This window comes from Magnolia sinica, chromosome 11 (genome assembly GCF_029962835.1).
Source record: "Magnolia sinica isolate HGM2019 chromosome 11, MsV1, whole genome shotgun sequence".
NCBI lineage: Eukaryota > Viridiplantae > Streptophyta > Magnoliopsida > Magnoliales > Magnoliaceae > Magnolia > Magnolia sinica.
In genome coordinates, this window is record NC_080583.1 from 30923272 (window position 1) to 30995360 (window position 72089).

The 72089-nt window shown below is 41.5% G+C and overlaps 1 protein-coding gene across 2 annotated transcripts; it reads left to right on the forward strand.

The window, feature by feature from the left end:
* Window positions 1–10316: 10316 nt before the first annotated feature.
* On the forward strand, window positions 10317–57937 carry LOC131219005 (casein kinase II subunit alpha-2). Of its 2 annotated transcripts, XM_058213956.1 has the most exons (10): window positions 10325–10667; window positions 40725–40854; window positions 45887–46081; window positions 47011–47168; window positions 51001–51091; window positions 51233–51298; window positions 55753–55835; window positions 56548–56611; window positions 56726–56794; window positions 57582–57937. In XM_058213956.1, exons 1-10 carry the CDS (start codon window positions 10582–10584, stop codon window positions 57639–57641), a joined length of 1002 nt encoding a protein of 333 aa, XP_058069939.1. In that variant the 5' UTR covers window positions 10325–10581; the 3' UTR covers window positions 57642–57937. The 2 variants fall into 2 exon arrangements, with proteins under 2 accessions (XP_058069940.1, XP_058069939.1); XM_058213957.1 differs by lacking the exon at window positions 45887–46081 and having other exon boundaries at window positions 10317–10667.
* The last annotated feature ends 14152 nt before the right edge of the window (window positions 57938–72089 follow it).

Here is a 72089-nt window from a genome sequence, read left to right on the forward strand (position 1 = left end):
TGTTGATGTGGGCCTCCAGATCTCCACCCTTTACCATCTTGAAGGTATACCGCTGTAGCTTCAAGTGTAAGCGATTTTCAGAGGATTTTTTCACATAAATATCCTCTAACTTCGCTTATAAACTACACGTAGTTTTCTCCTTCAAAACATTATAGAGAACCTTACCATGAGACATAAATGGATGGAAGCTAAAGCATTCATGTCAAAAGTATTCCAGTCTTTGTCATTCATAGTCGATTTACGCTCCTTAAGAGCCTTAACTTCGCCTTGCTTGGTTAATAGACTAATCATCTTGATCTTCCATAACTCAAAATTATTTTTACCTGAGTACTTCTCAATATCAAACTTGGCATTTCCCATTAATGTTAATCCTGTAGATCCAGACTGAGCCCCAACGATTGCTCTGATACCACTTGTTAGGGATTGTGCTGTAGAATCACATAGAGATGGATCTAGGATGGCAATCCAAGAGCATCATGCAAACACAAGAGAATATAAAGATTTAACGTAGAAAACTGTATGACCCATATCCTAACCCGTACTGTTCCGTAAGCTTCCGCATTCATTCCGGTCGAATTTCGGCGACCCGCGATCTGTAAACGGTAGTTGCGCGCAACCCTGAGTCATATCCCATATTCCAAAGTCAACTCGACCCGACACTTGTATCCTAGCAACCGCTTCGTCGCCGCGTTTCCGACCCCGCGTCTCCCGCGTCGAGGTGATACCTGGGCCAAGAGATGTGGGCCCGCATTTAGTTCGAGAAAAACGTCGCACATGCGAATTCTAAGAGAATCTCTACAACATGTCACATCAATCAATTAATCCCATCAAGGGTCAAATACATGTCAAGTACGCATCACCTCATACCTCATCCCCAAGCAACCCCATAAGTCAGCAATTCCTTACACAACCCATACCCCTCTTACACAATCTACCCCAAAAGTCAACAAATCTCTCACCTCACCCATCACTCACCTCATCCATCACTCCATCACCCATCCCCCTCTCTCTCCTTACAACCCTCTCTCTTTCTCCCATTTCTCAAACTCATATTCCAAGCAACCAAAGAGTCCCACGTCCAAGCTCTCCTAAATCTTCATGAGAGAGTTTTGTGTGTGGCCCACTTTCTACCCTCTCATCTCCCATCTCAACCATCAAAACTTCATCATCTTCCATTAAAATCAAAGCCAAGGAGTTCAGCGTTCCATCGGACCAAGAAGGAGGCCAATATGTGGGTGATCCACTGTTGATTTGCTATTAGAAGGCTCACTTGTGATGGGACCCATTTTTTATGTATGTATTGTGATCATGGAGGGCCCATAGTGGCGGGGTCCCTCCATCACCATCCGATCCCTCCTTTTTCTCTCTCTTTCTCTTCTCTTTTTTTGAATGGTAATGATGATGTTGAGGTGTGTGGCCCACCATGATGTTTGCATCTAAGCCATTTATCGGTGGACCCCATCCAAGTGGGACATACCATGATGTTTATATGTCATCCCAACCGTCCATCTAGGACGTGGCCCACCCCACACATGTGGGTGGTGCCCTCCTTGATGTATTTGTCCTAATCCACCCCGTCCATCCACCCTAAACAATGTGGCCCACCATGATTTATGTATTTTATCGACGTCGTCCATCTGTTTTATCCAGGCCATCTATTGGTCCAGGATGATGAGAAACACAAATATTAGACAGATTCAAAACAGGTGGGCCATGTGGGACCCACCTTGATGTGGTACCTATCCACACCATTCGTCCAGCGTTTGGACGCTGGACATACCAGTGGAGTGTTAACTGACAGCGGCGTGGCTAACGGTGAAGTGTAAACAGACAGTGGGTGTAGCTAATGTGTAGTGTGAATTGAGGGTGGAGTGTACATCCAGCTAATCTTTTATTTTTTTTATATATATATAATATAATAAATATATTATAATATATTATTTATGTACCATGGCCCATGTGTGGATGTATGCAACTGTCCAGACATTGATATTTTATAATATATTATATTATATTATATATTATATATTATAAAATATACATGATGGTGGGCCCTACGTGGGACCCACCTCTGCCTTTTAAAGCTACAGCGTGCAGCAGCCATATAGCTGCTCTATTACGTCAAGAGGGTCTGTGGGACCCGTCCACGCCATCCATCCATTGGGGTGGGCCATGCCATGATGCGTGTGATGTATCTACCGTCCAGGGACGGTGGGACCCACCCCTCGTGTGGGGTTACACCTCAATGTATGTGTCTATCCAAGCCATCCAAGGCCTGGATGTTATTTCATATTTTATATATATATATATATATATATATATATATATATATATATATATATATATATATATATATATATATATATGTGGCGGTGGGCCCTATGTGGGACCCACTTGTGGCACGTGAAGAACAACAGCTGCATCGTACGTAGCTGCCTAGCTGCTGTACAGACGGTAGCAAATTCCGTGGCTCCCACCTGTTTCATCCACGCCATCTATTTATGGGACCCACCATGATGCATATGTTGTGTCCAAACCGTCCAACCAATTGTGAGATCATTTTATGGCATGGGAAAATGAGTGAGTCAGATCCAAGTTCAAGTGGACCTCACCATTTGCAATAATAGTGGGGCACAGTGACATCCACCATTCAAACTTCTAAGGGCCACATTAGTTTCCAATTAAGCTGGTATTTGTTTTCACTTCATTTTCTATGTTAACTTAGGAATAGGTTGGATCTCAAAAATACATAAGGGTGGGCCCGATTTGATATACATGAAGCCCATTGGTGTGGCCCACCCATTGCGTATTTGGAAACCATAAGATGAGGCCCATTATGATGTATTTTGGTCGATGGGCGGGGCCCACATGTTTGTATTGATAGGCCCAGACATGTGGCCCACATGTTGTATATGAGGCCCACGTATGGGGTCCATGGTGATGCATTTACGGCCCATTGATGCGGCCCATATGATGCGGCCATTTAATGTGGCCCACTTGATACATGAGGCCTAGTATTGAGGCCCATGGGTGAGGCCCATTGTGATGTATTCGAGGCCCACGGGGTGAGGCCCAATGTGATGTATTTGAGGCCCATGGGCAAGGCCCAATGTGATGTATTCGAGACCCATGGGCGAGGCCCATTGTGATGTATTCGAGGCCCATGGGCGTGACCCATTGTGATACATGCATAGCCCTTGAGTGAGGCTCATGGCGATGTATATTAGGCATTTATGTGAGGCCATGGGCCCACTATACGTATGGCTCTATGTGGGCCACTCCTTGTGAGCAATGTTAGTTAAATGACCACATTGATGGGCAATGATGGTTGAATGTCCACATTATGACCTTCCCTTAGGCCTTGATAGTCTCATTTTTATCATTTTCTTATGGGTTAACCCTAATCAGTGGGCCCTATTCGCCATAGACGGATGGTTTCGCACTATAGGATTTGATATAACCACGGCCGAGGGTCGATCTTTGTATTATGGTTAATTGGCTATTCATCTATGGACCCCGCCTTGTTTTTATGCTGATTATCAATGTTGATTGTCAGTGTCAATTGTCGATACTGATCATTGGTTCCGATTGTTGAGGCCGATTCCGATTGTCGAGGCCGAGTCAGATTGTCGAGGCCGATTCCGATTGTCGAGGCCAATTCCAATTCCGATTGTCGAGGCCGATTTCGATTCCGATTGTCGAAGCCGAGGTCGATTGTCGAGGCCTAATATGATGTATATGTGGCCCGTATTTGAGGTCCATTGTGATGAGTATTCAGCCCGTGTTTAAGGCCCAATGTGACGTATATAAGGCCTATGTCATGAGGCCCATTGTGGTGCATTTGAGGGCCAAGCGGTGAAGCCTGTTGTGATGTATATTAGGCCCATATGAGAGGCTCATTGTGATGTGTATTAAGCTCTTGACTGAGGCCCATGGTGTTGTATATTTAGCCCATGAATAAGGTCATGGGTCCACTATATGTTAGGCTCTATGTAGGCCAATCCTTGGGGGCAATGTTGGTTAAATGTCTACATTGTCGAGGAGGATTGTCGATGCCGGTTATTGATACCAATTATGAGTATGTGATAGCATAACATCATGATACATGCCCATACGCATCATCTGCATGTTTGTTATGAGATGTGGTTGACCATTGCATATGTCATTGGGCAGGTTGTTATAAGACTCCCTGATAGGTGGAGATTGCCTCACATGAGCGCACAATATGCGTATGATTGATGCATGACTGGATTATATGACTCATGCATTGTGTGTTGTATTTACTGTACGCCCTAGCGACATTAGGGCCGTAGCCTCCACAGGCATATCGTGGATGACCAGATAGGACACCGGAAATATGTTATTTACATCGGGCTGCCATAGATGGCCCTAGGTGAAAATTTCTAAACCCTTTTGGTACTAGAGGATGCCCCAACATCGAGACCGAGTGAATATACATGAGCGCCCGAGTGCCGAATACTAGGAGATCGCGTCTCCCACTGTATCATGGTCGGTTGGGAGGGGGTGTGTGGCCTTACCCACCTGAGGGAGTAGGCATAACTAGGCTAAGTTTGACCAACTCGAGGAATGAGTTCGCTATCGACAAGCCAAGTAGGTATTGGTAGACTACTGGCCAGGCAGATTATGAGGTCTCTTTCACTTACCCAGTTGTGCGCTTGATGGGGTGGCAGGTGGCGTTGAGTGTAGTAGACCCCAGTGATGATCCCAGAGAGGAACCGTATTGATATGTGGACTTATTGAATAGGAGTTGCATTCTCATTCATTCATTCCTTCACTATCCACTCGGGCTAGTGGTACGCAACTAATTGTTGTGTACCTTCGTATTAGTAAGGATTTCAGCTGGGCGCACGACTAACCTAAGATCATGAGTCTACTACATTGAGTCTGGCTATCTAAAATTAGGTATGTGACTGGTTTAGATAGAAGTCCCTTGTGATGGACCCCATAGCCTGAGATACTACGTACTATCATCCCGACTTCACTCTAGCTTGGTCATTTCATTCGCACTGCATATTGCATTGCATCTACAATACTTAACATTTTGGGTTGCCATGTTTCTGCAATGATATGACCATTAGTACTCATGCCTTGCATCGCATAGTCTGGATAAGGCTGATGGTATTTATGGGCCTATCAGCATATTTTCGCATTACTCTGATATTATATGATTTATGGGCTTGCCAGTATTTCCGTTTACTCTGATTACTCTGATATTGCTTACTTGGCACTTACCTTGTGCACATACTTTCACCAACCACTAAGCTTTCTATAAGCTTATGCACAATAGATGCGTGCACGTGGCGTTAGGTTGTAGCAACATTGAGCTTGGAGCATGCAACGGACCTCTGGAGCTTTGATTTTCAATATATGTATTTCTCTTTCAGCATTGTATTCAAATGTTCATATTAGTGGATATGTGATGATGATGTTGCCTTGTGATTTGGGTAAACTTGTGGTATGCTTCTTATAAGATAAATGTACGTTGGAAAATCCTTCTTGTAGGATCCCAGGATTGGAACCTGGCGTATGCACGCTGGGAGCTGAGAATGGGGTACTACAGAGGTTGTCGGTACCGGATTCAGCGATCGAAAATTTTGTGAGCCCGGTTTCCGAGTTTGGGGTGCGACAAAAACCCTTTCCGGGAAAAACCATGGCATAAAGCGATAGATCTTCACTATGAAAGCAGAAATTACAAAGAGAAAGGACTTACCAGACTTGAGCAATCTTCAAATATTTCCCTTGCTACACCCTTTTAAAAACCCTAGAACCCTTTTAGAAAGCCTTAGAATCCCTTAGAATACCTCCCAATCCCGTTTACACCTATATATATATATTTGTGGAAAGAATCTCAAACAAAATCGAAAAGAATCTTAAACGAAATCTGAAACAAATCCCGCACGTTCACAGTTTTGCGAAAAAATTTACGCAGAATCTGATTAGATTTAAGACATAAAATATGACAATCAATACTTTCCCTCTCAAGGACGTTCCTCTCAAGGACGTTGACTATTAAGCCTCGTGATGAGTTGGGCTCTGAAGGATGTTGTGGCAGAAGATTCTGAAGGATATTTGAGGGAGTAATTAGTGTAGTCCTAGGGGTTGAGATAGATATCTTTCGACTATTAATAAGATCCTGGATTGCATGCCTCAGAGAGAAGCATATATTTGTCAAATGACCTCATCCTTGATGGAACTCACGGTACTCATTTTCGTTGTAGTTCATCAGCATAGAATTTGGAGGTGGTTTGGGTTGCAAGGGAGTGAGGAGTTGTTCTTACACTAACGCTACCATGATCTAGCTGTACATTTGTATGACTGGAGTAAGTCTCCTAAACTCCCTATTCACCTGCCAGTTCTGATGGGGGTACTGGACATTTCCCCTGAATTGCTGTTATTGCTATTGTTATTGCACTTAGTTGCCAAAAATATTTATTGAACACTAGCCGTACAATAATTTTGGCAAGCACCAACATTTTTTGGCATGCCCAGTGGGACTATAACATTAACTAGTATGAATATTCATACTGATATAACATGAGCCAATATGAAAGTCAGGTGAAAGTAAGATGCCCACCGGATCTTATTTAGATTATGTCGGTTGGAATGGTCGATATACAATGAGGAATTCAGCATATTGTCGAACAATCATGAGTTCGGACTGAAATTTTAGGCAGATGGATTGCCAGTCATGCTGAAAATATGAATCAAATGATGACTCTCTTTGCCGAAAGAACACCCATAGCACCAATACCACAACCGACACTACAAGTCCATCTTCCATAATAGAATACGTCTCTTCTAGTACAGGAAGTGCAGAATCTTCTGCCATATGCTGAATTTAGGCGATTAGAATGGGAGGTCGGGAATGTCATGCCTAAAGAAGACAACCGGGGTACAGCTAGGGTGCAATCATTCTTTAAGAATTCACAGTATCATGGAAGACAAAACCAGGTAGGCCGCAAGCCACCTCCAATGGCCAAATCTCTCTATTTGAATCGTGATCAAATTATTCAAATGGTCCAGGACATACCAGGTCAAGGTTTCGGCCGTATTACTACCTCGATCAACTATTCGGAATGGATTGACCGATAGTCTCCATTGTCATGACCGACTTTGCCAATTTTTTTATCAGGACAACCGAGTTCAACTAAGACGCAGAATTTGCCATTTTTTGACCGAGGCGGCTGCATTTGCCATATTTTGACCAAAACGATTGAATTCGACTTAAACGACCAAATTTACCGTTTTTCAACCAATATAGCCAAATTTGCCATTTTTCGACTAAGAAGGCTAAATTCAACCAAGGTAGTTGAATTTACCATTTACCAAGTCTCCACTCAAACTTAAATTTATTCTCTATATAATGTCAATCATTTTTTCAAGAAACATATTCTTACGAAGTATTTCATTTTTAGAGGAAGAACTCCACCCTTTGATTATCTCCATTGCAAACTTCCATGAGTGACGGTGTAACAGAACGATATTCTCAGTCTGGTTATATATATACATATCTACTTATTTTGTGCTTACGGTCAAAGTTGATATATTTGGATCTAGCCTTTATATCGATTCATAATTGGTGGTCCAAGTCTTGTATGCACATGCCGATGTAATTAAAAAGAAACCGAGAGCCATCAGGTAAAGCCTACATAATCGGCAATCCAGATCTCGTATGTGTGTGCCCCACCGAGTCCGTGGTCTGAAGGCCCACCGTGACTCTTCGTTTCAGCCTCCCTTTACGCGAATTGGTTTATAGCATATATCGAACGAAAAATCGCACCCAACATCACCTGTAGAAATAGAGAAATTTGTCACAATACATACTATTGTATTGCAAGACGACATGCATGGGTTGTATAATTTGGATCTTGGGTCTTCTTTCAATGATCCAAACCTTTCATTTGATGGGCTTCAAATAGGATGGGAATATTATCTTGAATTGGAGTATTTTAACCCTTCGATCATTTAACTTTTTTGCCATTTCATTTGGACGGTCTCCTTAGCCCTGAATAATCAAAGGGATAAGTTTTATTTGAATATAAGAGTATTTTTGGCGCGAGATACAAACGGTATGAATCATTGAAAGGATCCCCGATCCAAGGGCTGAAGTCCCGACGTATACTATCGTGGTACGTCGCGATATTCCCTGTAGACATCAGAAAGTGACGCAGGCAGTTCCACAAGCAAGGTTCTCCTCGCGTACAGAAACGGATTGGCTACTCCTGCCACCGGCCAATGGCTGATGGTTGGTGCTATGTGGGCCCACCATGATGTATGCATTTCATCCATGTTGGAAATATACAGATTAATGCATTTCTGTATAATGTGGAAACCGAAAAGTGCAAAATAATCAGAAATCAGGATAGGTTGAAGCACGTCTGAAACGCTGTCCTTAAAGCGTTATTTGCCCCTACTCAAGTGAATTGAGTATGCTGGTAAGTTACGGGCAAATAGCTTCTAGGATACGACGAGCCTGGTGTGGGTCTGCGTTCAGCAAACACGAAGGCTTACCAAATGGAACTCAATTACACACTTTCTGGCAGTATTACAGTATAAAGGAAAAAATTCCAAAAAGAAGAAGAAAAGAAGAGAAAAAGAGTTTTGACTTCTTCACAGGTCAGTTCAAATCTTCAGCCACTGGTTTAGTTGAACTGTTCTAGACCACACCGCTGGTCTGTTCTTCAAGCTAAGGTTTAAGCCTTGCTATGTTGCTAGAAACACTAGAATATATGAGTGGAGAGGGGCTGACTGTCTCAGTTCGTATGAGTTTGCTAGAGTGAGTTGAGATGGTTTGGAAACCCATTCAGGTCCTTTTATAGGCTATGGTGGCTAGGGGGTTATGGTCCAGAGATTTAAATTCCATTAAGCTATTTCTGGCTGTTGGAAAACTATCCATTTGATGGCCGTTTTCTGACTGTTGTGCATGGACCATTAAGCTGCTGCATGCTGACTGTTGTGAGACAACAACTAGCTGTTTTCTAGCTGTTGGGCTAGCCATGCAGTAGTTACAGCTGGACCTTGCACTAATGGCTCAACTGTTACAGTTTCTGCTGCAACAGCTCTTTTCAGTCCCTCTATTTGTACTGAAAGATTTCTCTCTCAGTCCTTTAGTCTCTCTGCTAACCAGCCACCCGCCATAGCCACTTAGTCGCACACGTCTCACTCCGGTTCGCTCAAGGTCGCGAAGGAGCGACTCTCACGATGCGGACGTGCGAAGTGCAAAGTACGCCACTAGCGCCTCTATAGCCACACATGCCCACGCCCTCACACCGAGCCCGTGACCAAGTCCGTGCCCGTGCCCGTGCCCGAGCGCGAACGCGCGCGAGGGTATTCCAGTGCTACGCACTGGAAACGCCAGGCTCATAGTCCACAGACTAGATAAGTAAATATTATAATACTCCACATCCTTCATATAAACCACAGGTTTTTCTCTTCTCTTTTCCACGTGGGACTATTCCCAAAAACCTGCAGAAAAGTGCTTTTTCAAAACAACTTTATATTATATATTATTTTATTATTAAAATATTTTTTTATTAAAGTCAATATTTTTTGCAACAATCCATTCCTTCCATCTTTTTTTTTTTTTTTTTTCCGATCATTTTATAATATGAGACAAAAAATGAGGTATATCCCAATCTCAAGTGGACGACATTACAGAAACAACGAGAGTCGACCATTAAAAAACTTACGGAGGCCATAAAAGTTTTAGGTCAAGCTGTTCTTTGTATTTTCCCATCATCTGGACTGCATGACCTAATAAACAGATTGGATGCCAAATAAACAGTAGAGTGGGCCTTAGGAGGATTTTAATGGTGGATATCCAATCACTATTGTTGTCCTGTAGTGTGGTCCACCTGAGATTTAAATACCTAAATTTTCAAGATCAAGTCCTAAAATAATCGATAAAAATGGATTAACAGAATGGATGAAACACATACATCATGGTGGGGCCCAAAGAGCACCGACCATCGGCCACCGGGCTGGTGGCAGGGGGAGTAGCCAATCCGTTTCCCCCGCGTACAGGCTGGTCTCCTCTGCCCCACCCTTAATCATCTTGACCGTTCATCTAGAACCTCCCATAGCAGACTAGGACTTATCTCACCGACAGAAAATCTTGACCGTTCAGGCGAAGGCAAATGATAAACATTTTACTGGACAGGTCATTTCTAAGTCGTTTAAAGTATGGACGAAGAGATCTCTAACGTGTCCAAAAATTTCAAAATCGAGCATTCATGATAGGAATATCCAAGTGGACGGTCTGGATCATCACGTGGGGCAGAAGGGGCGAGCAATACTGGGCGAGCCTCTAGGGTAGGGCCTTGGAAGAAACCCTCTTGGAAACAAGACACAGACCGCACCATCACCAGCTTTTCACGAGAGGGAGAGAGAGAGGGGCGCGGGGGGGCGTTCGTTGTTCTTGTACACGACCGATCCTTCCTACTCGGGCGTTCTCTGCTCATCTCTTCCATACGCCGGTGGCGTAGCACCCCATAACCTTCAGCACCTCACGGACACCAGATTCAGCATCGAAGATCTCCTTTCCTAATTACCAATCTGCCCATGTCGAAGGCTCGAGTGTACACCGACGTTAACGTCCTCCGCCCCAAGGATTACTGGGACTACGAGTCCCTCACCGTCCAATGGGGGTATTTTCGTCAACCAAAACCCTAATCTCTGCTCCTTATATTTTCTCCTCCTCTTTATTATTATTATTATTATTATTATTATATTTTTTGTTCTTGTGTTTCCTTACGAGATCGTCGATGTTCTTTATTTTATAATAGCAGTGATTGCTAACACGTTCATGAATCGTTTTGGTGGGTCCCATCTCGGATCGATCATGGTACAAGTGTCTCTCCTATTCGGTAGCTTTAACCTTCTGATCCACAGTGCATCGGTTATCACCGAACAGGTGCAGGTCATTTGATCTGATTGATAGTGGTTGCTGGTCAATCTGTGGTGTGATGCACCTGATGGACGGCTCAGATTGTGGATGGTTGCTGCAGGTGGAGAGTTTGGATGTAGCTCCCACTTTCCCACTGACAATTGGGTTATGAAGAAATTCTAATAGCATTAGATTCAATGAAAAATAATACAAAATACACACACACACACATTCATAGCTAAAATTTGTGACCTGACTGCTTAACAAAGACTTGCCGTTGATCGGTTATGACAGACTAGATGGAATACAGTTGGGAGGGTACTAGAATCAGATTCTCAATGAATATACATATAATTGTTTGGGTTGGGTGTATAAGGCCAAGTTGTAATTGGTGAAGTACATATATTTAGAACTTTGGTGTTTATCCACCAAAAAGATTGCTTCTCTATGAATGTGGTCTATTTGTAAAGGCTGCTGGCTGGCCTGCCGAGCCTAGACTCTTATGTATGTTGGGTAGGTTGGGGGCTCGGATCAGGTTCATTGGTTCGTTGCATTGAGTCAGGTGTGCCTGGACGTAGTCCATGATAGTAAATAATATATGTTAGTACTCATATATGTAGATGAATTAAATTCTGGTATCTATGATGGTTCCCTTGGTGCATATTGTTTTCCATTGACATGGTTTTGGGGGATGAGACTAGAGAAGGGAAATTATTTATTTATTTATTTTTAGAGATAGAAGGGAATTAGTGATAATTGGATGTTTGGAGGAAGGTTTTGGGATTTAGATGTTTAAAAATCTATGGCGAAGGAAAACTGGAAGCACCAACTGTAGTGAAGGAAAATTGCTGGCGGCAATGAGTCTAGCTCAAAGGTGACGAACACAATGGAAGGCACTGATGGCGAAGAAAAGCAAGCACCAATTGTAGCAAAGGAAGAGGAACAAAAGAACAAAACTTGTCTACATCTGTTCTTGACTAGCAAAGGAAATGAAAGGAAGTGCTAATAGCAGAAAATGGCAGGGATAGAGCGAAGGATATGGAGTCGGAAGAGACGTGGACCGTCTTTAAGGGCTGAAAATCTAGGGCAATTGTAAAACCGGGAAGGGGTTCAACCTTACCGGAATATCCGACGCTGTTTGTTGAAGGATACTTGGAGGGTTGGGCGCCAATTAACTTTTCTAGAGTATTCAAGCGTGTGGGAGCTATCAGGGATGTTGTGCTGTCAAGGGACAGAAGCACTGCGCAATACATGGGATTTGCCTTTGTCCATAAGAGTTCGGAGGAGGAGCTTACCCAGGCTATGAAGATGCTTCACGGGGAGACCTTTGGGGGGAGGAAGCTGTTGGTTCAAAGAGAGAGGTTTGGTCCTGATAGGAAAAATAGGAAAGGGAGGTTGGCGGAAGAGAAGAAGATGGCTAGAGTTCATATTAGGTGTGAAAACAGAACGTTTGCTCCTCCGTTGGAAGCGGCTGCAATTTCTACAGCCAAAGGAATGATGTCGTTTTGAGATGTAGTTGCGGGGAAATCCACCACTCAAGATCATGAAGAAGGTCCAAGCAAAGACCAACTGACGGACTGTGATAATGTTGTGAAATGGGCCTCATCGGAGGTTATTGGGGGAGAACGGTTTGTTCGTCTCCATCACGGGGCCATTAAGAAGTCTTGGGAATGGTTGCAATACTCGGTGGTGGCGATCACAGAGGTTGAAACCTCAATCTCACAAGTTAGGGAGTGGCTCAATGATTGTTGCGGACACAGACTGAAGATGTACACTTTGAAGCCGATTGGCATCAATGAAGTGTGGATATGCCTTTCATAGACAGCTAACAAAGATCTCGTGCTGATGGCATGTGTGCTTCACAAAGATGGTCCGATCAAAAGCATTCTCAAGTGGGAAGAGTACTCCATTTTTGGAATGGAGGAACGTTGGTTTCTAGTCTGGGGGATACTGCTCGAGTTATGGTTCAAGGATTTCTTTGTAACAGTGGGAAAATGTCTATAGGGGAAGTCATCCAAATGGACAAGGCGACAGAGATAGGGGAGGAGCTTGGGGTAGCGAGGATCTAGGTGCGGTGAAGGAATGGATTGGAGAACCTTACTTCCGTTTCGACTTTGGTTGGAGATAGGAGGGTGGTAATGGCAGTGTAGAAAGAGGCCGTAGGAGGAGCTCTGATGCGATGGGGGGATCCCTGGAGGCTGAGGGAGAAGGATGGTCAGGAGGCTAGGTAGGGGGCAGAAGACAGAGAACAATAATTCCTTTGATCCCGAGGAACTCCTTACGTCGGGAGGGATATAGATGGTAACGAGAATGCCGGAGATGCAGTTGGTGGAGATCCAATCGAGCTTGAAGTGACAAGTGGCATTGGGGGTTCTACGGGGGAAGGATAATTGTTGATCCTGCACCCAAGCAAGGGCCTAGATGCAGCCTCGGCCATCAAACTTGTCCCGAAGCAACACGTGGGAACAATTTCTGAGGGAGAGGGGGTTACATGGAAGGTATGTTTTAATGCGGAAGGTCCGAGCCTAATTTCGAACATACATTTCAAAATTCTAAATTCCCGGCCTGACGTGTGGAGTGAGGGGATAATCGCTTGTGTGTGGATGAACTCGCAGGTGCGAATGAAGATGTCTCGCACGAGACTTCAGCACATGACGAGTCACTTAAGTTGCCAGCACAAGCTCCCTCTCTTGTCACATGCGAGAGCCCTTATTTCTCTCTACCTCGAATGCCATTTAGCGAAATGGGTTCGACATCGAGACGTTGGCCAAATATGAAGGGAGACAATGCATAGTTGACGATTTTAAGGGAATCCAGTTCTGATGGTGCAGACTTGCAACTTCTTTTGCCCACTTTAGATGAGAATGGAATTGAGTTGGCGATAGTTTCTAAGGAAGACATAGACTAGAAGATCAAGGGATGCTCTCGGTGGACCCTCGAAATTTGGGGCTTATTCTTCTGATGTAGAGTTTAGTGAAAAAGAGCTTAGGGAGGAAGTTTTGATGGTAACTCCGTTGTGCGCAACAATACTTACAACGGAATAGAGGCATATCTCTAATCAGGGAGTAATCTACGGGGGAGCTTGCTGCAAGACGGATGGGCGCTGCTTCACCATTTCTGAAGAACAATTCAAATGGACAAAGGATGTCCTCAAGAGGGTTGGGGGTCTGGTTGGAATGCCCTACGGATCCAGATATGAGGATGTCTACGATTTCTACCTGTTTGTCAGGGCGAAGGCTACACAAACTTTCCAACCAAATTAGATCGCGAAACCCAGGAAATCCCCAAGCTGATGGAGAGAGTTGATAAATTTGGAATGTTCAGTTAAATATGACGTGATGAACAACACAAGTGGCATGAAAAGGGCAAGATCGGGCAAACCAGAAATCGAAGGTCGATATCATTGTGATCCAAGAGTCCAAGATCCAATTGAGGAATAAAGGTATGATAGATTCTATCTGGGGGGGGGGGGGGGTGTGGGGTGGTTCAAAACTTGGAGTGGCAGCTCTGGATGCTGTGGGGGCGGTAGGGAGAATTTTGCTTGCTTGGAAATCGAATATCTGGAGTTGGAGTGATTCTTTTTTTTTTCTTGGGAGATTTTTTGTTTTAGTTCTTCTAAAAGATCTTTCCTTTGGATTCTGGTGGGTTTCTACCGTGGTATATGGTCTGGTCTGTGTTTCCCCAAGGATCGACATTTGTTCTGGGAGGAACTTGACGTGGTCAGCAAGAGATAGCTTTGAATGCTGTGGGGGCTGTAGGGAGAATTTTGCTTGCTTGGAAATCGAATATCTGGAGTGGGAGTGATTCTTTTTCTAGGAAATTTTTTGTTTTAGTTCTTCTAAAAGATCTTTCCTTTGGATTCTGGTGGGTTTTTACCATGGTATATGGTCTGGTCTGTGTTCCCCCCAAGGATCGACATATGTTCTGGGACGAACTTGACGAGGTCAACAAGACATAGCTCTGGATGCTGTGGGGGCGATAGGGAGAATTTTGCTTGCTTGGAAATCGAATATTTGGAGTTGGAGTGATTCTTTTTTTGGGATATTTTTTGTTTTAGTTCTTCTAAAAGATCTTTCCTCTGGATTTTGGTGGGTTTTTACCGTTGTATATGGTCTGGTCCGTGATCCCCCAAGGATAGACATCTGTTCTGTGAGGAACTTGACGAGGTCAGCAAGACATGGGCTGCTCTATGGTGCATAGCTGGGGACTTCAATGTGGTTCGTTTTTCTTTCGAAAAATTGGGAGGTGGTAAGGTAACGAAGAGTATAACTCCATTCTCTGAGTGGGTGGGCCGTCATGTTCTGGTCGATTTACCTAGTCTAATGGCCAGATAAACCCTTATATGTCAAGATTAGATAGATTCCTTGTCTCTGCTGACTGGATTGAAAAGTACTCCCTTGCAGTTCAAGGGGGCCTACCAAGAGTTGCTTTCGACCATAGACCTATTTTATTGGAGGTTGATGATGATAATTAGGGCCCACGTCGTTTCAGGTTCAAATTAACGTGGTTGGAATTGGACGACTTTCACCAGCTTGTAGTAGATTAGTGGACTTCTTTTTCTGTTGAAGGTTATGTAGGTTTCAGAATTAGTTTGAAGCTCCGAATGTTGAAAGAAAAGCTAAAGCTGTGGAAGAAGGAAGTCCTAGCTTCTAGAGAGGAGGAATTTGATAAGATGGCAGGAGAAATTCATCAACTCAATGTCCTTGAAGAATTTGGTAACTTATCCTCCGAAGATAGTATGAAATGGGCCTATCTTGTGCTTAAATATGCTTCCAAGGAAAAACATGAAGAAATTAAATGGCGCCAAAGATCTAGAGCGGTTTTGTTGAAAGAAGGGGACATGAATTCACAATTCTTCCATAACATTGCAAGTGCCCAAGCTCGGGGAAATATAATTTCTTCGTTGGTTGTGGACAACGTGTACACTACGAACAAGGACAAGATTTGCAATTCAATTGTGTCCTTCTATCGTGCCTTGCTCACGGGGGAGAGCTGGAGTCGGCCTAGACTAGATAACCTTCAGGGTGTGTTTGGTCGGACGAATCCTATGAGATTAGGAGGGCTGGGATGGTAAAATCCCGGGATATGCCAAACGAGCCAAACAAACCCGATGAACTTGTCCCGGGATATAGCAAACCCATGACTCTTAAACCAATCCACTGCCATCACCATCATTACCTTAAAATTGATCCCATCCCTCCTAATCCCGTTCAATCGTGCCTGGGGCGCTTGGTTGGACGGATTGGAAGGGATTGGAAAGTAAAATCCCGGGATATGCTGGGCGTGCCAAACAGACTCGGTGAACTTGTCTCGGGATATAGCAATCCCATGGATCTTAAACCAATCCACTGACACCACCATCATTACCTTAAAATCCATCCCATCCCTCCTAATCCCATGGGATCCGTCCGGCCAAACAGGCCCTCAATTCAGGCGGTTATCGGAGGAAGATGCTTCATTTCTTGATAAACCTTTTCGGGAAACAAGAACTGAAACATGCTCTCGATTCCATGTGTGGAGATAAGGCTATGGGCCCCGATGATTTCCCTATGGCGTTCTTCCAAAAGTTATGGCATGTAGTGAAGAAAGACATGATGGACTTCGTGAATGAATTCTTTGAGAGGGGTCAACTATCTAAAGAGCTGGGAGCTACTTTCATTGCCTTGATTCTAAAAGTAGAAGGGGCAATTAGATTAATTGACTTTCGGTCGATCAACCTCATTGGAAGGCCGTACAAGATCTTGGCTAAAATTTTGGCAACCAGGTTTAGGGAGGTCCTTTCTAAGGTGATTTTGGAAAAATCAGGGGGCTTTTGTAGTGGGTCGACAAATCTTGGACACTGCTTTAATAACACATAAATGCATTAACACTAGATATAAGGAAAAAAGGAGAGAGTTGGTGTGTAAGCTGGATATTCATAAGGCATATGATCATGTTAACTGGGGCTTCCTAGATTCCATGTTAGAAAGGTTGTGTTGCGGTCAGAAGTGGAGGGATTGGATTGGATCATGTGTTTGGTCTGCTTCTTTCTCAGTGCTTGTTAATGGATCGCCAAAAGGGTACTTGAACGCTTCACTGGGTCTTTTAGACAAGGTTACCCGGTATCCCCATACCTTTTCGTTGTTATAGTCGATGCCCTTAGCATAATGCTGCAAAAAGGGGAAGAAAATGGTTTGTTTTGCAGATTCGGAGGCGTTAGTGAGGAGGATTGCATCAACCACCTTTAGTATGTCGATGGCACATTGCTTTTTTGCGAAGCTAAGGGAGAATTAATAGACAACCTCCACAAGATTTTAGTATGCTTTTAAGCAGTTTCGGGTTTGAAGGGAGCGGGGATGGATGAGGATATGGGTGATAGACGGGTATCAGATTAAGTGGGAAGATTAACGATACGGATACGGGGGCGTAACGGCGCAATTTTTTTTTTTTGCCAAAAAAATATGAAAAAATATGGATTAAATCCAGAATATTCTAAGCATTCCAAATATGCATTCATTTATAAATTGGAACATGTTTATGGTAGTGTAACGGTCCACTCTTTGGTGAGAAGTTGTATCGGACTGTCTGATGAATTTGTGAACCAGATAACCTGAATTTGACTACAAAATTCATATATTTAATTTTCTAACTATCTACTATCAATGATAGATATATTATAGAATGAATGTAATATGAAAATATCTTAAATTAGGTGTTTGCAATTATTTTTGAGGAATTTCTCGAACATACTTGTGGATGTGACTGTGATTCCTGTCTATAACCTGTCATCCTCATATTAAAAAAAAATAAAAATAAAAATTAGTAGTGTCGATATACTCCCCTGCAACTTGATTAAGGATTACTTGATTGGTTGTCGGGGGAGCTATTTTAAATACAAGTTCGGCAGTGTCAAGTGTGTACTCGCGTCTTGCAATAATATTGTTGTGAGCTGTCTGCTGCAAATACTTACCTTAACACAAATATATACTTACAATCACAAGTCACCACCAAAATGAAAATCTGTTTTTTGTGGTTGCTCGACGTCCACATCATCGTCATCGTCACCATCAGGCTGAGGCTATCATAGGTGGAGGTTCTGCATATCCATAATATCCAATGCCGAAGGAAATACTAGATCAACGAAACTAGAGGATGACTGATCCCGACTAGGCAACGACTCGACCGGAGTAAGGATATCCACCGTGCCGTCGAATAGCCATCCGGTGCCCATACTCGCATTGAGAATCTTGAGAGAGAGTGCGTCTGCTGTGATGAGTAACTTGGATTTGGATCGGATATCTATAATAATATGGATATTGATCGGGAGGGCTACTTCAACATGAATGTGATGGAACAGGATCAGTATAACCATCATAATTCAATTGACCATAAGAATATCCATCATAATAACCAAGACCATGAGCCTGCTGATGTACCTCGGACCCGGTGCACCACTAGATGTACCCACCTCCTGCTAGCTCGTGACTTCGTACACTCATAAGTTCGACCTTGTGTACCACCTCGTCGATGTTCATCGACATCGTGATATGTAGACGGCTATATAGCAAAAGTGCCAGCACCAGGGGCAGGGGGGTCATCATCATCATCCGACACGGTCACACCACCGCTCGTACTCTTTTGTTGATCTTGAGCCGTATCCGTACGTGGCATAAACGCCCTCTTACTGGGTCCAACACATCCGCACGACTCTCTTGTTGCGCTCGGTTTTTGGGTCATTAATTTTCAATTCTTCACTATCCTCTTCAATTTGCTTTTCCCTTATTTCCAACCAAGGTAGAAGTGGGTCATCCTCATCATAAATATTGTCCAAGTTTATTAGACAGTAGTCTCCGTCATCAGCAGCTGTAATGCTCCTATAATGTCGTCGCATTCTTAGTTTTATATTGTAGTGCATGAAGACAAGTCTATTTAATATTAATGTCTGCAATCTATTCCTATTCTTTGAATGAATGAGCGCAAAACAACTCCAATTCCTTTCGCAGCTAGAGGAAGATGTTGTCTAGCTCAAAACTTTTACTGCAATTTTTTGGAGAGCCTTCGTACTCTCTCCGAAATTAATCCACCATTCGGCCGGTTGCAATTTAGATACTGCATGCTGTGCAAGAGCATCTCCAAAGGTAGCAAGGCGATTTCCAAATGTATCTAATTCATTCAATGCCTTTATTTGTAGATCTAAGTCAGACTCTAATCTCTTTATCACATTTTTTAGCCCGACACGAACTTCATCATCCGCAACAAATGATTAGGCATATCTATACCTAGGATTTAAGTAGCAACCTGCTGCATGAAGATCGTGATGGAGTTGTCTTGTCCATCTCTTGTCTATCATCTTCCAATAAGTCTCCCAACTTCTACAATCACGTTGAATTGCAAACTTTGCCTTATCCATGACATCATATAGGAAGCCCATGGTAGGTGCTTCATCGGATTCAACAAGACAGTACCCTCATTAGTGGCTCCATCACCTTTAGGATCGCCTTGACCTTCTTCCAATATTTGTTGTCCCGTATGATGTTCGCAACTTCGACCGGTGTCCCTGATGTCTTCTTCCCATGTTTTGTGTTGAGCCATTCTCGGGAAGCGAACATCTCACTCAACTCTCCCCTATGTTGGAATAAACTCTCTAATGCTATACAGTTTGTTGCGAATCTAGTCGCAAGCCTCAACAACTCTCGTCCTTTCGTGAACTTTCTCATTATTGCAACTACTTGATTATGGTTGTAAATAAATGTCGTCACTTCCCTTGCCGGGTCGACAAATCTTGGACACTGCTTTAATAACACATAAATGCATTAACACTAGATATAAGGAAAAAAGGAGAGAGTTGGTGTGTAAGCTGGATATTCATAAGGCATATGATCATGTTAACTGGGGCTTCCTAGATTCCATGTTAGAAAGGTTGTGTTGCGGTCAGAAGTGGAGGGATTGGATTGGATCATGTGTTTGGTCTGCTTCTTTCTCAGTGCTTGTTAATGGATCGCCAAAAGGGTACTTGAACGCTTCACTGGGTCTTTTAGACAAGGTTACCCGGTATCCCCATACCTTTTCGTTGTTATAGTCGATGCCCTTAGCATAATGCTGCAAAAAGGGGAAGAAAATGGTTTGTTTTGCAGATTCGGAGGCGTTAGTGAGGAGGATTGCATCAACCACCTTTAGTATGTCGATGGCACATTGCTTTTTTGCGAAGCTAAGGGAGAATTAATAGACAACCTCCACAAGATTTTAGTATGCTTTTAAGCAGTTTTGGGTTTGAAGGGAGCGGGGATGGATGAGGATATGGGTGATAGACGGGTATCAGATTAAGTGGGAAGATTAACGGTCAAGGATATTTGCATGGATAGCGGGTCCAGACCCGAAATGGGATCGCACATGTGGCGAGAGGGAGTGAGGGAAGGCAACTGCTTGGCCACGTGTCCCCCCTGAGTGACCAGATGACTAGCAGAGGACATGGTATGCCAAATCGGTTACGTATCGGCCGTATCGGCCGATACGTAACGGTAACGGTACGAACCGTTACCCGTTTCGGGGCCGAAACGGCCGATTCGATTTTTTGTACCCGTATCGGCCGATACGGGACCGATACGGGCGTAACGGGCCGTTACGGGGCGTAACGGGCCCGAAACGGTAACTTTTTTTTTTTTAGCTCTGTTTTTGCTGTTTTTTTGAAACCTCTTGCTTCCAAACTGTTTCTAACTCCTTCTACTACTAATTTCGACCAACCTTAGATAGGTATTTGATAGAAAAACACATTATATTATAGATTTTTTTGAATCAAAGCTCGGTGGGCCATTTTTCAGAAATTCGTCAAAAATAGGTATTTATACTTTTTTTAATATATTTTGCTGTTTTAATGATGTCATATGATGTGTTAATCATAGTAGAACATGTTAATGTGCATTTTACAGATTTGGGGTGCCATTTAATAATTTTTTAATATTTTTTTCTATTTACGCATGAATTTTGGCCCCTTTTTTTAAAATTCGAAAAATCAGTTTTTAATGGTTGTTTTGCTGTTTTAATCATGCCATTTGATGTATTAATCATAGTAGAACATGTTAATGTGCATTTTACAGATTTGGGGTGCCATTTTATATTTTTTTAATATTTTTTTCTATTTACGCATTTATTTTGGCCCTTTTTTTGAAAATTCGATAAACCATTTTTAAATGCTTCTTTTGCTGTTTTAATGATGTCATATGATGTGTTAATCATAGTAGAACATGTTAATGTGCATTTTACAGATTTGGGGTTCCATTTTATATATTTTATATATTTTTTTCTATTTACGCATTTATTTTGGCCCTTTTTTTGAAAATTCGAAAAATCATTTTTTAATGATTCTTTTGCTGTTTTAATGATGCCATATGATGTGTTAATCATAGTAGAACATGTTAATATGCATTTTACAGATTTGGGGTGCTATTTTATATTTTTTTAATATTTTTTTCTATTTACGCATTTATTTCGGCCCTTTTTTTGAAAATTCGAAAAATCATTTTTTAATGATTCTTTTACTGTTTTAATGATGCCATATGATGTGTTAATCATAGTAGAACATGTTAATGTGCATTTTACATATTTGGGGTGCCATTTTATATATATTTTTTTATTTTTTTCTATTTACGCATTTATTTCGGCCCTTTTTTTGAAAATTCGAAAAATCATTTTTTAATGATTCTTTTGCTGTTTTAATGATGCCATATGATGTGTTAATCATAGTAGAACATGTTAATGTGCATTTTACATATTTGGGGTGCCATTTTATATTTTTTTTCTATTTACGCATGAATTTTGGCCCTCAAAAATAATTGCAAACACCTAAATGTAAGATATTTTCATATTACATTCATTCTAATATATCTATCATTGATAGTAGATAGTTAGAAAATTAAATATATGAAATTTGTAGTCAAATTCAGGTTATCTGGTTCATAAATTCATCAGACAGTCCGATACAACTTCTCACTAAAGAGTGGACCGTTACACCACCATAAACATGTTCCAATTTATAAATGAATGCATATTTGGAATGCTTAGAATATTCCGGATTTAATCCATATTTTTTCATATTTTTTTGGCAAAAAAAAAATTTTGCGCCGTTACGGGCCGTTACGCCCCCGTATCACCGTTACGCCCCCGTATCCGTATCGGTTTTGGAGGTCACCGTTACGCCAACCGATACCGATACGGGACACCTTGGCAGAGGATGACACGTGTCTAGCGTTACGTGAGGGAGACGTCAGACGGGCAGGGGGAGAGGACACTCGTCCAGCGTAGCGTGAGGGAGAGAGAGACGTCTGATGGGGAATAAGTGCCTCTGACGGGTTACAGTTGATAGTCGCTCGGACTGATGGATACGCCGTCTGATCCCCCAGATAAAGCAGTCCCTTCCTGTACTTCGACCCCGAGGTCTGATCCCGCTCGCCACGCGCCTCCTCTAACTCGGTTGAGATCAATGCGCATGACGCTCGATGCACCGGGTCAGCAGGAGAAGTCGGCTGCAGGAAATCTCGCGTGAAGAAGACGATCCGAGTTCCCGCGATAAGTTCGAAAATGGCCGATATACCGCCTGACGAGTTCTCGTGGAGGAGTTTCGCAGGAGCATTGGGCTTGTGCTCGCTCGTCAATGGAAGACGGGTGGATCTCCGACAACGTTGGTGGCGGAGGGCCCTCTCTAGTGTGCCAAAGGTCGCCCCACCTAGGAAATAGATCGTCCGGCGATTCCTTGATCACCGGGAATTCAAGGGTCCAATCCTCCACAATCACCTTCAGCGATGAAGGTGGCAGGGTACCTTTCTTTCGTCTAACTCTGATTCTGATGACACCGATCTCCTCCCCCATCTTCGTCTTCGGATCCAATTCGAGTTAGTTGCTGAGGTAGGCCGCCACAGAAATGAAAAACTCGTCGAACCAAAGCTCCAACGGGATTCCCCAAATCTGGAACCAGACATTCTCCATCCCAAAGATGGGGAATCCTCCCGCTTCATTACACGGGCCACTGGACCACCAGAATGGAGGTGGCCAGCCATCAGTAGCATCTCTGGGTTGATACCCAGGCTGACGTTAACCCACAGCTCATTGAAACCCAGAGGTTTAATTTGATAATTACCCGGCCGAAAGCCCGTTGTCTCTGAAATCCAATCTCTCACCTGAGAAATGGAGGCCCCTTCCTTACACAAGATGACAATGGAATCCTTGAGTTTATCACAAGCCCTGCGGAAACTTTCCTTATCAACTTTTAGCTCGACACAAACTTCATCATCTGAACAAATGATTGGACATATCTATACCTAGGATTTAGATAATAACCTACTGCATGAAGATCAGGATGGAGTTGTCTTGTCCATCTCCTATCGATCATCTTCCAATAAGACTCCCAACTTCTACAATCACGTTGAATTGCCAACTTTGCCTTATCCATGACATCGTATAGGAAGCCCATGGTAGGTGCTTCATCGGTTTCAACAAGACGGAGTACCCTCATTAGTTGCTCCATCACTTTTAGGATCGACTTGACCTTTTTCCAATATTTGTTGTCCCGTATGGTGTTCGCAACTTCAACCGATGTCCCTGATGTCTTCTTCCCATGTTTTGTGTTGAGCCATTCTCTGGAAGCGAACATCTCACTCAACTCTCCCCTATGCTGGAATAAATTCTCTAATGCTATAAAGTTTGTTGCGAATCTAGTTGCCGCAGGCCTCAACAACTCTCATCCTTTCGTGAATTTTCTCATTATTGCGACTACTTGATTATGGTTGTAAATAAATGTCGTTACTTCTCTTGCCCTTTTGACCATTTCCTTAACATTCTTCTTCTTCCCAATATCTTCCAATATAAGATCAATACAATGGGCAGCACATGGTGACCAAAAAAGATGTTTTCTCTTATCCATCAACATATGTCCTGCAAGCTTATATGTTGCTTCATTATCTGTCACAATCTGCACTATATTCTCCTCTCCTATCTCGTCCACAACTTTATCCATTAGTCCATTAATATAAGTAGAATTTTTTGTTGCCTCGAGGCATCAATTGACTTGTGGTATATAGTTCCTAAGTGGCGAGTAAACCATGAAGTTGATCATGCTGCGTCTGGTTGGGCCAGTCCAACCATCACATATGATTGTGCATCCTCGGCTTCGCCATACAGGTTTAAAGGTAGCCACGTATGCTTTTACATCCGCATACTCTGCATCTGTCCATTTCCCCATAATCTAGTCGTTGGAGCTTTTATTCCTTCACTTGCTTCTGCTGCATCAATTATCACCTGTCAATATGGAGAATTGGCTGCGTTAGGAGGTATGTTGGCATGTATAAATAACTTTGCTACTGCTCTACCTAATTTCTCAACGGAAGTTCTACTCCACATTTGTTTTATCTTCTTTTGTTTAGTTGATTCTTTCCTAAACAGGATTGGATCAATAGAGGGTCTCCTAGGCTCATTTACTTCTTCATCCAAATGTATAGGGGCATCACGTGAAGATGTCTGTCGTCGACTCCCAAACATACGTCGTAACCCACCAAACCTACCCCCCTGCAGCACTTCCAGTTGCACTCCCACTCCCACTCCCCCTGCCCCCCCTTTATCACGCACTGACCCATGCGTGCCAAACATGCGGCGACGTTCTTCCTCTTCACGAGCTAGATGCAAGCTCTATCTCCTAGCTATAGTAAATTCTCGATCTGAATCTTCGTCAGAATCAATAATATCTTCATCACGAATGCCCATATATTCAGGACCAAACACTTCCTGTCGAGTTGCATTCAAAATATCATCTTTCTTCTTTTGTACAGCAGCACGTTTACCCTTCGACTCATCCAGACTAGCTTGCATTAAAAGCATTATCTCTTTCGGTACTTTACTACATGGCGCAACTTGACCCTTTCGATGTGCCAAATGTTGTTTGAGACGGCTAATTCCACCAGTCACTAGTCTATCACAATACTTGCACTTTATTTGGTGCCTAGTACCACCAACCCTCTCACAATGTTGCCATCCAATATCATCACTTGTTGTTGGCCAAACCCAGACATTTCTTTAGGTTTAGGTAGACACTAGATAATTAGATATGAGTCTGAGTGTATGACATATATTAATAAAGATGATTTTATATTCTAACTAAACCCTAAGAAGCTCCAAGGCAAAACCTGTCCAATATAAGCAAATAAAAACATAAAGTCACTAATTCGAAAATAGAAAAAAATTATAAAATGACACCCCAAATATTTAAAATACACATTAACATTTTCTAATATGAATAACAAATAACATTGAATTATTAAAACATTAAAACAATCATTAAAAAATTATTTTTTAAAAATTTAAAAAAAGGGCCATAATTCATGCGTAAATAGAAAAAAAATATTAAAAAATATATATATAATGGCACCCCAAATCTGTAAAATGCACATTAACATGTTCTACTATGATTAACACATCATATAACATGATTAAAACAGAAATACAACCATTAAAAATTGATTTTTCGAATTTAAAAAAATGGCCAAAATAAATGCGTAAATAGAAAAAAATATAAAAAATTTATAAAATGGCACCCCAAATCTGTAAAATGCACATTAACATATTCTACTATGATTAACACATCATATGGCATGATTAAAACAGAAAAGCAACCATTAAAAATTGATTTTTCGAATTTTAAAAAAATGGCCAAAATTCATGCGTAAATAGAAAAAATATTTAAAAAATATAAAATGGCACCCCAAATCTGTAAAATGAACATTAACATGTTCTACTATGATTAACACATCATATGGCATGATTAAAACAGCAAAACAACAATTAAAAATTGATTTTTTGAAATTTTAAAAAAAGGGGCAAAATTCATGCGTAAATAGAAAAAAATATTTTAAAAATATAAAATGGCACCCAAATCTGTAAAATGCACAGTAACATGTTCTACTATGATTAACACATCATATGCATGATTAAAACAGCAAAACAACCATTAAAAATTGATTTTTCGAATTAAAAAAAAAGGTCAAAATTCATGCGTAAATAGAAAAAAATATTAAAAAATATTAAATGGCACCCAAAATCTGTAAAATGCACATTAACATGTTCTACTATGATTAACACATCATATGACATGATTAAAACAACAAAGCAACCATTAAAAATTGATTTTTCGAATTTTAAAAAAAGGGTCAAAATTCATACGTAAATAGAAAAAAATATAAAAAAATATAAAATGGCACCCCAAATGTATAAAATGCACATTAACATGTTCTACTATGATTAACACATCATATGGCATGATTTAAATAGCAAAACATATTAAAAAAAAGTATAAATACCTATTTTTGACGAATTTCTGAAAAATGGCCCAGCGAGCTTTGATTCAACAAAATCCGTAATATAATGTGTTTTTTTCTCAAATTCCCAGCCAAGATTGGTCGAAATTAATAGTAGGAGTGAGAAACAGTTTGGAAGCAAGAAGTTTCAAAAAAACAGCAAAAACAGAGCTTAAAATGAAAAAAAAAAATGACCGTTTTTTTACCGTTACGGGACAGTAACAGCCGTTACGCCCGTATCGGCCGATACGGGTTTTCCAAATAAGGGCGGGGGATTCAAAGTGGGAGATAGGGACAAAGCAGGCAGGGAACGCGGCCAAGTCTGAGATGTTGGGAGTGCATGTCGACAATGGAGATCTTAATCATCTCGCGAGCATTTTTGGATGGAAATCGGGAGCTTTTCCTTCTTATCTAGGCCTTCCCCTATGCATTGAGAAGCCGCCAAAGCATTTGTGGGATAAAGTCATCAAGAGAATTGAAAGGAAATTGATATCTTGGAAATGTAGATATATTTCTTCAAGGGGTCTTTGACTTCTTCTCAAAACAACCTTCTCCAATATGCCAATGTACTTCATGTCTTTGTTTAAATGACCAGCATCAGTCTTGTAGCGGCTTGAGAAGCTTAGAAGAGAATTTGTTTTTTTTTCCTGGAGAAGCTCAAATGATGGAAGTTCCATTTGCTTAAGTGGGACGAGGTTTGTAGGCCAATTAAGGAGGGAGGGGTTGGTCTTGGGCCTTTGGTAGACATCAACATGGCGTTGCTTGGAAAATGGACATGGATGTTTGGGTCAAAAGAGGGTAACAAATCGAGAGAATTAATCGCTTCTAAATATGGTACTCAAGACGGGGGGTGGTTCGTGAAGGTTTCTTCTAGGTATAGAACTTCTGGGGTTTGGAAGGCTATTGAAAATACAAAACATTTTGTTCGGGCTGGTATCGCTTTTGCATTGGGAAGCGGGAATCATATAAAATTCTGGATAGATAGATGGTGTGGCGATAGGGCCTTACAAGATCTATTCCCTAGACTTGCTCGCTTGGCTCCCGATTATTTTGTTGTAGTGGCTCATGGTTTCTCTTCTAACGGGGAACCAAATCGTTGGGCCTCGCCTTGCCGCAGGAACATGATAAATGAGGAGATCGCCGACTGTCACCCTGATGGATCATCTAAAGAACATTACTCCTGACTTTTATAGTGAGGATCGGATGGTCTGGAACTGTCATAAGTCTAGTTAGTTTTTCGTCAAGTCACTTTGTCACAGGATCTCTAGCTGGAGTCAGGGTTCTACTACCGATCATTCCTTCCACCATTGGTTCTATGTAGCACCTCCTAGGGTTGCAGTTTTCACTTGGCTTGTGGGTAGAAAAGGAATCCTAACTATTGACAACCTCTAGCGAAAGGCATTACCTCTTCCGAATGTGTGCTTGGTGTGCATGGATAATGAGGAAATAATAGACCATCTACTTATTCATTGCTTGATTGAATAGGAAGGGACAATATTGATATGCTTCACTCTTGTTATATGTAAGACATTAAAAAAAGGAAGACCCTTTTAAGCTGTTTGACCATGCTTGGAGAGTCATCCTGCAATGGGCACTTTAGGGAGGCTATTAACACAATTTAATTTGCTCAAAGGTTTGTTTAGGTGCTCAATTGAAATGACTTGCTATAACTCAGGTCAGTCAAGAGGAAACTGACCGATGTGAGGGCTAGCCCACTGCATTCATAATGAGGGAGTAGCTACCGGACCATAAATTTTTTCTTGAATGGCCGCTAAGCATTATTAATTAAGATTGTTAAAGTCTAGCTTGAAATGCATGGAATTGCAATTAGGGTTTGGTAGTCATTATGAATAGAAACAAACCCTATGCTTGGTCGCGTATCTGATGCCAGTCTGGTTAGCAAAACTAGAAACCACACGAGCCTTGTTTGATACAACTCCCCTAAGTTTGGCCCATCTTGAATACCCTTTGATGCTTTGTCAAGGTTTAGCTTCAACTAGCAAGGTAATTCGATGATATCTACTGATATATCGATGATATCGCAAGATACTGAAAACACTGGATGCAAACAATAGATTTATTTATAGCTGGAAGGAGGAAGAAAATCTATTCACCAGTGTCTTACTTCTAATTCTATCCTGAACTCTGTGTTGTGCAGCTCGTGCCATTTTCTTGTTGGAAGATTCTACTATCATAATGGATTGTCTCGAACTCAAAAGAGTCTTTTGCAAAATCTTGAACTCTATTGAGGCTTAAAATGGTCAAAGGGTTTTGAGTTGCAACCTTGGGTTGTTAATGACCTGTATCCATGGTGGCCCCCTACTACATGCATTGCATCTACCTAAGATCAATATTTGGAGGCCTCCTTGTAGATTGGTCACATCCCCAAAATTTGGTTGATTAACGACGAGAAGAAGATGACGATGAGAAGAAGTATTCTTCCACGTCGCTAGGGGGTTCCTCTACTAACGACTCAAGCAGTCCAACGATATTGGAAATCCCCACGTCAACGAGTCTTGATAAATGCTCACGAGACCCGCAGGTTGAGGAGGAGCAATAGGCGACAAGGGGGCGGTGGCTTCTCGGGAAAGTGTCTAATGAACCTTCTTCATCAAGGAATCGAAAAAACAAAAAACATATTAAAAAAAGTATAAATACCTATTTTTGACAAATTTCTGAAAAATGGCCTACCAAGCTTTGATTCAATAAAATCCGCAATATAATGTGTTTTTTCCTCGAATATCTAGCCAAGGTTGGTCGAAATTAGTAGTAGAAGGAGTGAGAAACAGTTTGGAAGCAAGAAGTTTCAAAAAAACAACAAAAACGGAGCTTAAAATGCAAAAAAAAAGTTACTGTTTTTTGACTGTTACAGGTCAATAACGGCTGTTACGCCTGTAACGGGCCCGTATCGGCCGGGGTTTTCCAAATAAAGGCGGGGGATTCAAAGTGGGAGATAGGGACAAAGCAGGCAGGGAACGCGGCCAAGTCTGAGATGTTGGGAGTGCATGTCGACAATGGAGATCTTAATCATCTCGCGAGCATTTTTGGATGGAAATCGGGAGCTTTTCCTTCTTATCTAGGCCTTCCCCTATGCATTGAGAAGCCGCCAAAGCATTTGTGGGATAAAGTCATCAAGAGAATTGAAAGGAAATTGATATCTTGGAAATGTAGATATATTTCTTCAAGGGGTCTTTGACTTCTTCTCAAAACAACCTTCTCCAATATGCCAATGTACTTCATGTCTTTGTTTAAATGACCGGCATCAGTCTTGTAGCGGCTTGAGAAGCTTAGAAGAGAATTTGTTTTTTTTTCCTGGAGAAGCTCAAATGATGGAAGTTCCATTTGCTTAAGTGGGACGAGGTTTGTAGGCCAATTAAGGAGGGAGGGGTTGGTCTTGGGCCTTTGGTAGACATCAACATGGCGTTGCTTGGAAAATGGACATGGATGTTTGGGTCAAAAGAGGGTAACAAATCGAGAGAATTAATCGCTTCTAAATATGGTACTCAAGACGGGGGGTGGTTCGTGAAGGTTTCTTCTAGGTATAGAACTTCTGGGGTTTGGAAGGCTATTGAAAATACAAAACATTTTGTTCGGGCTGGTATCGCTTTTGCATTGGGAAGCGGGAATCATATAAAATTCTGGATAGATAGATGGTGTGGCGATAGGGCCTTACAAGATCTATTCCCTAGACTTGCTCGCTTGGCTCCCGATTATTTTGTTGTAGTGGCTCATGGTTTCTCTTCTAACGGGGAACCAAATCGTTGGGCCTCGCCTTGCCGCAGGAACATGATAAATGAGGAGATCGCCGACTGTCACCCTGATGGATCATCTAAAGAACATTACTCCTGACTTTTATAGTGAGGATCGGATGGTCTGGAACTGTCATAAGTCTAGTTAGTTTTTCGTCAAGTCACTTTGTCACAGGATCTCTAGCTGGAGTCAGGGTTCTACTACCGATCATTCCTTCCACCATTGGTTCTATGTAGCACCTCCTAGGGTTGCAGTTTTCACTTGGCTTGTGGGTAGAAAAGGAATCCTAACTATTGACAACCTCTAGCGAAAGGCATTACCTCTTCCGAATGTGTGCTTGGTGTGCATGGATAATGAGGAAACAATAGACCATCTACTTATTCATTGCTTGATTGAATAGGAAGGGACAATATTGATATGCTTCACTCTTGTTATATGTAAGACATTAAAAAAAGGAAGACCCTTTTAAGCTGTTTGACCATGCTTGGAGAGTCATCCTGCAATGGGCACTTTAGGGAGGCTATTAACACAATTTAATTTGCTCAAAGGTTTGTTTAGGTGCTCAATTGAAATGACTTGCTATAACTCAGGTCAGTCAAGAGGAAACTGACCGATGTGAGGGCTAGCCCACTGCATTCATAATGAGGGAGTAGCTACCGGACCATAAATTTTTTCTTGAATGGCCGCTAAGCATTATTAATTAAGATTGTTAAAGTCTAGCTTGAAATGCATGGAATTGCAATTAGGGTTTGGTAGTCATTATGAATAGAAACGAACCCTATGCTTGGTCGCGTATCTGATGCCAGTCTGGTTAGCAAAACTAGAAACCACACAAGCCTTGTTTGATACAACTCCCCTAAGTTTGGCCCATCTTGAATACCCTTTGATGCTTTGTCAAGGTTTAGCTTCAACTAGCAAGGTAATTCGATGATATCTACTGATATATCGATGATATCGCAAGATACTGAAAACACTGGATGCAAACAATAGATTTATTTATAGCTGGAAGGAGGAAGAAAATCTATTCACCAGTGTCTTACTTCTAATTCTATCCTAAACTCTGTGTTGTGCAGCTCGTGCCATTTTCTTGTTGGAAGATTCTACTATCATAATGGATTGTCTCGAACTCAAAAGAGTCTTTTGCAAAATCTTGAACTCTATTGAGGCTTAAAATGGTCAAAGGGTTTTGAGTTGCAACCTTGGGTTGTTAATGACCTGTATCCATGGTGGCCCCCTACTACATGCATTGCATCTACCTAAGATCAATATTTGGAGGCCTCCTTGTAGATTGGTCACATCCCCAAAATTTGGTTGATTAACGACGAGAAGAAGATGACGATGAGAAGAAGTATTCTTCCACGTCGCTGGGGGGGGGGGGGGGTTCCTCTACTAACGACTCAAGCAGGTCTAACGATACTGGAAATCCCCACGTCAACAGAGTCTTGATAAATGCTCAGTCAGGAGGCTTTGCACCGGTTGAGGAGGAGCGGACAGCCTAGGGCGACAAGGGTTGGCAGGTGGCCTCTCGCCGGAAAGTGTCTAATGAACCTTCTTCATTAAGGAATCGAACTCCTTACCCTACGTTGTTTGTTAAAGCTTTTCCAAAGGGGTGGCTCCTAATCAACATAGAACGCATTTTTGGCCGTGCCGGAGCAGTTATGGATGTCGTGATGCCACGCGATTGAGATTCCGGGGAGTATAGAGGCTTTGCTTTAGTTCGAATGTCATTCGAGGAGGAGTTAGCTCGAGCTGTAAGTATGCTACATGGCGTCAAGTTCGCCAATTGTCCGTTGCTAGTTCAACGCGTGAGGTTCGGTCCTGCTTTTGCTAACATTCAGAAACCTCGCCCTGCAACTAAACCTCCCCCCCCCCCCCCAGTTGCCGGAGGCCCCTACGTTTAAGGACGCCCTCCTCCAACAAAACCCTACTCGGCCTTCATCTAGCCGTCCTACATCTCCTTCCGTCCCTCCCTACCCCACCCCCCAATCGGTTCTTCCCGACCCACCCTTTTCCAAACTAGACGTCCTTATTGTCGTTGATAAGGAAAGTTTCCGCAGGGCTTGTGATAAACTCAAGGATTCCATTGTCATCTTGTGTAAGGAAGGGGCCTCCATTTCTCAGGTGAGAGATTGGATTTCAGAGACAACGGGCTTTCGGCCGGGTAATTATCAAATTAAACCTCTGGGTTTCAATGAGCTGTGGGTTAACGTCAGCCTGGGTATCAACCCAGAGATGCTACTGATGGCTGGCCACCTCCATTCTGGTGGTCCAGTGGCCCGTGTAATGAAGCGGGAGGACTTCTCCATCTTCGGGATGGAGAATGTCTGGCTCCAGATTTGGGGGATCCCGTTGGAGCTTTGGTTCGACGAGTTTTTCATTTCTGTGGCGGCCTACCTCAGCAACTAACTCGAATTGGATCCGAAGACGAAGATGGGGGAGGAGATCGGTGTCATCAGAATCAGAGTTAGACGAAAGAAAGGTACCCTGCCACCTTCATCGCTGAAGGTGATTGTGGAGGATTGGACCCTTGAATTCCCGGTGATCAAGGAATCGCCGGACGATCTATTTCCTAGGTGGGGCGACCTTTGGCACACTAGAGAGGGCCCTCCGCCACCAACGTTGTCGGAGATCCACCCGTCTTCCATTGACGAGCGAGCACAAGCCCAATGCTCCTGCGAAACTCCTCCACGAGAACCTGTCAGCGGTACAGTCGAAAACCATCATCATGCTGGCAGTCCTGACCACTCAGAGCCACGTGGTGCGCTTCAGTTAAGGCAGCCGACTTCTCCTGCTGACCCGGTGCATCGAGCGTCATGCGCATTGATCTCAACCGAGTTAGAGGAGGCGCGTGGCGAGCGGGATCAGACCTCGGGGTCGAAGTACAGGAAGGGACTGCTTTATCTGGGGGATCAGACGGCGTATCCATCAGTCCGAGCGACTATCAACTGTAACCCGTCAGAGGCACTTATTCCCCATCAGACGTCTCTCTCTCCCTCACGCTACGCTGGACGAGTGTCCTCTCCCCCTGCCCGTCTGACGTCTCCCTCACGTAACGCTAGATGGCATACCATGTCCTCTGCTAGTCATCTGGTCACTCAGGGGGGACACGTGGCCAAGCAGTTGCCTTCCCTCACTCCCTCTCGCCACATGTGCGATCCCATTTCGGGTCTGGACCCGCTATCCATGCAAATATCCTTGACCGTTAATCTTCCCACTTAATCTGATACCCGTCTATCACCCATATCCTCATCCATCCCCGCTCCCTTCAAACCCAAAACTGCTTAAAAGCATACTAAATCCCACTTTGAATCCCCCGCCCTTATTTGGAAAACCCCGAACCTCGCACTATCCTCCCTTCTGTCGCCCTATCCTTTCTCGGATCTTAAAGACGAGTCGGGGGGAGAGATTCATCCGACTGCAGCCTATCTGAGTTTCAGTTTCGTCCGTCATCCCCAACTCGCCTTCCATCTCTTGCTTTCCCTCCATCGACGCCATGGACCTTGGACCGCTCACTCTTTTCGATGAAAACATTTCTGGCGAAGTTCTAATGGCGAAACCTCTTCAGATGATAGCCGATCCCTAGCTATCGGCCTCGCCCTTGGGCCGGGTAAGAGAGGACATAATAACCAAGCTTCAGAACAAAAGATGGATAAAGAAGGCCATTGGGAAGGTTGGCAGGTCCCTAGGCCTGTCCTTTGGTGATCGGCTGGAAGACTATGTAGCCTTATTCCAGTGTATTGAAAACAGAGGCAGGCCGATTGAAAGGTGCAGATCGCGAGTCAAACACCTGTCCAGACAGTCCAGCAACTGCGAGCTCCAGCTCCTTGAAGCTAGCCCTGGGTACATTAGAACATCTAAAGCTCGCTGGGTACATTACAACATCTAAAGCTTCCTCCAGGAGGCAGGGTATCCGGGGAAGTATGGTTATATGTTAGGGGGTTGGCTCCAAGCATAAAAAGGAGTCTGATCAAAGCTACGATTTCGACGAGAAACTCGGACGTAGTGTGCTTCCAAGAGACCAAGGTCTCTGCTTTCAAGAATAGCCTACTGGCCTCCTTATGGGGTGCCCCCGATGCGAAGTGGTTCGCCTTGGATGTGGATGGGTCATCGGGAGGGATTCTGATTGCTTGGAAGTCTTCCATCTGGGATCTCCTCGACTCATCTCGGGGGAATTATTCGGTGACAGTCAAACTTAAAGATAAGTGTTCTTCCTTCCAATGCCTTATTTCAGTAGTTTACGGTCCCAACTCTGACTCTGCCAGACCTCTGTTCTGGGAGGAGTTAACTTTGGCTAGACTCTCCTTTTCAGGGCCTTATTGTGTGGTGGGTGATTTCAACGCCACTTGCTTTACGGACGATCATTCCAGAAGAAGACGTCCATCCCCCGCAATGTCGCAGTTCTCGGATTGGATCTAGCTTCATTAGCTCATTGACCTTCCTCTTTTGGGAGCTAGGTTCACCTGGACCAATGGTCGCACGAACCCAATCCTATCTCACTTGGACAAATTTCTCATCTCCCCTGAATGGTTCGACGCCTTCCCAACTGTCTAGTAAATTGCCCTGCCGAGAACTACTTCCGATCATTGCCCGGTCTTCCTTTCGGTGGAGGAGGAGAACTGGGGCCCGAAACCTTTCAGGTTCAACTCCTCCTGGCTCTAGTCCGAGGCTCTACGGCAGAACATTAAAGACTGGTGGTCCGGATTCAAGGTAGAGGGGTTCGCTTGCCACAAGATTATGTGTAAGCTCAGACTTCTCAAATCCAAAATAAAGGAGTGACATCAGCAGGAGGTTAAGAAAAAAGAAGTCGAGGTGGTAGCTTTGCAGGAGGAACTCTAACGCATCGATTCTGTGACAGAAATCACTCCTCGTCGCCTAATTCTCTCTCGAGGCGAGTTGCTATTATCCAGATGCTTTCGAACAGAGCCCTGGAAGAAGAAGCTTTGTGGAGGATTAAGTCCAGAGCTAGATGGATTGCTGAGGGCGATAAGAACACAAAGTTCTTCCACAACATGGCCAATATGCATGCTCGCTCGAAGGCCATTCTCAGCATCTTCGACAAAGGGAGTAGAGTTGATGATAAAAGGGAGATTGAAGATCTTGCTATAGCCCACTTCAAAGATCTTCTGTCGGCTGAGAAGTGGGTGAGACCGCGCCTGGACCATGCCCCTCTTCCCCCTCTGAACTCTACTGATGCTGACCTGTTGGAAGCTCAATTCTCTGAGGAGCTGAAAGCAGCGGTTGATGCTTTGGGTGGGGATAAGTCGTCAGGCCCCGATGGCTTCCCGCTTAGCTTTTTTCAGATCTTTTGGGAGTCAGTCCACCTTGATCTTCTCCTTTTCGTCCAAGAGTTTCATGACCGGGGCAAGTTATCTAAAGGGCTTGGAGTCTCATTCGTTTCTCTCATTCTCAAGGTGGCTGGTGCCAATTCCTTTTCAGAGTTCAGACCTATCAGTCTGATTGGGAGTCCCTACAAAATTCTTGCTAAAATTCTATCAACTAGGCTCTCAAAAGTCATTGGTCAGTTGATTTCTCCCAACTAGAACGCTTTCATAAAGGGAAGACAGATTACTGATGGAGCGTTCATTGCGAATGAAGTCCTCCATTCGTGCCACAGGTCTAAATCAAAGGGAATTTTCTGTAAACTGGACGTGGCTAAGGCATACGATCATGTTGACTGGGATTCCCTGCAATATATGATGTTCCGGATGGGCTTTGGGGCGAAGTGGAGACAGTGAATTGCCGCATGTATCAGATCCGCTCACTTCTCAATCATCCTCAATGGATCCCCTAAAGGATTCTTCAAGAGCTCCAGAGGCCTGCGACAGGGCGACCCCCTTTCTTCCCTTCTTTTCCTGATAGTTGCTAAGGCGCTCTCGGTCCTGATAACTCAGGGGCAGGAGCACGACCTCCTGTGTGGAATTGCAATGCCTGGGCTTCCCGATCCCCTCACCCACATCCAGTTTGCGGATGACACTCTTATCTTCTCGGAAGCTTCTGCGGATTGCATTGACAACCTCCTCATTACCTTGCGATGCTTTGAAGCAGTCTCTGGCTTGCATATTAACATGTCCAAATCAAGATTGCTGGGCATTAACGTTCCATCTCCTTCACTGCAGGCCTTCGCTGACTCTCTTGGGTGTCAGCTCGAGTTGTTCCCCACCCTCTTTGTGGGCCTTCCTTTATCTGTGGGACAGCCGCCCATATCAATGTGGGATAAGATCATATCCAAATTTCACAAGTTTCTTGCCTCTTGGAAATGTCGGTACTTGTCTTTGGGTGGTCGTCTGACGCTCATTAAAGCTGCTCTGTCTAGCCTCCTTCTCGATTTTATGCCGCTTTTTAGGTGTCCCGGGAGGGTGCTCAGCAGTATCGATAAAATCAGAAGAGACTTTCTCTGGTTCGGTTAAGAAAGCCATAAGAAATTCCACTTACTCGACTGGAATGAAGTCTGTCAGGCTTTCAGGGAAGGAGGAGCTAATGTGAAGAACTTGAAAGCGATGAACTACGCCTTGTTAGGGAAATGGGTTTGGAGACTAGCTACTGAAAAGGAGGCGCTATGGGCGAGGATTATCAAGGGAAAGTATGGGTCTTCTATTGGGGATTGGTGGCCTAAAGTCTCCTTCTATTATGAGGCCTCCCACATTTGGTAAGGGATTCTCAAAGCGAAAGACTTGGTTATTCAGAACAGTTCTTTCAAGCTGGGAAATGGTGCTTCAATTCGATTTTGGGAAGACCCGTGGATTGGGAACAGGCCGTTGATGTTCCAATTCTCGCTTATCTACCGTCTCTCCCCCAAGAAAGATATCTCCATCAACGACTGCTACTCCTCCTCTGCCCAAATTGTCTAGGACATCAGAACCTTTAGAAACCTCTCGAAACTGCGAAGTTTGAAGCCCTCACGGCTCGTCTGGCAGCTTGAGAAGTCGGGTCTCTTCTCCATTAAATCCCTCTACACCACTTCGTGTCTTCGGTGACAGCAAGTGCAAGAGGCTTCACCATTCATCTGGAAGTACCCGATCCCTCCAAAGTTTATATGCTTCGCTTGGCTAGCAGGGCGGAACAGAATTTTGACGATTGATAATCTCATCAAGCGAGGCATGCATATCGTGAGCATCTGCTCGTGCTGTATGAGCGATGCGGAATCGGCTAACCACCTGTTGATCATTGTTCCTTCATGTCAAAAATTAGGGCCGATTTCTGCCAGATTTTTTCAGTGCTCTGGTGTGCTCCTGAATCGACCTCTAGCTTGCTCTCGGCTTGGAATGGGCTTAAATTGGGGAGGGTTAAATCAATCATTTGACGCATGGCTATAATCGCAATCTGGTGGGCCGTCTGGGAGGAAAGGAACGATCGCTGTTTTAATGATGTCTCTTCGTCTGTTTCAGTGGTCGGTTCTAGGGCTAAAAAACTAGTGATCGAATGGGCTTCTAATGTAAAAGATCTTAAGTCTTTTGACTTTAGCTTTCTAGGCTTTTAAGGCCTGTCTGCTATCTCAGCAGCAGTGCGGCAGTGCCCCTCTTTCCTTTGTCTTGTTGTTTTCCTTTTGTTCCATTCCTCTTTGTTGGTTCTTCTTTCTTCCTTTCAATGAATTTCCTAGTTGCTTTAAAAAAAAAAAAAAAAAAAAAAAAAAAACTAGCAAGGTAATTCCTAAAAGGGGGCCTCTCAGATGCTTACCGGTCTTTCAACAGGGGAGAAGTGTTGAAGTAACTTAATAGAAGGCACCAGTAGTTGAGATCCATGTTCAAGCAGAATCTTAGTAATGATGGAATTTGTTTTCTTGAGGTCATCTTTCATTTGTTAGAAAGGGCTTGATTGAAGAAGGAAATGACACAATAATTTGGAAATGTACTGTAGATGGCTTCTTTTTGGCGACTTGCAAGTAAGTGGGTTAGATTGCCTTGGTACCTTTGTCAATTTTTGAGCAAATCAAGGAATTTCTGAACCAATGAACTAAGAGTTGCAAGTTCTTCATTACCCAGAGTGGATAAAACACTTGGAATAGAAAACATAAAATGTGAACTTACCTTTAAGAAAAAAATGTGAACTTTTGTGACCCCCATGCAGCCACCTTCAAATCCTTCATGGTTCCATCATGGAGACACCATGGAATTCTTTCTTGACAAGGGCCCAACTTACGATAAAGTTCAAAATGTTCTATTAACTTTTTCTACTACGCAGAACATTATTGGATATCCTTCTACTATTCCTTTTCTCACATGATCCTCATATGATTGCCAAAGGGAACATCCACCATAAGATCCTTCTTTGATTAGTATAAGGACTGCCCACCCAACATTTTTGCGCACCTTTCCATTAGGAACTCAAAAGAATCTGCAAAAGATTTGGAGAATTCGAGACAAGTTATGTGTTAGTATCTAAATGGTGGTGGAGATTCTTGACAAGATGCACTTTAGAAGAGAGTTATAGCTAGCAAATATGGGATCAAGAGAAGGGGATGGTCACCAGGAGTTCTTGTAAGAGGGATTTTTTTTTTTTTTTTTTCAAGGTGTTTTCGAAGTTCATAACATAGAGGGGCAGGTGTCATCTTTTCTAAGAGGGTAGATTTGAAGTTGGCATGGGGAGAGTATTAGATCTTGGGATGATATATGTGTGTTGGGAATGGATTTCCTTAAAAGCTTCTTTCCAAAAAAAAAAAAAGAAAAAAGAAAAGAAAACTCATAAAAGATTGGTATGAAGTGTTTGGGTGGAAGGGTGGTGTCAAATTTGGTTCTAGAAGGAACTTTAGGATTACAAAGTGGGGACGTTATAGGAACAATTTGGGTGCTTGACGGGGTTTGTCTACGCCTTAAAATTATAGGCACTTGTGGGCCCCTTTCCTCTCGTTGGTCAAGTGTCAAAAACTTCTTTAAAGTCCTTTGTTGAATAGGCCCCTTCCCTTGCATTGGCAAGATGTTTGCAAACTGGGGAATGCAACCAGTTTGCATTGGCAAGATGTTTGCACCCATTTGCGAAGTAGAGAATGCTGCAGTAAAGTGTTTGCAGTTACTTTTCCCTCCTCAACAAAAGAGTATAACCTTTTTTTTCTTCAGAATGTTAAATGGAGGGAAAAGAGTTTGCCTCTGATGTACATTTTAAATGAAAATTTTGGAGAAAAGGTTTCCTTTTGTGGGATTTCAATCCAAAACAGTTGCAAATGCAAAGGAAAAGCATTTTCCAGGACTTTCCTTTAGGGGGGCATTTGTTTTTTCATTTACCACCGTAAATGGTGGTGAATGAATGATGATAACCGTTCAATGTTGTTTGGGAAAAATGGTAACTGCCGTGTATTTATGCCTAGATTTTTCAAGTTTGCCTTTTTGAAAACGGATGGGGATTGCATGGGTGAAATATGTCCTACAGTGATGTATTTGCCTAATCCACACTGTCCATCTATTTTACCAGCTCATTTTAGTGCATGAGACCAAAAATGAGGCAGATTATAAGCTCAAGTGGATCACACCACAGGAAATGGGGTGGATGATAACGTCCGTCATTGAAACTCGGGAGCCTTTCTAGGGCCAATAGTGATGTGTATCGATCATCCTACCTGTTCATAAGTTCAAATAGACATGCATGAACAGAAAACACAAATATCAGCTTCATTCAAAATTTATGTGGCCCCAAAGAAGTTTTCAACGGTAGGCGTTCAATTTCCCCTGTTTCAAGTGGTGTGGTCCACTTATGCTTTGGATCCTCCTTAATTTTGGGCTCATTCCCTAAAATGAGCTGGTAAAACAGATGGACAACATAGATCAGACACATACATCACGGTAGGCCCCACAAAAATATACTCAGTATTATTGACAAAAGGTAGTAGCTGTCATGTCACATGGAGGTGCTGGCATGAATTCCTTTTGTAAGTGGTAATTACTTTCTTCTCCTCATTTACCACCATTTACATGTGTAAATGGAAAAACAAACACCCCCTTAGCAAACTAAACAGGTTCAAAGGGTTTGCTTTCCTAGAGTTGATGTCAGTTTTTTTTTTTTTTTTTTTAACACACGCACACACACTCCACACACACGCTTACACACCCCACACACGCATGCCGTGGGATTTCACCATTTGTGGGTACTCGAACCCTTGACCCGGTGTTGAAACTCCCGGGAGTCTACCACCCGGGTAAGAGTAAGGGCCCAAACGTTGATGTCGGTTTGCCTCCCACATATGTCATGTTTATGCTTTCCCTTGCATTCTCCTAGTTTACTTTCGATCCAAACAGGCCATAAAGCTAAGGTTTCCATTGCTCAATCCTTTTTAGGATTGTGTCCAATGCAACCAATTCACGAGCGGATTCTTTAGCCAAAGAAGGCACTTTATATCTGCCCTCTATACTAGTGCTTCTTATCCATTACTTTAATAGATAGCAATTCCTTCTTTTTTTTTCTTCTTCTTCCTCATAAAATTCAAGTATCCTGCTTCTTTTCTCATACAACCCTTGGGTTCATTCCAGTATCTGGTGGGTGGTCTTCGTTACAACATTGAGGTCTTGGGTTGAGCTCAACTCACTCGCCAAACAGAAAAAGAACACAAAAGTCAATCTATCATTTCTTATGAATCAATCAAACATTAAGGAATAGGGATTTGTCACTAACAACATACGCTCGTTAAGCAACTTAAAATATTTAAACAATTTATTTGAGTAAAAAGTTCCTTTAATGAAATTTTGTGAAAGGTATTCTTTATCTAAATCAAAAGAACTTTGTAGTGGTTATAATCAACCATGTATTTCTAAGCACTTTTTCTCCTTTAGTGATCAGGACGACTATGAGGTTGTTCGCAAAGTTGGGAGGGGGAAATACAGTGAGGTCTTTGAAGGCATAAACACATCCAGTTCCGAACGGTGCATCATAAAGATTCTCAAGCCTGTGAAGAAAAAGAAGGTTGTCTTTACACCTGCTATCTGCAATGCATGCCATTTGTAGAAGTCTTATATCTTTTAATTTGTGTTAGTCACTTAGTCTCTTGTAGCGCTGATTTACTGCAATTGCACACATCATATTTCAGGATGTATTTCTTGGCTTTATAAAAAATTAACGACTAATTTCTCAGCATATCTTGGCCGCTCTTTTGCTAGTGTAGAAAGTTGTCCAAGTTATTACATTGTTTTGAGACCTCGTTATGGACCTCTCCCAGAACAAATATTCATTCTATGTTGTTATTTGTATCTATGTACTTATTTTCGTGATCTCTATTTCTCCAGGATATTCCATCCCTGTTTTATCGCAAAACTAAAGTTATCAATCTATAATTATGTTCAATGAGGCCAGATCCTCTACTAGTTGTTGTAGAATAGACACGTCTACAAGTTCTGTGTGGGGTTCACCAAGTGTTTTTGTGGCAGCCAACCTGTCCAGAAGTGTGACCCTGCCAATGAAAGTTGGACCCCTAAAATTTCCAATCCAACCATCGTGTGGGCCACCATGTGAATTTGGGTGTTTTTGGATGGTTATCCATTGTTTTATGTGTGACCACCTAATGAACTTATTGGCCTGATTTTTTGGGCATGCCATCATCATTGTGGGGCTCTCGCAATGCACGGGCTGGATGGCATATACACAACATGGTGGGCTCCACCATAGAAAGCAATGGACAACCATCCAAAAACCTACAAATTCACGTGGTGGCTGACATGATGGTTGGATCATCTCCTTTTTTGGTGTGTCCAACTTTCATGGTGGGGCAACCCTTCTCGACAGGTTGGTTGTTACACACAGCCCCCAATGAGCCCATGCGTGTGTAGCACTTGTAGAATAAGCTTATTCTACAGTGACTTGCAGGGAACATGACTCATATTAAATTTGCTAGCATGCATTTATATTTCGCTGAAAAATCACATGTATACTTTCTTTTGAAAAAGACCTTTTTTCTTTTTTCTTTTTTCTTTCTCCTGGTTTAGGGATCCTTTTTTTGTGGTTGAAAATATCCTTTTATTCATTTACTATCCACAATGCATGTAATTTTGATCTTTTGAGGACTTTCCAGGTTTGTTAGGTAGTGGCATGGTCAATGAGATCTATCCTCTCGATTTTGCAGGCCCTACAAAAGGATGGTCCATAATAACCCAAAAAATCACATTGAATGTATGAACCCAAGTGGCCACTTTTTGAACATCTAATGGAAGGTTAAATGGCAAATAGTCAAATGTCCAAATTCAAGAAACAAATGTCCACTAATCACATGCCATTTTTTCTAATTGATCTCATTTTCAGGCCATGTTCATCTATGCTGAGTGAGTCTTTGGCTGTTGGATTTAGTTACAAGTATGCTAGGTATATCGTGGCTAGGTGCATGGGTGTGAGTCATACTCTGCTAGTGTATCCAAATACTATGAATGTTAATTTCAACGGCCCACATGCATCTTTAAGCACGAAACATGAATGTCTCATGTGTGAATATGTGGTGGGCCCAACATGTATGAAGAATTGGTCAATAAAATAATATAGGCCATGATCAATGTTTTAAGTGTTAGTATCGCTCCTTTGAGAATGGAAAATATTGTGGGATATTTCAGGAAGTACCATAGGTATTGCGTAAAGTATCTCATTCTGAGGGAAGCATTGGGAAAACTTGGAAAATGAAGTTTTTTTTTATAGTGAAACTCAAGGAGATGTTAAAAGAGACTTATGATTACACAGAACTCAAAACATTCATCAACATAATCATCTAAGCCCTATCTCAACTAATTGGGGTTGGTCTAGAACTTGAAACATTACAAAAACAAATAAAAATTCATATTAGTTTTTTCATGATTAGGAGACAACCATGCTTTATCTCCATAAATGTAGTTACCAAACTAATCTCATATATTTCATCTCATACAATACAAGCAATAAAACACAAACAATACAAATGAAAAATAGCAATAATAATAATAATAAATATAAATAAAATAAAATAAAATAAAATAAAAATAAAAAGAACCTGGTCTCAGATCTGCATGAAGTTACGAGGTGGCTTGAAGCCATTATCTTATACCTATTGGGGAGTCATAATATTTCTGCTCCACTTAACTACAATATTGTGTCCAATTCATGGGGTTATGTGACCAGGCCATGTATACTTGAATATATCGATGGTACTCATTCTCAGCAATGTGCAATAGTATGCCAATTGATGGATACTGAGCAGTTACTGCAACTGTTAAAGTTGTTCCTGTGCCACTGCCACTAGTTGCAGCCATGGCTATGGCTAGACACGTCCATACCCATATCCATATCCATATCCTAGATACATATAGCCATACCACAGTCCATATCCATAGGGTTACCATCAGTATGGTAACTAATAGCTATATCCATAGCTGGGTGACTATGAATGAGTGTTGTAGCTTTGGAGTAGCTCATCATAGCCATACAAGCCATATCAATAAGGTGGCATGCAGGGTTGGAGCCAGGCACTTTTTCGGGTTTGGGTTTGAACTTGTTGTGCCATGCTCATGTCATGCTTGGGCATCGATCCTTAAAAGTGTCGGAACAGACCAAGCCTAGCCTTGCCTGGCTCAAACCCAGCCCATTGCCACCCCTATTAGTGACACTGACAGAGTTACTGATATTTGGTTTGTCTTCATGTTGCCTTAACCTGCGCCCTAGTGCCTGAGGTTACCCATGTCCATAAGGTCTTGAAGTGATGCTTGATGCTTTTTTAGTTTTCCTTTGGTTCCAGGCTTTGCATCAGCTCTAAAAATTTCAGTAAGCGCAACTGCCTAAGAACCGTCCATACAAATAGTGTGGAATATTTAATTATGCATTTATATTCAAGACTCAAGGGAGTATACAAATAAACTGATTTAGTGATTATGTAGCATAATATATATAAAGGGTGAGAAAATAAAACTGATCATGATGTAATCATTGTAATGACACTTAAGAGGGAGGAGCAAGGTATTCCGTATCAGTTATGGTGGCTGTAACGTTCCTACCATTACCGATACGGGAATCGGCCTTAAAGGCCGATACGGGGACGTAACGACCCCCGTAATGGTTGAAAATTTTCTTTTCCTCGAAAAATTTTGAAAAAATATCTAGAAAATCCAGAATAATGTAAATATTTCAAATATGTATTCATTTTTTGTTTTGAACATGTTTATGGTAGTGTAACGGTCCACTCTTTGGTGAGAGTGTTGTATCAGGTTGTTTAGTGAATTTGTGAACATGATTATGTCTCTAATATTTACACATCACAATCAAGCATTATGACTAGAAATCATTAAAAAACCATAAGTGCTACTTTTTCAATTTTTTGGAAAAAAATTTTCGGAGCTTCTATTCACTCAAATTACTTTAATCTACGGTTTTAATCTTAAAAAACTATTGTAAGAGTGGTCGGAATCTGTTGTAAAATGATGTAGGAGAGTTTCTGGAATGAGAAAAGTGAAAAAATGAGGAGAACAATGAATTTCAATAGAAAAAAAGTTGTGGTTTTTTACTATTACGGGGGTAATGGTTGTTATGCCCCATAACGACATTTACGGCCATTAACAGCTGCTACGGTCCCAAAAAACCAACCGCCCCATTTCACCCCCGTATCGTGTAATAGTCATGGCCATTACTTATACGTATCGGCCTTTACGGGTGTATCGTAACAGATATGGAACACCTTGGGGAGGAGCAGGAGTGGCACCTGTTGTGAAGGTTCCTACCGATGTTATAAGTATCGACCATATCAGCGGATATATCCCACGATATATCTTGTATCCCACATATGGGATATAAAACACACAAGTAAAAGGATATATCCCACATGTTTGATCCCGTGAGTATTTTTGATTTTCAATCCTTTTTTTTTTGTAAATCATGTTAAATCAGTGTCAATTTGTTACAAATCCATGATTTTTCATGTTTTGCATGATAAAACATGAAAAATTATGGATTGGGAGCTTCAATTTCGAGATTTGGAGGAGGTGGGCCGAGTTGTAGAAAATTGAAAAAAAAATCAAAATTTCCCAATTTCTCGCAAATGGGTTGCAATCTATGTCTGAACATAAAATCAAACATATATGCAACTTGATCTAGTGATTCTTCTTTTGCTTTTGAATGTATTGCTTGTGTTTCCACACATCTTTTTTACATTTATAAATTATATGAATAGACCTTGAATATACTTGCATCAATTCAGTTAAACAACGGATAGATTAAGACCCCATACAAAGAAAACCTATTATGTGCACTTATTTTTGTAATGTTTTGATTTGTAAGTGTGTATTGATGTCTTTTTTAATAATCACTGAAGTTACATTGAAAAATTTGACCAATTTCCCAATGTTTCCCGATGTTTCCAACAGCAACGATACATTACGTGATACAACTGATATATCCCATGCGATAACCAATACGTATCCATATCCCAAGGGTGTGATACGTAACGTGATACCGATATTTTGAACACTGGTTCATACTACCAAGGGATCCACTGAGTCACATTTTGGGCATTTTGCAGGTTTCCTTATTTATTTATTTATGAGCTGCATTTTTTGCCTTCGTCATGTTATTCATTCTGTTACACATTGAGGAAAATGGTGCAAGCCCCTAGGAAACATAAACACCATAAAGTAGTCAAATAGGGCAACGAAGAAGATTCTGATCTCTTTCATTAATCAGGAAGCGTTCTGCAGCCTTCCCAAAGAGATGCCCACAAAATGTAGTGGAAGATGACATCTGCCTTGAAAATGGGCTATGAATTAACAGATGAGCTATTTGCATGCAACTGGGGAAAGGGGGAGTCAACCGGTAGATTGGTTGGTCGCATGCAGCGTAGTGACTTTAAGCATTTATAACTTGGTGTGCATGTGAAACGCTGCTTGTTTTGCCTCTTCCTGTGGAACCTTTGAGAACTTATCCATGTAAATCTTTTGCTTATTAATTTTGTTCAGAAGCTCATGGTGTAAAGTATAATATCTATATTGGCTGTGTGCAGATAAAGAGGGAGATAAAAATTCTTCAGAACCTTTGTGGAGGCCCAAATATTGTGAAGCTGCTTGATATTGTTAGAGATCAGCACTCAAAAACTCCTAGCCTTATCTTTGAATATGTGAACAGTACAGACTTCAAAATTCTGTACCCAACTCTGACGGATTATGATATACGCTACTACATTTATGAACTTCTCAAGGTCCCTTTTTTCCTTGACTTGTCCTGGACCATCTTTTATTTTATTTTATGTTTTCATTTGGAGGATTATGAATCTGAAGGCTTTGCAGAACAAGCGTGCTTCTTCTTCTTCTTCTTCTTACTCTTCTTCTTTTTTCTGAAGTGCAGTGAAAGTGATATAAACAACAAGAAACAAGGGAATAAGAAATTTACAGAATACAATTAATGAGCAAAGAGGAGAGATGTTCCTCTTCTCTTTCTTTGATAGGCATTGAAGAAATTAAGTACAGAAATAAAACACAGTATCCATCAAAATATTGGATAAGAAGAACCAAAACAAAGCATAGGATGCTCAACTTACAAAGCAAGAAGGGGGAAACTCCTCATAAAACCCTACATGGGAGAAATAACTTAAGCCGAGATGTACTGTGGTCTATAGGTGGTTCATTACTTGCTTCTGGCGTCATTAATGGTGCCCTTGTATTAATGTCTGTAGTTGCACAAATCTTCTATCTTGGTGTTGCTTCCACTTTGCTTCATGTTATTGCTTCCTAGGATTTTACTAACATTTCAAAACAGACGCTTACCCATTTTGGTAACCAATTCCGTGTCCAACTATGCATGGGACTACCTTCAGCACCCTGGTCAATTCTTTGCAGTTCGAATCCCTTATTCAAAATTTGCAAACTTCACCACCGTCCAAAAATATGGTCAAGGCACTGATATTAGATAGTTTTGTGTAACCCAGTTCCATCTCAATTCCGTGCTACTAGCAATTATTTTTACTTCTGTCACTGTTTGGTATTTTGCAGAGTCTATCCTGGCATTCGCTTAATGTAGGTTCGTGAATTGATGATAGTCTGCACTACAGGGAACCTTATTTTAGACATCTATAGAATTTTGTTTTGAAACTATTTCAATTTAACTGGTCTAATCTTGTTACAATTGCAGGCATTGGATTATTGCCATTCACAAGGAATAATGCATCGAGATGTCAAGCCTCACAATGTTATGATAGATCACGAGCTGCGGAAACTTCGCTTAATTGATTGGGGACTTGCTGAGTTCTACCACCCCGGTAAGGAGTACAATGTTCGCGTAGCTTCAAGGTAATGTAAGCAACTCACATGTGGTTGTACCTAATACCTTCACACTTGCCTTCATACTTGTGTCCTTTTTTGTAGACATGACTTTATTTAACTTCCTGGTTTGTTACATGATTTTTATTTTTATGTTGACATTGTTTTTGGTTTGTGAAACCATGAGTAAGAATGCCTTTGACCATTCAAAGTCATTTGAATAGCTTCTGTTTATTGTGAAGTTGGATACTTGAGCCCAGAAGCTACCACAATATTGTATACTACTTGTCAACTGAGGTGTTTTTGAAAGGTCAAAGCAAGATGAAAATGGCTAACACTTTAAATAGGGCTAGGGCACTTTTACCATATTACAGCTCCTAAGTGCATATGGTGTAACGTCTTTTTTGACTTGGATGCCAAACTAAAGAATGTATGCCCCTTTATATAGATAGAAGCCTTAGATTATGTTCTCCAACCATCTGATGTGGGACTAAACAACAAGATGATGAGAACTGATAAAATGGTTTTGAACATTGGTATCATATTTGTATTGCCTGATACAATATGCAATACGGCAACGAAATGCCCCCCTAAAAAAATGGTCCAGATTGGTTTTTATGGGGCCAATACACCCAATGTTATCAGTATCAATATTGATGGATGTGTCACATCCTTGGGACATGGAAACATAATGGTTATTTCATGGGAAATATCAGATGTATCGCATAATGTTTCACTGTTTTTGGGAAACATTAGGAAATTGGTCGAATTTTTCAATGAAACTTTGGGGGACGTTAAAAAAGACATCATTACACTGAGAAATCAAAAGATTACAAAACAAAAATAAAAATGCTCATGATAAGTTTCCTTTGTATAGGGTCCTAGACTATGCCTTGTCTAATAAAGTGATGCAATTATATTCAAAATCAACTAATATAATTTATAAATCATATAAGACATGTATGAAAACACAATCAATTAATTATTTTTAAAAATTACACACGTGGCATACAAGCAATTGGAATTAAATTGTCCATATTATGTATCATAACCCCAGAAGTTAGGTTTATTTGCTCATCTGACGATGAGATTGGTGGACATTTCTTGGACAATTAAGAATAAAAAATATCCAATGGTCCTATTTTCAATAAACAAGTGTCCAGAAATCAAATGTCAGGATTGTTCAAACAATCTGATTTTGGGACTGTGACTTAGCAACAATGGATCCACTATTTAATTGGTTTAATTTTAGTTAATATATGACATGTATACAATTTCTAAGTGTATGCATATAAGGGTTATACATGCATCGTATGCGTCGTACACGTACAAATTATGCATATCTTTAAATAGAGAATAGGGATATGGCGGCTTAGGTGGGCCCCACTACGATCTTTATTTGAAATCCACTCCCACCACCAAGTGTGTCATCCCATGTTAGGCCCAGGGCTAAAAAAATCAGCCCAATCCATGTTTCTGGTGGACCACATGATTGGAAATAGTGTACAAACAATGCTCTCCCTCCAAATTATTTCCCTTGGTGACCCACCTGAATCATAGATGGGCCTTTTTTTTGGGTATTATGCCTAAAATTTATTATGGCAGCTAATAGTTGGTGTTGATTCATATAATCATCATGGTGGGCCTTGTAAAATTCAAGGGTGGATGTCTCTCTACCAATTGTTTTCTTTGGCGTGGCCCACCTGAATCACAAATTAGCTCGATTGTTTTGTCCTGGACCAAATGTGGGATTACACATATAATGGTCGGAGTGGATCTCACATACATATCAAGATGGCCCCCATAAAAAATCAAGGGATCAATCAAATTTTCTTTTTACATTAAATAAATTGGCTCAAATCAAGGATACCTTCCATTCAATTTTTTTTTTTTGGGATCTACCATGATGTGGTATGTGAAATCCACTCTGACCATTAGATGTGTAATCTCACCAAGGTATTCCGTAACAGTAACGGTGGCCATAACGACCACCACTGTTACCTTTACGATACAAGTTGTAACGATTGTTACGGCTCCTGTGATAACGGTGTCTTTTTTTTTTTTGAAAAAAAAAATAATTATGAAGAACCTATATGGGCTCCCTAATAGGCCGTTATGACTGTTACAGGGGTTGCAATGGCCTTTATGGGTCATTTTTTCTGTAATGGCCGTTACAGCCCGTATGATCCTGTAACGTATAATGGCTGCCACCGTTACCTTTACGACACACCATGAATCTCACTATCTCACTTTAGGCACAAGGCAAAAAATTTAGGCCGACTTGTGATTCATGTGGGCCACACTAAAGGCAACAGTTGGTAAAAAGACATCCCCCCTTGATTTTTATAGGGCCCATTGTGATGATTCATGATTCTATAAAATCCACTCCAACGATTAGATGCCACAACAAAATTTTTAAATGGCTTTATGCCTAGGAGTGGCAATGGGCCAAGCCAAGCCTAAGGCCGGCCCTTCAAGGAATGGAGTTGAATGATGAAATTGACCCAATCCCTTTGGTACCAAGTGACATTCCCCTCTTAACTGTAATCCCATGCCGGCCTAAGAGATGGACCCCAATATCTCAACCATTTGATATCAATCAAGTACAATAAACCACTTTTAATGATTAAAACAAAAGACAACAATTCAAAACCTTTGATTAAACATCCAAAGCCTTTTAAGCGGTGAGCTCAGCTAGAAACGAATTGATGGACAGTTTGATCGCTGAGATGTAAGCCACTAAGAAGTTCCCGGGTGAAGCAGTGGATCCCTTGTTGGAGCATGTGAGCTTCTATTGCATCCTAATGAATGTCCTCAACCACAACTGTTGTCAGCCACTAATACAACACTGCAGGGTAAGCCAAAGCACAAAACCTTGAAGTCTCAGCATGACCTCAAGTCTAAGGACTAGTTAAAGCTAATACATGATCAAGTCAATCTGATTTGGACATGATGGGTTCTCCGGATTAGAGACTTGATGTGATCCTCCAAATCTTCAATGCAAGTGTCTAGTCAGCCTAAACAAAAACCTGCATGTCTTGAACACTCAAATTCCCATGTGGGGTAGTGCTAAGGCACCAGGAGCCCAATAGTGTACACTTTGCATCCCAACTCTTCACTGGTTCTTACATGTAGGATGACTGTATGCCAGTTCACGGATTGCCCAATTCCTATGGTAATGGAATTTAAGGTACTGAGATCCATGAAAAAACAACTCTCCCTTGGCCGGTGGTTGTTATGTCTAAACTCAACTTCCTCCAGGACAACTTGGAGCCCCTAGCTGTAACCCATAAAACCATAGTTAAAGTTTCCCATACATTAATTATGGCATTCAAGGTATTTACCAAGCTCCAATGGTCATTAAGGTCCATGATCATAGCTATCATTGGCTTTTCGAGGCACAAAACACCATAATGCAGGGGCATTTTCACACTGGGCTTGAGTGGGGTCGCTTGTGGGATGTAAGGGCACACTCAGGGTGGGTGCGGCCCACGGAGGAGGTCTCGTGTTCGAGACTCCTTACCAGGGGTGATTAATGTGCATTTCACATCGGGTCGAGTGAGGTAGCTCGTGGGATGCGGGGACACACTCGGGGTGGGCGGCCCATGTGATTTGGGGCCCACGAAAGGGGTTCGGCCGAGGTCCTAACCCATGAGATGTGGGGCCTGGGCTATGAGATAAAGGGATTAATTCGCCATACTCTAACAGTTCGAGCTTTTAGAGCAAGTGTTTAATTGTCCTGCATCACACCAACAATGATCAGGTTCTCTAATTTGTTGCTTATAAGCAAAGGTTTCTGTTGGTTAATGTAGAAAATGTACTTGTTTGCAGGAGTTTAACGATTTCATTGCTTGTTACCCAGATACTTCAAAGGCCCTGAACTCCTTGTTGATTTACAAGATTATGACTACTCATTGGACCTTTGGAGCCTTGGTTGTATGTTTGCAGGAATGGTGAGTGTCTTCCCTATCAGAAAGTCTACGTATAATGGATTCCAGTCTCTTGAATTACCAGTTTTTTCTTTCCTTTGTGCTAATTTACCACCTTCGCATTGCTTAAGATTGTGGCATGTGTGCTTTATTATTCTTTTGCAGATTTTTCGCAAGGAGCCTTTCTTTTACGGCCATGACAACCATGATCAGCTCGTTAAAATTGCCAAGGTGAGTATCAGTTTTGGTATATTCATATGGTCTTGCAGGCCGTCTGCTTTTGTTGATGTGTTCCTTTGATCTTTCATAATGACATCAGCCTTTACTGGATTAGCACTTTTTTCCAATATATTTCTTACATGTACAATGCTTTCTGTTTTCTTGCATATTGAGATTTGGAACCAAATCTCAATATGCATTGCTTACTGTTTTCTTGCATACATTTCTTTGGTTGACTGTTTAGGTACTGAGAGTTGCATGCTGGTGATATTAACTATTGCACTTGAATTTTCACCATTTAGTGGGAGATCAAAGGAAGTATTTGAAAGGATTATAACTTCTAGAACAAGCTTTTCACAAACAGGATGAATAATAAATCCATGTGTTTGCTTCACTCATAAAAAGCTGGATTAGTGCCAATCTGTGTCTCCAAATAGTGGAATTGAGGGGCAAAAATGAGCATGACACTGAGAACCCACCCACAATTAAATAACGTTGCTGCAGACAGTGGACATGGAATGATATTCTCATAATCTGTGCTAGACTTGACATGGTTACTTCTTGTTGCTCTTCAAAGATACGATAAAGGCACGCATCAATACTAATGAGGAGATTAGTTGGAGGAATCTTCTATCAGGGCGCCAGTCCCACTCTTGCTCCCTATGTTTTCACCCTTGCTACTATCTTGAAACAGACTTTACTGCTCTAGCATCCAATCTTGCTTCCTCTCACACTTTGCAACTAATATAAAGAACCAGTAAACATACAGTAGCTTGAGATCACCCCCTGGGTGTTACTACTCCAACCAAATCAGAGTCAGCCCAAGGCTCCAAGCAGTTCTTTTATAAGACACTTCCAATGATACATGAGGAAACTGCTATCTAAGTTATTGTACAGGTATTAAACACTCAGGTGACCCTGCATATGAGGCTTCTGAGGAGCAGCCATATATAGCCAGCACCAAATGTGCATGCAAAGTCAGCAGTAGACTGCCAATTGGCAGTGAGATAGCCTACCAATAGGTTATCTATAGCAGGTGGGGTTGGAAACAGTTTGGGCATATCTGCACTTTACATGTGAATCGAGTGAAGTTACTGTCAACTCTTCTGATGTCTGGGAGATGAACCTGGTCACTTAGATACACACTTGCTCTGCCAACGTGATATATAGCCCCTCCCCAGGCCAAGGAAAGAGTGAAGCTTCCACACGTAGAAAATTGAAGAATTTGAATTTAGTTAAAAGGAATTAACTGCATACCATCTTGAAGACTCAAATCCTCCATCTAATTGCCCCAAGCTTGATAATTAGGCCCAATTAATGGACTGTGGAATAGTTCCAACAGTCTTCTAGTATGAAACTAGAGCCCATGCAAAGCATGCCCATGTTTGAAGAGAAAACATCAAATTTTCATTAAAAATCAAATGTATGGTCATGGGATGGTCATGGGTCCACTTGTATGGCTTTGCAACCCTTTATATAGGTTAAACTTGATCAATGCCCTACAAAAGAGTGAAATAAGGCCCTCGTCATTAGCGAGTTGGATAAAGATGTGGCTGATTAGGGCGATTGTAAAGAAGAAGAATATCAACCCGAAATTGCTGCGAGTGATGAAGAAGACAAAGTTGAGACCGTGTTACTTGCAATTGTTATACACGCCTTAGGCCAGACTATAAGAAGTGATGATTGGCACAAGAATTCAATTTTTCACGCTTATGCGAAGTGTGGTGACAAAAACTGCAAGGTGATCATTGATAGTGGTAATTGCACCAATATGGTCTCTGCTAGCACCGTAGATCGCTTAGGTTTGATAGTCGTTTCTCACAAGCCCTATCGAGTTTTATGAGTTGATGTATCTTCAATTCTGGTTTCTCAGCGTTGTCCCATTCCCATCCATTTTGGTTCTTACACGAACAAGCTGTGGTGTGATGTTTTCCCTATGGATATAGGCCATGTTATTTTGGGCAGACCTTGGTTATATGATCACCATGTGAGATGTGACACTATTTGGTCGCTCGAATACATGTTCATTTATACATGAGAGTAAAAAGATAAAGTTGAATCCTTTCCTACCTAAAAACACCCTGGAAAAGGAGGACGTCAAGAAACGTGATCTTGAAGATGTGAGAAAATTTTAGCTTGAGTCTCCCCCTATAATAAATGCCAAAGAGTCTGAAAGGGAGACTAAATCTGATTTAACAGTGTATGTCCACGTGGCAAGTGAGGACACACCTAAGGTTAGTGTGGAGGTGCCACATGAGGTTACACCCATAGGTAGTGTAGAGTTACCACTTGAGGTCCTGAGGTGAGTCCAATATTGGGGGAGTATAGTGATGTTATCCTAGAGGACAAACCGGATAAGCTTACACTCGTGCAGAACATTCAACATGCTCTAGATTTTGTCCCTGAGTTGACTCTACCAAACCTTCCTCATGATCAAATGAGTCTCGTGGAGGAAGAAAATATGGAAAGGTAAGTCAATGAGCAGGAAGCCCATGGATCTTATTCCCGTGTTAGTCTCACATAGTTCGTCAGTCCGCAAATGCATTTACACGTCACATCCATGACTCACATGTTGAAATTAGAAAACAAATTAGTATGAGCAATGAAACGTACAAGATATTTGCTGACTCTCATCACAGGTTTAGAAAGTTTCTAGTAGGTGGCTATGTGATGGTTCATATAAGGCTCGAATGGTTTCTACAAGGGATTGTTAAGAAACTACAAGCCTGTAGTGTAGAACCTTATAAGATACTGTATAATTTTGAACACAATGTGTATGTTGTAGATCTTCCACCTGACATAGGTATTAAATCTATATTCAGTGTGGAAGATCTCATGTCTTTTAAGGGTCCAACATCTACACCTACTAGCCTTTATTCAAACCATCACCTTGATCTTGATGATATCTCTCCCGACCTGTCCTATGACCCTTGGCCTATACCTTACTATTCTTCCTAATATTAACCTCTTTTGCCATACATACCTACCAAGAGAGAAAAGATAGAGGATATCTGGGATGAGCGAATGGTTTCCACATGACATGGAGGTTAACAGGAGTACCTCGTCAAGTTGGAAGGTATGCCAAAGTCAGACAATATGTGGATCACAAAGGCCGAGCTTTAGCGACAGGACCTTGATCTTCTCGAGTGTCACCGTAGCTTTATTTCGCTAGAGGCGAAATTTCCTTAGCTGTGAAGAATTGATGAGGACATCCGAGCATCGTACCAGAGGTGGGTTGAGCCAGTCTGCTTATGGCTAGATGACCATTACATGGGACCCACTTGGCCCAATTCACATTTCTAGCCACGTTGAAGACCCCACATGCATGTCCGTGTATCTTTGAGGATCTCACTCGATTCAACGGTCCTAAGAAACCCTAAATCCTAAATCCCTCAAATCCAAAATATGAAATCCTAACCCGAAACCTCCTCTAACCTCAACTCCAATGTTCCAGACTTTAATTCCTCTGAGCCTAGATACCCCAAACTTATTTCCCACATTCCCTAGCCTTTAAACATGCCTAACACGTCAAAACTCTTACAAGACAACATGATTTCTATTGAATTCAGATTTAACCCTATGCTAGGATGGGGGTTCTGTCTCCCATAGGTTCTGGTTAATTGGTAGTTTATGAGATTTGCATTGTAGGATTGTCATAGGCTTGAATTTGGACATGTCCTGAATATGAAAATTCTGAATTTATGGTAAATTAGCTTTATTTTGCCGTTCCATTGCTCTAATTAATGTCTTTTAATTTCATGGCATCATATTAGGTTAGATCATTCCGTCCTGCATCACAATTGGTATATAGAGCCATCTGATTGGATTTTGTGAGTCTCACAGTTGAATTGGGTGCCTATTTTAGGCATTAATCTTCATCCTGTGCATGTGGGCCCACTTGTGAACCTCCTAGGCTAGAAGTGCAATGTGCTGTCTGGTTCTGTGTTACGCATGTAGAAATGACTCTGTATTTTCTGCTTAAGAGCAGTAGAGTACAGATATGAATCATCTTCTACACTGATAATAATCTTGTCCACAGAAACCAATAGAATGATTGTTGCACTCTTTGTATGGGTCAGACAATAGAAGAGTTTGTTTCACTCTACTGAAAGTCAGTAGAAAACGTTGGCTTACTGAATTTTTGAAACCAGGTACCTTTTTGGAGACCATAAAGAGTCATCTGAAAGATACATAACATGGAATAAGACACCAATAACCAAGAAGAAACACTTTCTTCTTGTCAAAGTGGTGTCTGCTTGGTTCCTCCATCATTCTTCTTTTTTCGGGCTTTAGTTAATATGATCTGGATGATGGTCATCTTAACTTCTAGAGCCCACGTTCCCTGATACTGTTCCGAGGATACCCCATACCTACAGACTAAGTTCATGCAAATTAAAAATCAAAACCATCATGGGATCTCATTAGTCATTACTTTAGTTCCTGATATATATGTTTTTTTTTTCCAGGTACTCGGGACTGATGAATTAAATGCCTACTTGAATAAATACCGCTTAGAGCTTGATCCTCAGCTTGATGCTCTTGTTGGGAGGTGTGTTTGGCTTAAATTGTGATTGTTGTCCTGAGAGTACAACTAGGTCATCTGCAGGTTAAGAAAGTGTTCTGTCAGGCCATGTAGGATCAACAGTTTCCATGACTGATCTCGCTTCCTGAAAGTTGAAACTGCTACACTATAAAATAACTAGAAAGAGAGCGTGTATTGCTCACCAACATGCTACTCGTCGCAGACATGCATCTGCAAGTGCCAAAGACAAACATCCCATACATGCTAATGTGGCACGTGTGCAGGTCTGTGCGTTACAGGCCATTCGAAGGTTCCATGGTGAATGTCTCCTAACACAGTAATCAGGTTGGTCCACTCAGGTGGGTCACTGTTGTACAAGAAATTGGACGATAAAATAGTATTGGTAATGGTCACGTTCAATGTGCATGTGCCTACCTGATGAGTGAGCTGCCCTGACTCTTAGACCAGGGCACATTCATCCTGGGGCCCGCCTGATGAACAGCTTTGGCTCTTGCGGATGTGCCATGAACGGTTGCCTTGTTTGGCTGTTGCTGAAGAGTGCAAGTAGCATTTGTCTTGTGCACATGTGCGATTGATGGTACATGTAAGATTAGCAGTTTCCAGAGAAGTGCAGCTCAAATCCTGAATGATGAAACAACTTTCATGAAACTCAATAGAAGAATAAAGCACTGCTCCACCATACACTTCTTGTTGACATGCTTGAGTGATCTGCCTGCAGGCACAGCAGGAAACCATGGTCCAAATTTATCAATGCGGATAATCAGCATCTAGTTTCTCCAGAGGTTATTTGTTTGTTTTTTTAGTTCTGGAAAGATGCTTTGATGTTAGCTGTATCTGCATATTTAGTTTCTGTTTCTATCACTACCATTGATTATTTGACTTGATGCAACATGCAGGCCATTGATTTTCTTGATAAGCTTCTTCGTTATGATCATCAAGAGAGGCTGACAGCACGAGAAGCAATGGTAATCTTTTGTCTAGAAGTGGCTCTGGTCTTAGTGATCAGTTCTGATTCTATTGCCCTTTTCTCCTGTAGTTTTCTCATCTAGACTTCTAGTGATGTCGTGATCAACAGAAAGACGTTCTTGAAGTCATTTGGTTTTTGCTTGAATGCCCATGTCTTTTTGGAGCACCAAACACGTCCACTCCTAACTTCTCATTTCTCAAGTGTGTTTTGGCCCAACTTGCTTTTTATGAGGCACAAAATCCTAAGGTTGCGTTTAGATGTTTAGTGAAAAACATATCCCTTTATGGGTAACTGTCCTTGTATCCGATGGGCCTCACTGTGTTGGGGATACCTCCCAAATATGTTCCTAGCCAGCCAATTTTTGGCCTTTTACTGGACTGTTGCAATACTACTTTTGTACTCCATCGAAGGTTTAGGATCTTCCAATCTTGAAGATTTTTGGTGCATCCCCCATTAACAGTGGGCCCATCAGATCAACAGTACATATCACTGACAAACCATGTTCACCACTTGTACAGACTCTGCTTTGGGACTCCAAATTGCCTCCTAGTTTTGTTTCGTGGAACAGTTTTGACAAAATAAGGCAAATTTTTTATTTTACAAATTCAAGGTTGCAAGCCGAGATGAGTGATATGTTGAACTTTGGATATGGTGAAATAAGTGCAGTTGGATACAATTTCCAAAGGTTTTTTTTTTTTTTTTAAAAGAATCAATTCATATTGTATCAGTCTTGAGGAGATTCTGGTCCGGTGCAGCACTAATTCTATACCACTCCACGTGTGCAGGCACACCCCTATTTCTTTCAAGTGAGGGCTGCTGAGAATAGCAGGATGCGTACGCAGTAGCAATAATGGGTCTCCTGGGCAAGTTTGGATTCCTTCTATTTAAATTATAGCTGGGTGGTAATTGCATTATCTCTTGAAAAAAAAAAAAAAAAAAACCCTACAGATGGATGGTGTCATTAATTGGGTAGTTTTATTATGATAAGATGCATGCCTTCTTTCAGTCATAAACAGCTGCAACATAAAAATGGGTTCATACATATAACATGCGTATGATGTGTGGTGCTTTTTACAAACTGCTATATTGGTGTTTGGAAATCTCTAGCTCTCAATCAAAAGTTCATTCCAAATTTCCAATATATGGTTTCAATGACATGACAGGTGTTTTCTATTGCTCAAAAAGTATTAAGAAAATATGCATGCTTTGATTCTGTTCGTGCGACGGAACAATTTAGTTATACCCAATTAGTGCTTTCTAAAAGAACTTTTGGGTCCAATTGGATTGGATTTCTCGGAAAGAGGAGGTACAGATTCCATGTAGGGTCCACAGCCCCATCGTGGTGCTAGCTTCAACAAATGCTTCTCTTTGCAGGAAGAGATCCAGCAATAAGTAACAGAAGTTCGATGTCTTCTTTTTTTTTTCTTTTCCTATGGGTTCTTCTGGCCATAGTGACTTTCAATCGCAGAGCTGGTGCTGAAGTCTTCAATGATAGGTAACCACAAATGATTCTAATCACCAGTACTAGGCCACTCTGACTGGGTACTGCAGGGAAACATCTGTTAGTGATTCTGCGACAGTTCTGCATGATGCTGCTTAAGGGGGCAGGGAAGCCATTATGTTTGTATTTTTCTTCATTTTTTGTTCTTGCAACGAGAACCTGAGGTGGGTGGACTGAAGATGGAACTTGCAATTTTCCTACAACTCCATTTGTTGATGTGGATGTGAGATTTCGCTTCACATCTAATAGGGATAGATTTGCAGCATATGTCATCCTTGATGAGTCCCAGAATACGAACAGTTCGGATCGCCTTTGATTTTATAGGCCAAAAGTTAAACACTGCTCGGATTGCCTGAATAAATGTTGCTTGAGATTTTGGATTCTTAGAGGTGCAAGAGCATCTCATCCACTAATTTTAGAGAACAGGCCTCTTGCTTTACTAACATTTTTACCCAACGAGGTTTGGGCGAATGGTCTTCACCGTAGGTCTGCTCCCTACAGGCAAGGGTTCGATTCCCCTCCTTGGCTTTACCCAATACACATGGTTGTGGGTGATTGCATGTATCCGCGTGGATTAGTCTCACTTCAAAAAGAGGTGGGGACACCCTGTGTCTTCAATATATATATATATATAATATAATATTTTGTTTCTTTTTTGAAATTGAGCAATTCCTCAGGCATTTGAAACCGTTCATATTGATATGGTGTGCATTTGTCGGCAAAATGCCCTATCCTGGGATGATGCTAACCATCCAAACTGGCAACTGTTAAATGCAGGCCACTGGTTCTATTTCACATTTGATCAAATGGTAGGATCATCTGATAGCTTTGTGCATGGCCTGTCCCATGTTGGTATATATAAGAGGTCAGTGACTTAAATTATTGAAAGGTGGGCCCGACATGTGCTGTTACCAGCTTGGTTTGAAAATCAATTGAGTTGCTAACCGTAAAATATTATTCCCACCAGTCTTGAACCCGAGGAAAAATAACAATGCATCGGACAAATTTGCTCCATGCCTTGTTTTTGCCAAAGTCAATAGTAAATAAGGGTTTGATCTGGATCTTTCTCTATTCATGTTATCACAAATGGAGATTTTCATTCTTTTATGCTCTTTTAAGCAGGAAATTGCTGTATGTTTTTTTCCCTTTACTATTGGTTCCTTGGGCAACTCTGGCATCACAGTGAGATTTTCATTCTTTTCCTCTCTTTTAATAAGGAAATTGCTGTTTTTTGTTTTTTCCCTTGATTATTGGTTCCTTAGACAACTCTGACAACACGACGGTGGCTTGTTAGGTTGCAGTACTGTAGGCGAGCTGGTTGTCTGGCAACATATTGGTTGATATAGATTGAGAGACCCATCCCTATCCTGGATAGGCTATCATTGCAAAATCAATGGAATAAACAATCCTAAGCTAGAATATTGTGTTGGGCTTCAATTCAGAAACAATCCTAAGCTAGAATATTGTGTTGGGCTTCAATTCAGACACGTGGCTGCATTTTTAGTGAATAGCTTACTATTATCATTGTGCGTGTGCGAGCATTCACAATTATGATTGAGTATGTGCCGGGCATGCGAACACGAATCACATTTGGCTCGAATCGAACTGAACTGAATACCTTGTGACATCAGGTGCTGAAATAGCTAATTAAGATCAGGTCTATGAACATGACCGGATTGCTCAGACACCAATTGACATGATGGCTTTGTTGTGTTTGTCGAAAAAATAAATATATAGAAAGAAAACTTAAAATATAAGGTCAAGTGTCAATTTTATTAAATTGAATATAAATGTAGTGCAATCGATAAAAAAATATTAAATAAAACAGAAGAAATTACTAACAACAGTTTGAGCAAGTGATAAATCGTGGACGATTAACAATCTTTTAGACCTAAACGGTCATAAGATGGTTGTCAAAACTTAGTCGTGGTTTGGCCAACCGACTATAGTTGAAAGAATCAACAAAGACTTAGAGATTTGGAGGTTCCAACAATGATGTCACAAATGATATTTACTGCAGGGATGCACTAGACATAAATGGAGAGATTAAACTAAAGCTACGCTAAACAATCCAAATTTGCTACAATATGGCACTAGATATGAGTGTAGATGTTAAATTAGGCTAAGCTGAGTTAAGATAGGCGTCCATATGGGACAAGATTTGATAGATAGTGTTGAGCTAAAAAAGAGGTTTACTGTGTTTAGATTGGTGATAGAGCCTTTTCATTCTTTGCTGTTTTTATAGACTTGGGTTAAGTGGTAACCTTGCATATATAGTTCCTTAGTTATTGGGATTGATGATCCAATTGGTTAGCAGCATTGGCTCGATACATCTTTATTTTGAAAAAGAGCTAGTCTGTAAGACTTGTAACCTCGTGAGACCTTCCGTAAACTTCTACTTCGACAACGAAATGTTTCTGGCAGACCAAATCGACAAGTTTTGATCATGACACCATTTTCAGTACCTCAATACTTTGATACTTGTACCCTATCAATCACAAGGGCGCTCCGATTCCAACGTCGCGCGTCACACCCCATTTCCACGCTTAGATTAGAAGTTATAATTTTAGTACAATTCGAGGTAGGCCGCGCAGCGCACGCGACCCTACTTGTGCAAATTTACATATTGTCAAATCAATTAATCCATCACTCATGTCACTCTTTCCCCATTAGTCAAACAAGCCCATGCCTTTCTCATGCAACCCATACCCCTATCTATACTAGCCATTATTCATTCATTCTTTTTATTTTTTCCCATTTTACCCATCTCTTTTCATAATTCCCTATCTACCCAAAAATCTTTACCATAAAAACTCTCTAACTCTCTCTCATTTCTCCCATTTTCTAACAAGAGTAGAGAAAGATTAAGAGAGAAAGAAAAGAAAGAAAGATTAAAGAGAGAAAAGAGAAAAAGATTATGGAGAGATTAAAAGAAAAGAAAGAAAACTTTTGAGAGGATTAAGAAGGATTAAGAGAGTAAGAGTAATTATAGGAGGTTAGGGGTGGAGAGGAGCTTTGTGGACCATCCAAGCCGTCTGATCAACGATCCGGCCCACTCCGACCGTCCATCGTCACTATGAGTGCATGGGAGGGTCAAAGCCCTCCCTCCATTGATTTTCCTATTATGGTTGGCCCACAAGAGTGGTACCCACCTCGATCATGTATAACTTATATGGTGGACCCCATAGTGGCGGGAGACCACCCCGATGGCCGGATCCCTTCCCTTGCTTCTCATTTTTTTCCCTTCTTTGCTCATTTTCCTTTTAAATTCATGGTGTTGTGGGGGCCCACAAGTGGGTCACGCTATTGAAGAGCGTGCCCTGCAGGCTATCACAACATGGACCACCTTATGTGGCCCATCGTGATATTTATTTACTATTTAAATCTATTGATTTATGTAATTACATCTTAATGGTGGAAATATGTCAAAATTGATATGATTTAAAGCTTGTTGGCCCACAATGACCTGGCCAATCTAATGGACGGAGTGGATTTGTTTAGGTGGACCCACTACCTTGCAAACAAAAGAAAGAAAGAGAGAGAAAAGGACAAACGCTGGAGCACATCCACTGGACGTTGCTGCCCAGCGTCGCTGTTAATGCAGCCCCTTGGTGGGTGTTGGGAGGAGGTCCACTCATAGGACCCACCATGATGTATATGTTTCATTCAGCCGTCCATTCGATTTCTCTTCTCATTTTAGGCGTTGAACCCAAAAAATTAGATGATCCACCAATCAGGTGGACCACACCAGAGGCGACGGTGGGGATGGGAGCACCCCCTCACGTCAGCCATGCATGCATGGGGTGGGGGAGTCCCAGCCGTAGACCTTACCTTGATGTGTATATGTTAGATCCATGCCGTCCACATTTTTCTATATATCATTTTAGGCTATAGACCGAAAAATGAGACAGATCTTAGTCCCGAGTGGACTGTACTAAGGGAAACAAATCCCATTGTTGAAACTTTGTAAGGCCCACTGTTATATGGGTGTGTGATGAAAACCTATTCAATCCTGGACTCCTTTGGTCCAAGGAGAGTTGAACGACAAGATGGATGGAGTGGATCATCCACTTGTGGATCCCACTCAGCATTAAACACACACACACGAAAAAAAAAGAGAGAGAAAAAGAGAAAAGAAAAGAAAGTGATGTTGGCCGTTACTACCCAGCCATGTGAGGGGCGGAAGCCTCCTTAGGCTGGCCCCACTCGTGGACCCCACTATGACGTATATGTTTAATCCACTCCGTCCACCATCTCTTCCATATTATTTTAGGCCATGGGCCAAATTATGAGGTAAATCTGAATCTAGAGTGGGCCGTACTGAGAGAAACAATGCCCATCTGTTAAGACCTTCTAGGGCCCGCTGTGGAGTCTCTGATCATCAAAACCAGTCATAGTCAGTCTATTATTCCTCATTCGACTTGGCCAAGACGGTGGACGGAGTAGATCATCAACTTCGGGGCCATCTTGATAGTGTATCATATATATATATATATATATATATATATATATATATATATAGGGAAAAGGTACTATGGGAACTTCCCATAGTACTATGCGGTCGAGCTCATGGGAACTTCCCATGAGGTCGAGCTGTGTGGGCCCCACCATGATGCTTGTAAAAAATCTACCCCATCAGTCAGATGCACCATTCCATGATGGGCCTAGGTTTCAAAAATTAAGTCAATCCGTGACTTCTGTGGGCCACACCACATACAGAAGTTGAGAGGGGCTACCCTCCATTAAAAAATTCATAATCATTTTTTGGACCCACCGAGATGTGATTTGCAAATCCAGCCCATCCATTATGTGTGTCCCACTTGGATGAGGGTTAAGACCAAGTTTAAGATGCATCCAAATTTCAGGTGGGCCCCACCAAGTGCTTTTATATGTTTTAGGCATGTCTTCACATTCTTTTAGATGGTATGGCCCACTGAGTTCTGTATATGGCTGATTTTGGGGATATCCCATAATTTAAAGGGGACCCATCAAATGCACGGTATTGATGGTCGACAAGCATCACAGTGGGGCCCACACAGCTCGACCTCATGGGAAGTTCCCATGAGCACGACCGCATAGTACCTTTCCCCGTATATGTGCGTGTGTGAGATACTTAAAAAAAAAAAAAAAAAAAGGCCATGCACGGGGGCTACCAAAGTTGGGTCTCACAAGTGGGACCCATCTTGATGTATATATTTAATATGAGCCATCCACTAACTTTTCCAAATCATTTTAGGCCATGGGCTAAAATATAAGTTAGATTCGAGATTCGAGTAGACCACACAGAGGGAAATAATTCTTATATGTTAAAACCTTTCAAGGCCCACCATGGGTCGTTGTTTATCTAAACGAGTCCTGGTTAGAGCCTATTAGCTCCTTTTCGAGCTGTTTTGTGCAATGAGAAGGGAGTAGATTATCTAAGTGAGGCCACTTTGATTATGTGACCAAAACATATATATATATATATATATATATATATATATATATATATATATATATATATATATATGTGTGTGTGTGTGTGTGTGTGTGTGTGTGTGTGTGTGTGTCACGTTTTTCAACGTTGGATGTTAAATTTGAAAAATATACTATTCGGATAATAGCTTCTAATGAAAAAGGAAACCGACGACGCCGGTGGAGCATCTTACTCGCCCACCAAGAAAGAGGTCAAGCATTCGATTGCGTGGTGTGACCTTAGTGGTGTGTTGCCGTTAGATCCACCATGATGAATGTGTTATATCCAGACCGTCCATCCATTGCCAAGTTTATTTTAAGGCACAATCATAAAAATATGGCAGATCGAAAGCTCAAGTGGACCACATCACAGGAAGCATTGGGGATTGAATACTTATCATTGAAAATTGTAGGGCCGGATCCTTACTCTTGTTCCGGTGGTAAACTCTCAGGAGTTTCAACACCCGATCAAGGGTTCGAGTATCCATAGGTGGTGAAATTCCACCGAAGTGTGAGTGTGTGAGGGTGTGTGTGCGTGCTTGAAAAAAAACATTTAAAAAAAATTAAAATTTTTTTTTTTTAAAAAAAAAAACGAAAGAAAGAAAGAAAGAAAGAAAACTGTTAGGGCCCATAGAATTTCGGATCACACTGATATTTGTTTTTTTTCTCTTCATCTATGTTTGGGTGACCCTATCGATAGGTAGGATTGCAAATAATCATCATCGTAGGCCTTAAGGAGGTTTTAAAGGTGGGTGTCACGGTGCCCCACTGCTTTCTTGATCCACTTGAGCTTTGGATCCTCATAATTTTCAGGTTCATCGTCTAAATTGACCTCGCCAAATAAATGAACGGTGTGGATATAACACATAAATTATGGTGGAGCCCACAGAAATGGTGACGTCGTAGCAGCAACTAAGTCAGTGGTGAGTGGCACACCATGCAAGCCGCTTACAGAAAGTAGGGGAGAGGATTAGGTGTTGTCGGGTAACACATTTGTTACACTTACCGTGTGGGGCCTACTTTGATGATTGTTTTGTATATCTATTCCTTTCATCCTTTTTCTTATATATTCTTAGGATGCGATCCCAAAAGTTAAGCAGATCCAAATGTCAGGTGGACAACACCACTACAACAGTGGTGAATGACTATCAAAAGCTTTTTTTGGGCAACAAAAGTTTGGATTAATCTGATCTTTACATTTTCCTTCATCCATGTCTGTTTGACATTATCAATGGGTTTTTTTTATGGAAACAAAACATTACAATGGACATTACTATGGGCCCTAGGAAGTTTTAATGGTAGGTGTTCAATCACCACTGTTTCTGATAATATGGTCCACCTGAGATTTAAGTCTTTTTCATTTTTAGACTTATACCGTAAAATGATCGTGAAAAACAAATAGACATCGTGGATATAAAATAAATGGATTAAGCTGGCCCAACAGCGCCCAGGCTGCATATAATCTACTCCCACCGTGTCGAAGCAGAATGCCAGGGCGTCAATTTTCCGCAAAGCCTTTCGTAGGAAGTTCTTGTGAACTTAGGTGGGGCCCATCGTTATGCTTGTGATAAATCCACCCGTTCATCCATTTTGCGAGCTCATTCTAAGACAAAAACAAAATTGATCCTGATCCGACACTCAAGTGGACCACCCGAGACGGAAAACCTGGGGAAAAATACCTACCGTTGAAACCTTCGTAGGTTGGAACTTGATGTTTACATGACATACAAACCGTTTATGAGGTCATTTCCATTGGGATGAACTGAAACACAAAGAACTGAGCCTGATACAATTTTTTTGTGGACATATGAATGTTTCAACTGTGACTGTTCAATCCCTGTTGTTTCCTATTGTATGGCGCCCCACTGGTGACTTAGATGCTGCTCATTTTTTGTTGCATAAACTAAACCAAGGTCGCAAAAAGGATGGACAAGGTGGATTTATCACAAACATCATGGTGGTCCCACCTAGTTCTCAACACAGGAACTTACTGTCAAAGGCTTTTGAGGAAATCTACGCCCGTCTGCCATGTGCAACGACCTCGGTGTTGTTGTGTTGCCGTCGTGACCCAACCATGATGTAAGTGTTATATTCACACCGTCCATCCATTTGGTGAGATTATTTTATGGCGTTAGCCCAAACATAAGGCAGATTCAAAGCTCAAGTGGAACAAAACACAAAAAATAATGGAGATTGACTGTCTACCATTGAAAATATTGAAAACTTCTTAGGGGCGACAAAAGTTTTGGATCAAGCTGCTATTTGTTTGATCCTTTCATCCAGGTCTGTGTGACAACATGAATAGGTTGGATAACAAATAAACATCATGGTGCGTCCTAGGAAGTTTTCAACGGTGGTCATCATTGTCCCCACTGCCCTCTATGGTGTGATTCATTTGAGTGTTGGATCTACCTAATTTTTGAGTTCATGATTTAAAATAATATCTCTAAAATGACAGACGGTATGGATATATATCACACTGAATTGAGAACTTACCCAATAAGTAGTAAATGGGTAATGTCGGTTTTACCTTTGTTTACGTCGCTAGAATGCATACAGTGTATTTTTCAAATTTATCACCCAATGATGAAAAATGTGACACGACTCGACTGTAAGTTAGGCTTGCATGCGCTCGACCATATAGTACCATTTCCCTATATATATATATATATATATATATATATATAGGCATCTTCTAGCCCCCTGAGCAGGCGGATGCCCAGCCAGGGGGGTGGAAGTGGGGTCACTTGTGGGACCCTACATGATGTATGTATCCTATCTGCTCCATTCATCCATCTTGCCAAATCATGTTCAAGCTTGAGCCCAAAACTTAGGCTGATCTAGATCTTAAGTGGGCCGCACCACAAGGAAATGTGGGGGTAAAATCCTCTTGGACTTGGGATTTCTTGGTTTTGGGATCCCTTCGACTTGGGAATCCATAGATTCGGGATCCCTTGGGTCTTTGGTTATGTTTAACATCTTAGATTCAAATCCCTAAATTAGTAGGTGTGTGTGTGTGTGTTAAAACTAAGCATATACCTTGCCCGAACTAATGAAATCCCAAGACACAGATGGGGATCACATCTTAGTGACTAACCAATGATATCTAATCGTTGATTTACGTTAGCAATGATTAGATGGTGTAGATCATCCTACTAAAGTAATTCTAGTAATGTTATTGATAATATAATTACTTTAGGACATCATTAGTGGGCCATGTGCCCAAATGGATTGGTAGCCTAGTGACACACATGTTGTACATGTGGGTGTTCATCCGAGTCACTCCTAGTGGACCCCGCCTTGGTATATTATTTTACCCATGCCTTATAGGCTACATAAGGAGTCGATTATAGTCTCAAGTGGGCTATGCCACATGGACCTTTACATTTCTAGTGAGGCCTGCCATTCGATTCCAACTCTTTGCATATGATGTGCCAATTAAGGTCGATTATCTCATGAATGTCTGATAAAATGTTCATGTATTTAGCCTAGTAGGACATATTGATAACATGCTTAGTGTAATGAATATCATACCCAATTATATACTCTTATACATCATTTGTATGCCTGTTGCGAATGACGATTGTTCATGGTATATGCCATTCGACTTGAGACACTTAGGGGACTCTATATGAGATAAGGTCGCCCCGCATGATTCGCATGATACACGTAGGTTTGATGTATGCCTTGGATAGTGTGATTCATGCATTCTGCAATATATGTGACACGTACATCTACTCCCTAGAGTCACCAAGGTGGTGGTCTCGTAGCCTTGTTGGGACTGGCAAACGATAGACATCGGAAATTACCGAGGTTATAGGGCGTCACAGGCATCCCTGGGTTAAAGTCCTTAAACCTTGTGGTACCAGTATGATGCTCCAACGTCTAGACCGAGTGGATTCATGAGCGCACAATGACTGGATACCGGTAGGCCACGTCTCCCATTGTGTCGGGGTCGGTTGGAATGAGATTTGACCTTACCCGCCCGGGTGCAGAGGGTTCTATACAAGGTTCAAATTGATCAGCACGTGAAATGAGTTCGCTATCAATGGACCGACTGGTTTTTGTGTATCAATGACGAGACATAGTGATATCTTTTGCACTCGCTTAGTCTTGCGCGCGATGGGCGGCAACCAGTGTCAGAAGTGTACTAGACTCCAATGATCATTCAATTGAGAATTATTCTGACATGTGGATTAGTGGAGGATTGACACATTGCATTGCATATTTAGCACATGACATTTAGCCATGTAAGCCTTCGCATCGCATAGCTTAGGTATGACTGATAGCATTTATAGACTTACCAGTTTAGCCCTCCATCATTTCCGCTTACTCTGATTTTTGTATGCTTGGCACATGCATTGCGCACACATGCACGCACTTTCTAAGCTTCGTAGTAAGCTTATGCATGTTGTTTATATGCAGATTATGCTAGATCGCAACAAACAGTGAAGCAGGAGCATGTGCCTAATCTTTTGAAATTTTGTTATATCATATATTTCCATTTCAACATTGTACTCAAAGATTATATTAGTGGATACGTGGTGATGATGTTTTGTGACTTGGGTACACTTGTGGTTATGCTCATTTACAAAAAAAATATATATAATAAAAATTCACCCTAAAAATCCTCATTGTATGATCCTAGAATCAGAACCTATCGCATGAGAGCTGAGAGCCAGGAGCCGAGAATAGGGTACTACAGAAGTTGTCGGCACCGGATTCGACGACCAAAAATTTTATGAGTTCTGTTCCCGAGTTTGGGGCATGACATAGTCAATCATTGCATTGTCATATGTACTTGTGTTTTTGTTTCTACATGGCTTGCTCTTCTTAGTGCACTGCATAGCGGTCTACAACTACATGTGGCCAATTAAAATTGGCTATGTGTGAATGAGATATCACCACTTTAGCATTACAAAAAATTACATATACTCTCTAGACATCATGTGCAGCTAGGGCTGTACACGAGTCAAGCTAGCTCGAAAAGCTTACTCGACTCAGCTTGGATTGACTCGGCTTGAAAGGCCGACTCAAGGCGAGTAAAGCTGGTTTACTAAAGCTCGAGTTGAGTTCAAGCCAAGTTCGACCATGGTGTATTTCAACTCGACTCAACTCGAAGCTCGAGCTCGACTCGGCTTGAGTAATATATTATAATAATATTATATATATATATACATATATATATATATATTATATTAATATTAAATATATAATATATATATATTTAAGTTAAAAAATAAGTTAAAACTTAAAAATTTTTACTAAAAAATCCTACCCGACCCAACCCGTCCCAATTCCCTCTTTTTCTTTCCCTTACCCTACCGAGGTAAACTCGACTCGACTCGAGATAAACTTGACTCAACTCGATCCACTAGCTTGACTTGAACTCGACTCGAAAGCTTTGGCAAACAAGCCAAGCTTCAATGTTGAGCTCGAGCTCGAGTATGGCATGGACGAGTCAAGCCGAGCTCGGCCCACCTCGACTCGACTCAGCTCGATGTACAGCCCTATGGGCAACCTATGTCTTCCTTCCACTTGTCACGGAGAGGACGATTGTCACTCCGTTTCGGTCATATCTCTTGGTGCTACGACATTTATAGAGTGACACTCATCTATTGCGGCAAGGTGTATTCTGAGTTCTCATGATTTCTCTTTTACTTTACATGAATATCCTTCCGTACAAACGTGCTAATGCATGATAACATCCCATTTGTTGGAGCTTGCCGCCGTAAGTCGGATATAAATAGATTGATGGAAGTTTGAACCATTAATTATTTTCATTCCAGCCATCCACTGGTTCCATCAATCTACTTAAAAACAACTTAATAGATGTAACTTTTTGTTTACGATCCACCTAGATTAGATTAGGACCGACGATCTGGACGGCTTAATTTGAATCATACCCCCATATTAATAAACCCCCTACCTATCCTTGATATTGAAACAAAACTGTACGCGTGTGTTTTCAATGGGTGAACTTGCACTTACAATCCCAAACTCAGATTGTTTAAACAGTCCTAAGTATGTGTTGCACTTTTAACTGTCCAATACATGTCCACTAATCCAATAGTCAGATAATCGTGTGTGTGTGTGTGTGTGTGTGTGTGTGTATATATATATATTTGTCATGGATGTCCACTAATCCAATAATCAGATAATTAAATAACAATAATTCTTTATACATGTTTACCCCACGTGGGTGTGAGATCCAATCCATCCATCAGCATGTGTGCCCCAATATTGGAAAGAAGTGGATGAATTGGAAAACTTCAGCCAAGTTTTTCAAAGCCATACATTTATTTTGCTAACTGTGGCCCATCTGACCAGTGGATCAACCTGAGTTTTGGTCTAGGGCGTCAAGATAGTGATGCAGTTCTAATGTGTAGATTGGATCGCAGGCCTATCGTGCCATGTTGACACATGTCTGGCTTGTACATGACTTCTATTGCACACGCGTGTGAGCCTAGCAAAGCTCTACATCCAGACTAGGACCCATAATTTCGACAGTTAAATTTATAATCATCTATCACGCTTTGCAAGATCATGTAAAATCATCCAGACTAGGACCCATATCCTTTTGGATATATTATAAAATCTCCGTCTACATTATGTATTTGTAAAGGAAAAACAAAGCCATTAAATAACTTTTCAAAATGATGAATTTTATGTAACAGTCATAAGTAGGACGTACATTAGACATCTGAACCGTTTATCTACATCCTTAGGCTGAATAAAACACCAGACATTGAGAGACTTTTGGAAGGAGTGAGTTTTGAGAGGGATTTTGGACGGAGAGATCAAGAGATTTTGGGAGATGGTTGGAATTTCGAGAGTACAACTTACGGTAAAGTATATTGTTTAAGTGGGGACAGAATGGTCTTTTCCTTTCAAAAAATAACCTGATTTAGTTCAGAGTGATGAAGAGGGAAATTGAGAGATTGAGAACAGACTTTGGGCGTTTTATATGTAAGGGGTCGTTTACAAATACAGGAAAGTGATGAGTTCATTTACAGAATAGCAAATATAGAGGAGGCTTCTTAGCAAAAGAAATAGAAAGGGGTGTATATACCAAAAAAAAAAAAAAAGGACTACTAAAAATATCTAATGTACTATTTAATAAAACACAGCTCATCTAGTCTGAAGATGCACAAAATCTATTGAGAGTATGTTTGGGTACAAGTAGGCCAATGGTTAAGATCCAATAGATCTTATTACAGGTCTCACCATGGATTGGAAGCTCATGAACCAAAAAAAAAAAAAAAAAAAGCCCTCAGAATGAAAGATTTCACACTGTTGAAGGATTGCTTGGGTACATGGTATATACATTAACTGAATTTCCAAAAACATCTCCATTATATGCAGTAAACATCTAGGGGAATTGAAACCTTTGATCTAGTGGACCACCAAAACTACAGCAAATATCATAGACTCTGCATTCGCAAACTGAAATAGGCAGGAAAGAAAAATACCAAGGCAGAAAAAAAAAAATGGTCCACATTGACTGGGCAAAAATTGCAGTGGCTGGATTCTTGGGTCACCATGATTTTAAGAATATGAACTGTCAACATGGTAGCCCAATAAATCAACGGCTTTGATTCCTGTGGACATGTACCACCTGTACAGTGGAAATGCTGGAGCTTCTGGTCAAAATATGCATAATTTCCAAATATATTGCTGAGGTTGTTCCCAGTCATGCACAATCCATATGCCAATCGCCCATTGAAGGTTCTGAACCGTTCATCTGGTGGCCACAACTATGGGTGAGCAATGATAAAAGAATCACATCCCATTGATATTTCTAGACATGGAATAGGCAGCCTTCAAATGGGAGGCAAAGATTGTCAATGGTTCACATCCTAAAAAAATTCCAATTGATCGAATGGTGGAAACGCTCGAGCCACGTTGTTTTCATATAGTGGCTCATAACAGTAGGCCACACCAGATGGACTGTCCAGATCCTCCAACTGTATGGCAGTACCTATCCTGCCCAACTCTCCATTGATTTGAAGAACAAATTACCTTCATGAGAGGAAACAATTACACCTTTCAAGCCTTGCAAGAGATTGCAAAACCTACATGTTTCTTAGATCATGCATCCATCAATGGGAGAATGAAGGTACCCCACCAGCCACTGCAACCAGCTCTGTGCCCATTCACACTAATTGTGGATCCCATCATGGACAGACAATGTAAAAAAAGTACCACTGATCTGAGCATCTTGATCATCCATTGAATGAAATTTCACCAATTGAAACACACTTAAGGGTTGTGAGCAGCTTGAAAATAGATCTTATACTAAAAGAATCCAAATCCAGGATTTGAAGTTCCTGAGTTT

What these genes read in the sequence shown, in the direction of transcription:
- LOC131219005 (XM_058213956.1), top strand. Translation starts at nt 10,582, where the DNA reads ATGTCGAAGGCTCGAGTGTACACCGACGTTAACGTCCTCCGCCCCAAG. An exon ending in TCCCTCACCGTCCAATGGGG is followed by an intron (nt 10,668 to 40,724) that starts GTATTTTCGTCA and finishes TTTCTCCTTTAG; the next exon opens with TGATCAGGACGACTATGAGG. An exon ending in AGCTCGTTAAAATTGCCAAG is followed by an intron (nt 51,299 to 55,752) that starts GTGAGTATCAGT and finishes TTTTTTTTCCAG; the next exon opens with GTACTCGGGACTGATGAATT.